Source organism: Pipistrellus kuhlii, unplaced genomic scaffold, assembly GCF_014108245.1.
Source record: "Pipistrellus kuhlii isolate mPipKuh1 unplaced genomic scaffold, mPipKuh1.p scaffold_m20_p_13, whole genome shotgun sequence".
NCBI classification, from domain to species: domain Eukaryota; kingdom Metazoa; phylum Chordata; class Mammalia; order Chiroptera; family Vespertilionidae; genus Pipistrellus; species Pipistrellus kuhlii.
Window position 1 is genome coordinate 50,337,582 of NW_023425438.1, and position 71,327 is coordinate 50,408,908.

The following is a 71,327-nucleotide window of genomic DNA, read 5'->3' on the forward strand; positions in this document are numbered from 1 at the left end:
CTGGCCCGGTACCGGGCTCTGTCTTTGTAGAGCTCCAACCGTGTCATCACTGAAGGGCTGGTCAGCGGTTTCAACTACTCAAACTCCCTCAACCTGAGGAAGGTGCATCAGGCCACAGACACCATCCAGGGCTGGACTCAGGTGAGAACTGGCCTTGAGGGTCTCTATACCCAGAAAACCTGGTCACCTGGCAGTGCCCAGAGCCCAGATTCAAATCCGGCAGCACCCAGAGGCCCTCACAGGGCTCTCCCCAGAGAGTGCTTCGGCCCCATGACAGGGAACTCCAGACTTCCACCTCTCCCTCCTGTTTCATGGCAGAGTATTATAGAAACACTCTCATCACATATTCATGGAAATATTAGAGTGAAATAATTTTGTTTGACTTCATAGTAGCCCAGGAGCACATTTGCCCATTGGTTTTGTTGTTTAAACTACCATTGCCAGGATCCCGTGGAACAGTCAGTTCCACTGTCCTTCAGACCTGGTCCAGTAATGGAGGTCATTTGCCAAGCACTGCAGCCTTTCAGTACTGTTGTTCATGGGCATGATTCAGTTCAGCTGCCATGTCAGCAATCCTGCCTGGATCACTAAAGTGCGTGGGAATGGACTGTGTTAGGTTGCTCGGGCTACCACACATAGGGCGGCACTGGGTGGTGTCAGCAGCAGTCATTCATTTTCCCACAATTCTGGAGGCAAGGAGTGAGACAGGAGGCTGTCAGCAGGGCTGGTGTCTCTTGAAGGGTCCCTCCTCAGCTTGTAGATGGCCGTCTTCTCTCCCCTCCTCTTCTAAGGACACTGGTCAGATCAGATTAAGACCCACACCACTGAATTCAATTCTCATTACTTGCTAAAAGACTAAAACTCAAATGCAGACACATTCTGAAGTTCTGGGGTCCCAAAATCAGGGAACTAGGGGATCACAATTGAGATCACAATATATACCACCCCCCTGACTCTGAAGATGGATGCCCACTGCTGGTGTAAGGACGTGCACATGAAAAGTTAATGGCTGCAGGGAGATTCCAAACCCAAAGGGCTGTAGCAGTCATGGTGCCAACAGCAGTTTCTGATCATGGCTGACGCATTACTCGCAGCCTGGCCTGGGGATTGAAATTTTCACCAGTCCAATGTCAGGTTGGTCAAGGCAATCACAGTGTTCCATCATTGGCAATTGCCTCACAGGGATACTGGGTCACCTGTCCCTTTACACCCACCACATGGATTTGTTCCCTCTGGAGTCCTCTACTCAGATTCATGCCTAATGATCACACTCCTCCAGTCTGGTGAATAAAGGCATTTGCCCTTTGCAGAATCTGGCTTCTCCACAATGAGGGTCTAAAAATGCCCTTTGATGTAAAAGGATGAAAACAAAAGTGTCTTTTTTGAAGTCAATGGTTTTCATAGGCCATGTCTACCATGTACACTGTTCGCATGCTGGGGAGGGACAAGGTTCCAACCATCTTTACATCCATGTCCGGAGCAGATAAGTCTCAGGTAGCTGAGAGAAAATGTCATGCAGGACAGTTCACAGTTTTGCCTTCATGATCTAGAGAAGACATGTGTCTTCCCTAATCCTCTATGTTCTCATCTCTGTAATGGGGATGTTTCCTCAGGCCTCATGGGGACAATGCTCCTCATACAACCAAAATAAGAAGAAGAAAAAAACCTAGAAGGTCACAATTGTATAAACACCCCACACCCTCGAACTTAAGTGGAACTTTGAAAACCTAGAACCTCATCAGCCTGGTCACTCCTGTCTCTCCTCTTAGGATCTGGGACTCCTTGTGAGCTCCTGACCTCCATCCTCCTGGGATTCTTGGTGATGCCACTGACTGGATGCCCCACCTTGTTCCACACCGTGTGCCCCTGAGTTAACTCAGAGACTTCGTGAGGCCTGCAGGATCCAGAAAGGCACCTTGGAGAAGGAGGAGGGGTCCCTGGTCCCAGCTTTCCCGGCTGGAAATATCCCCCACGTCTGCACCCTGATGCCCATCCACCCAGCCTTCTCCAGGGCCCTGTGGTTCCTCGAAGATCTGTTAACACGGTGAGCACGTGTCCCCTCTTCAGTGCAGTGGGGACTCTGCCCACTGCTATCTATGTGTCTTTACAATGTCAACACATCAGTCTGAGCCTCAGAATGCTCCTCTGGAAAGTGGGGTGGTACAGGACCAACATCATAGGGCTCTTGTAGGCACTGATGTAGGGACAAGCAATGGCAGCACAATGGCTCGGCAGAAAGGGCTGCTGGACCAGCTATGGTTGTTCATGCCACTTATTTCTCTCTGTCCCATAGAAAGTGCCCTGAACCCCCATCAGCAGCCTGTGGTATCTGAGTTTGGAAAAGCAGTGGGAGAAAACCTGTCAAGCAGTTTGAGATTTCACCAGCTGGCCTTGTCCTGGTCCTTGGTGTAGCACATGGGGGATAACAGGAGCCCCAGGCCCACTCAGATGGCTCAGATGGCTCTGGTTGGAGCTCATTTAATTAACAATCTGCACTAAGTTCCTACCACAGGCAGGCACTTTTGGAGACACTTAGCCTGACTCAAGGAATGAAGCAGACACAATCTCTGGCCTCTGTTCTAGTCACCAAGTCAGACAGTCACACTGTCCATCATTCACAGGTCCTGCCCACATCAGATCGGATGCCATCAAGGTGTTTACTACCTCTGGAGGGATACCTCTGCATAATGATCAGGGTGACACACCGCAGGAGCAATTAGCAAAGTGAGTGTTCTGTGGGAGCAGAAGGAGGATCTCCTGTGTTAGCGGAGTGGGTGCTTAGGAAGGGCAGGGTTTGGCAGATCCCCAGTCTTACACATCTTCTGATTTCCAAGGGGCAGCCTGAGCTCTGGGGGCTCCTCTGCAAGGAGACATGAGTCAAACACGACAGTCGATGGGGTCCCTGGCCTTGCTGACCCAGAGGGGGGCTGGGCTGATTTGACCCTCAGAGTCCCATCCCCACCACAGACTCATCCCGCTCTGCCTGCCCCTCTCCACATCCATCTCCCATGACCCCCACAGGCAGGCTGCTCACAAGTCTCTCTCAATCCTCAGCCCAGATGCCCATGGACATGGAGGGCTGGGATGGGCAATGCACAGGACCTTCAGGAGAGCTGCCAGTGGGAAGAAGAGTCTCACACAGACTCCACGTTAAACCTGCTGGATCCCACACCTGTTACAAACAGAACAGCCACACAGGGTCCGGTATGGTATGAAGCTGTTTCTTGGATGTGAAGGGACTGCACGGAGGCTCAGTCCCAAACATGGTTATCACGTGAGGGCAGAGTGCAAGTAAAGACCAGGACTCTGACTTTATTCCCCACCTGCCTCTCCCCAGGGTCACCGCTTCTGTGATGGGAACCTGGCCGGACCTGATACAACATTTTGGCCAGCCCCTCATTTTCCCTGGGTTCATCATGAAGCAGGCCTTGGTGCTGCACAGCCTCCCTGTCAAACACCCAGTGGGCCTCATAAGAAGTCTTTGGGTGGAGCTGGAGCATCTAGAGCCTACAGAGGCACAGTGGGAATGTGAGGGGTCTGCAGTCTGTGAAAATGATTGGGAGAGGGGGCAGGGGTGTGTTTCAGGGACCAGACTTCCCTAAAAGGCAGCCACATCTTTCCCGTGTGTGGAAATGCATGGGAAAGTGAGGCATGTGCAAGTACCTGTCTCTTTAACCTGCTCTACAACCACTTAAAGAGCTCAGACACACCCAAGAGCCAGAGGAAGGGCCTGCTCCTGGGCTAGAGCCCAATCCGGGTGTGATAGTGCTGGAGCCTCTGGACCACCAGCTCTGATCTGAGAGCCAGCTCCATCTCCAACAATCAACTACCTCATGGCTGTGACCCTTAAGCACCATAGAAGGGAAGAGAAGCTTCGTCTCCTGACCTTCCCTCCAAGACTGGTGGCTGAGCAAATAACAGCGATGGATGCAGTGAGTCTTGGTCTCTCAGGGTGGGAGGGACAGAACTCTCCTCTGCCCTTGGCTGCCCAACCTGCCTTTCCCTGATCTCCACTCCTATGATCTTGATGCAAATCGCAGCTCAACCTCTTTACCACCCATGGGTCCTGGACAACTTTCTCAAACCCCAAGCATTGCTGTCCAGCCAACTCCATGGGCTGTGGAGGTGGGCACCCCAGGCCCTGCTGCACAGAGTGGCTGCGCAGATTAAATGAGGGAGAGGAGACAGAAAGCTGGGTGGGGCGTGGCCAGGATTGTGGGGAGGGGAACTCTCTGTGTGCAGCCAGATCCATGGCTCACCCATCCATGTGCCCATAGGTTCAGGGGCCTCAGCACTTATTAGGCCACTGATGTGTGTTTAACTACAAAAGCAACAAACAGCTGTGGTTGTGGCTGTCACAAGGGAATGTTCACTGAATGGGGAATTATTCCAGAGGGATGTCAGATGCTGGAAGATACCCCTTTGGGGTGATCACTTAAACCTCTTCCTGGAGCTTGGAGTCCCTGAGGATGGGCTGGAGGCAGATGCTACTGTGCCTTCCCCCAGCAGTCTTGGGCCCCAAGTCATCCAGTATTGGGTGCCCAGGGTGGACAGAGAACGAATCCCATGGACTCCAAGGCTCAGGCAAATCCTCAGCTTCCTGAGCTTCAGTCTTGGCCAGTGACACCTTCAGGGTCCTAGGAACCCTGAACTGGGGTGTGGCAGGGCTGGGTGACACTCCCCTTTCATCACAGGAGCTGTTCAAGAAGGTGCTGCCACACCAGTGCCTGGGCTCCGTCTGGTCCCAGAGGGCCAAGCCTGGCAAGGAGCACCTGGTATCCACTGTCGGTGCCACCGTCACACAATTCAACCATGTGTCTACCTGTGTGATCACCACCTGCCTCGGGGTCCCCCAAAGCGGTGGAGCACTGAATCAGGTGGCCAAGGTCTGTTAGGGGAAGCCCAGCAGTATCTCTATGTGGAGCCTTGAAAAATGCCACTATTGCTTAGTCACTGTCAGGAATGAGGCCTGAGGTCAGAGTCTCAGCACAGTCTCTAGGTCCTCCCTGCCAGGGGCATGTGGATGTTGATGCCCAGGCCCCTCTGTTTGAGGCCTACTTCCTACTTGGCTCCTTCTTTGGGTTGAGCTGGGATCCTCCTCACTCTGAGAGTTGGTCTTTCGGTGCTAAATGTGCCCACCCTGAGCATCTGTCACACCAGGAAGAGGTGTCAATCAAGGGAGACTGAAGCTACATCTGCAGCTGCCAACTCACAGCCCATGTCTCCCCTTCCCCAGCAGTGTAGAACCCTAAGGAACTTCTCCTCACTGCACTCCATCCTGGCCATTCTGCAGAGTGTGTCCATCCATCATCTGAAGAAGACATGGGGGAAAGTTTCCAGGTGCGTAGGCCTCTCCCATCACAGCAAGCCTGCTAATGTGTCTCCCATATGTCTCCCAGTGTCCCCTCACTTCCTGGGAGGCAGCCAACCCTGGGGACAAAGACTGGTCTTGTGAGCCGGGTCTCTAAGGCTGTCAGGCACCTCAGGCCACTAACTCTGCTTCAGGAGTCAGTTTGCTTTAATGTCAGAGACTGCATTGAGCCAAATGGGAGATTTTCGTGTTTCCAGCACCAGAACCCTAAGCCCAGTTGAAACCCAAACTGGTCACAACAGAGCTGCTCCATCGATATGGGAAGGGGGCCTAGAGAGCACCATGAGAGTCCTATCCCAGGCCCACAGAGACCCTCCTGCTCAGAGGAACCCAGTGATACCCTCACCAAGGCAGTTTAAGACCTGACATTGTCAAAAGGAATTTGCCCTTAACCTGTTTCCCCATCTTTCCTAAACATGTCTTTCCTCTTTCCCTCCCCTGAGGAGGTGCACAGTTGCACTGAAAAAAAAAACAACAAAAAAAACAACAACAACTGTGTAAAGAAGACAACTCCCTGAGCAGGGAACAGCTCAGCAAGATAGAGTGAGCCTGGAGGTCTGCAGAGAGGAGATCCTGAGGGAAGCGGGGAGACTGCACAGGATGTGACTTTGGTAGTTGGTCACTTAAAGATTCTCTGGAAATGTTCACCCTCTCGGTCCTGATTACCAGGGTGAGGGATCTGTTTGGCCCATGGGCAGGTGGAGGTGGGGGCAGTTTCAAGGGCAAAAGGCCCCGTCATGGCACACAGGGTGGCTCCAGGACTGGATGCAGAACTGGCACATGGAGCGGTCTCTGGCTTCCATGCAGCCCCTCCCAATTGCACTTGGCTTCTTCCAGGCTTTAGGGTGACTGGGTGGGTGACTGGGTATGTTTCTTATCCAAACCAGCCCAGTCTGTCTTCAGGATGTGAGTGACATGGAGGGGTGACCATCCTGTGCTACAGGCCTCACAGGGTGGTCATGAGTTCAGGGCAGGAACGACCTGTGCAGAGCTCCTGCCCTGTCCTACCTGGAGGGCTGAGGGTGAGAACAATGATGACAGGAATGACACTGAGTCCTCAGGAGAATCTGTGAGCTAGGCAGAGGTCACCCACTTTCCAGAAGAGGGAACAGATCAGGGAGGCCAGGCCCAGGCCCAAGGTCACACAATCTGAGTGAGCGTCATAGCTGAGAGCCGTCCAGAATTAGAGCATGCTGGAGTCAGGTGGCACTGGTACCAGCTGACCTGATGTCCAGGGTGTGAGGTCAGGGGTGTTGAGGGAATTAGGATGAGGTTCAGTCCAGAGAACCTTTGTCCATGACTAGCTGGTCCTTCCCAGACCTTGCTGTGTAGCAATTCCTGGGGCCCCTGACACTGGGAGGGACACCTAAGGTGGGCTTTTGGCAGCTCACAGATGCCACTCTGTGCTGCAGTTACATCCGGTCCTGCCAGCTGGAGCCACAGTCCTAGGTGGCCTGTGGAAAATTCAGCAAAATGAAGACATTGAATGATTGACAGCAGATGTGGAAATTATTCTGAACATAATTTCTTTTTATAGATTAAATAGGAAATAATTTTACATATGTTTATATATATCTTTTCAGATATTCTTACATTACATGTAAATATACTCATCCATATTTTTGTCATTTTTGTTACATTTCTGTTTAATAAAGTATTTACCAATATTAAAATTATTTCTGAAAAAATAATATCTTCTAATATCTTTTCTCCTGCTTTGTCATAAATTATATAATGTGGCTCTAGTTAATGAACTTAAATTATTTTATTTTCTAATTTATGAATAATTCTGTGATGTTATATAGGTACCTCTGAACATTTATTCATTTTGAATCAATTTCTGCAAATAAAATTTATTTCAAAAATACACATTTTATATTTTAGTATATATGAATTTTGAATCATGTGGTCAAATTCCCTTGGGATTTTGATTGGGATGTCATCAGATTAGTAGAATGGATTAAGAGGAATTCATTCCCTGGCCCCTTTCTGAGGTCTGTGTTGAGCACCTCCTATGGGCCAGGCACTAGAAGCACAGTGCTCAACTCAACAGAATGTCCTGATGGCATGTTTGTATAAAAGAGTCAAATCAGCCTGCACATGCATACTCTGAAGTTCAGTGCTGCGTGCTCTGAACAAAAGGTGAAACAGAGAGAGAGAGAGACAAATGGTGAAGAGGTAATGTTGTGTGTACGATGATGTGAAGGTTTGTGAGATTGAGGTGCTAGTTGAGGCTGCTTTGGGCATATGCATAGATGACCAGCAAAATGTATCGGGTCTAGTAATAATTAATGTCGTTTTTAAACATTCGTTTAAAATCTTGCTTGGCGTTGACTTGTATTGACATAACCTTCAAACACGTGGTATCTACAGAACGTGTGAAGTGCAATTAACAAGTTTTGCTTGAAAAAGTTTGTGTTTGGTTTGGTTTTTGTTGCAAAACTAGGGCTAAGAAGATGGCGGATGAAGAGCATATTCGGCACTGCATGCTTTACGAGTTCCAATTAGGAAGAAAAAGCAAGTGAGGCTGCAAAAAACATCTGTAGTGCTCTTGGTCAAGATGCAGTTAGTGCCAGAAAATGCCAGCATTGGTTTGAGAAATTTCGCGAGGGAAATTTTTCGTTAGATGACAAGAGTGGTCGAGGCCGTGTGTCCAATTTTGATCAAGAAGCTCTTCAAGCTCTTTTGGTGCAAAATCCTCAAATTACCCAACAAGAGCTTGCGACAACTTTAAATTGTTCACAAAAAAACAATTTCCAATCAATTGCGTGCACTTGGCAAAGTCCAAAAGTTTGGAAAATGGGTTCCTCATGAGTTGACCGACAACAACCGTAATCAAAGAGTCACAATTTACAGTTTGCTCCTCTCTCGTCAAAACCGTTTGCCGTTTTTAGAGCAAGTTGTTACCGGAGATGAAGAATGGGTGCTGTATGTTAATTTGAAAAGGCGGTCTCAATGGTTGGACAAAAATGAGGCTCCGCAGCCCACGCCAAAACCTGACTTGCATGCGAAAAAAGTGATGTTGTGTGTTTGGTGGAATTTTAAAGGAATTCTTCATTATGAACTTTTACCATCTACCCAAACCATTACAAGTGCAGTGTATAGTGCCCAATTGGAAAGGTTAGCCCAAGCTTTAAGAGAAAAAGAACCCGCGCTGATTAATCGGAAGGGCGTAATTCTTCACCATGATAACGCACGACCACATACTGCAAGAATCACTGCTGAAAAACTGCGCCAGTTGGAATGGGAAGTTCTCCCTCAACCTGCATATTCTCCTGATATTGCCCCTTCCGATTACCATTTGTTTCGTTCTTTGCAAAACTTTCTTCTTGGAAAAAAATTTAATAATGAAGAATGCCTCAAAAATGCATTGACTGATTTTTTTGCATCAAAATCACAAGAATTTTACAACAGAGGGATTAAAATGCTTCCTGAGCATTGGGCACAAGTAGTAGAAAACAACGGCAACTATATTGTTGATTAAATTTTGTTGTATTGTTTAAATAAATTCGATTTAAAAAAGTATTAGAAAACGACATTAATTATTACTAGACCTAATAAATGTCCCAGCTGAGCCCCCAGTTTGGGCTCTGGTTCTAAAGTGCTCTAGGTGACTCTGGTTCTTTTCTTTTTTTTTAAGCTTATATTTATAAGTAAAATAATGGATGTTTTTGTGCAATAGAATTTTAATTCTTGAGGAATGAGAATGGAAGTAGTTTCCATTTTACATATAGTGCTGCTTATTCAATAGAATTTAAAATTAAATGTAGAAGATTCTCAACCTCACTAATCACAGGGGAAATAGTATAATTCAGAACCACACAATGTCACCTCCCACTGTCAGAAGGGCTGTTACCAAAAAGTCAAGAAGGGACAATGTTGCTGAGGAAGTGGAGAAAGGGGAACCCTTGTGCACTCTTGGTAGGGGTATAAATTGTTGCGATTTACAAACTCTTAATTTAAGAGTTTAAGGTGCTTGAATGGTATCAAGTTGGTTTAACAAAACTGGCATCAGCAAACAGTGGCATAACACCCAGACCCCGCGGTCATGTGACAACACTGCAGTTGTGGGACATGTGGTTTTGACGCCATGGGAACCCCCACATACACCCCGGCCTCTGGATGCAGGTTACAGATGACCATATGCGTGGGGGCTGAGGGTTCTGGGTCTGCATTGTGGGATTAAGGGACAGAGGACCTGCTTCCATAAAGTCTCCCCCTGCCTGTCACCCGTGTCTTCACCCAGTGGTGCCATAGAGGCTGTTTCCTGGCATGGAGGCAGGAGATGGGCACCTCCTGCAGCACAGCAGGGAACTGAAGCTGCAGGTATGTCTGCTGTCCTGGAGTCTGGACAGTGGGGTGGCCTGGGTGTTGGTGGGGCAAGTGCTGGGCGCCTGAATGAGGATCAAAGAATGAGGATAAACAAATGTGTGATATACTCATACAATACACACCAAGTGATAAGAGGGAATCCTATCTAACAAAAGAGTAATATGCAAATTAACCACCACTCTGCTATACCCACAAGCCACACCCATAACCATGCCCACCAGCCAATCAGGAGCAAGTATGCAAATTAACCCCAACCAAGATGGCTGCGGCCACAGAGAGAGCAGGAGGGAGGCTTGGGTTTCCCTGGTGATGGAGGAAGCCAAGCTTCCGCACACCCTGGACAACCCAAGCCTCTGCTTAAGACTACAAAGTTTCAATTATAAAAGATAGTAAAATTGCCAAGACTGGTTTGGCTCAATGGATAGAGCGTCGGCTTGCGGACTGAAGGGTCCCGGGTTCGATTCCGGTCAAGGGCATGTACCTTGATTGCAGGCATATCCCCAGTAGAGGGTGTGCAAGAGGCAGCTGATTGATGACTCTCTTTCATCGACGTTTCTAGCTCTCTATCTCTCTCCCTTCCTCTCTGTACAAAATCAATAAAATATATTTAAAAAAAAAAAAAAAAAAGATAGTAAATCCCAACAGAAATGACTGCTGCCACTGAGTAAGCATAAGGCGTGGCTCTGCTCTAGGCTACAAAGTTTCAATTGCAGAATATAAATAAATCCCAGATACCAGGGCCCCTGCTTGGGTCATCAGGGGGTGTGGCCAGCCTGCAAACCACCACAGGCCCCTCGCCCAGGCCACCCCACATCCTAAAAGAACCCTCACCCTGATCCGGGACACCCTTCAGGGCAAACCAGCTGGCCCCCACCCATGCATCAGGCCTCTATCCTAATTAATAAAAGAGTAATATGTAGATTGACCATCACTCCAACACACAAGATGGCTGCTCCCATGTGATCAAAGATCCTGCCCCCATGTGGACACAAGATGGCCACCACAAGATGGCCAGCAGGGTAGGGCATTTATAAGGGACCAGGCCTGCAAGGGAGGGCAGTTACAGGTGACAAGGCCAGCAGAGGAGGGAATTTGGGGGCAAACAGTCTAACAGGGGATCAGTTAGACATCAATCAGGCTGGCATGGGAGTGGTTAGGGGGTAATCAGGCTGACAGGCAGAAGCAGTTAGGGGCTATCAGGAAGGCAGACAGGCGAGCAGTTGGAAGCCAGCAGTCCTGGACATCCCCTGGAGGGATGTCCCGTTTAGGCAGTCTAAATGGGCAGTGGGACATCCTTCAAGGGGTCCCAAATTGTAGAAGGTGCAGGCTGGGCTGAGGGACACCCCCCCCCCATGCACAAATTTCATGCACTGGACCTCTAGTTGTCTCATAATGATGCACACAATAAGTCACACAATGGAATACCATGCAGCAGTGAAAAAGAAGAACCTCTTACCCTTGAGACAGCCTGGGGGACCTGAAAAGTAGCATGCTAAGTGAAATAAGCTAGCCAGAGCAAGACAAGTATCATATGGTCTCACTCATATGTGAAATCTAAGTAACATAAACTGATAAAAGGAGTGGATCCAGAGACATGGAAACATGGAACAGTGTGTGGAATCTCAGAGGGAAGGCAGGGAGGGTATATGGGAGGTAAGATTCAAAGATCTTGTATGCACATATGCATAACCCATGGGGTGATGAGGCTGCTTTGGGAGAGGGTCTGGGAGGGAGAAGGGGAGCTGAAGAGGGCTGAGGGGAGGAGGGTGGAAAGGGGACATATGTAATACTTTCAACAGGATTAAACAAAAACAAACAAACAAACATGCTGTGTGAAAGAATTACACAAAAGCGTACAAACTGGGCACGTTCTGGGGTAAAGGTACTTTTCTGTGTCGATGGGGTTTTGGTTACACAGGTGTATACAAATGTATATTTAAAATTTGTGCATTTCATTACATGTAAGTTTTACACCAAATATTGAACTCTGGTTAGCGATACTTATCATGCATTATTTCAGGGGAATTTATTGATGATTACAGTTTATTTTGAAATACATAAAAAAATAAAGTGAACTGATGAACAGATGGGTCAAATAACTGTAAGTCTACTAAAGGGTTAATGATGGAAGTGTACCTGGTGGGTTAGGGGTTCACTGTAAAATATTTGCAGTTTATTGTATGTATTCATCATAAAATATTGGGGAAAATATTAAAATTTTATTTCCTACATAGTGTTTCTGAATGAGTGATTTTAAGATCTACTTAATGTAGGCTGTTCATGTGCTTTCTGAGTATCTATTGAAAGATGCTCTATAAGCCAGAAAAATGTGAGATATTTACCAAAGCAAAGCATGCTCAATGTTATAAGCTTCCCAAGAACTGTACTTGCATTCCTGAGCTGTGTTCGCTGCATTGAAACTGTTTGCTTTGCTTTCCTTTTTTAAAATTTCTGTTAAAAAAAAAAAAAAAAAAAAAAAAAAAAAAAAAAAAAAAACACGAATAATGAGAAATAATATTGAGGCAACAATCAAACTTTCCAAAAACATATCTAAAGTATTTCTTGAAATTGTCAGGTCTAAATACTGAAATTATAAAATTAAATTGAGAGTTCAAAAGAGGCAACTTAATTTATTTTGTACTCTGAAAACTATTCCCGACTAATTTTCACAAAACAGCAGGAGAAATTGAAGGTTCACAGTGGCCCGTTAACTTCTCTAACATTACTTTGCTATGAGACTTTAGAGTGAAGGGGCATTAGAAAAACTTTAAGTTTGCTGAGAAGCGCAGGATTCAGGGAAGCAAGAGGAAGGACATTGTGACATTGCCATGGAGAAGCAGACTTTGGTCCATTTGAATTCCGTGGAGGAATTACGTCACGGCCTCACCTGGACCGAGGAGAAACCGCCCTCACCTGAAGGTGGTTGGCTTGCTGTTGTGGCAGCAGCGATAGAAACTGTGAGTGAACGTGGCTGAGGCAGGACTGTGGGAGGTGCTTGGCCTGTGTAGGCCCAGGTCCTGTGACCTGGTCAGAAATCTCTTGTAAACAGTTCCAACTTCCTTAAGGAGGGAGAACGGTTCTCTTGGTGGATAAGTGTTTTTGTTTTGTTTTGACTTTTTTTTTTTTTTTTTTTTTATCCCAGGTAGAGTTTAAAATTAAATGGAGTTTAAAGTCATGTGGTCATGATGAGCTAAATTGAATTAGAGTAGTAATATGTTTGACTTAAGTTTAGGACATTATTAAGATAATCTGTGGGGGGATAGGGGGCTGGGTGAAGCGGAACAAAGGGGAAGAAATTGGGGGACATCTGCAATAGTGTCAACAATAAACAAAGACAATCTGTGTGTTTGGGGCATTTGAAGAGTTTATAACATTCAAAAGAACATGAGGTTCGTTCTACTAGTGTACATGATAATCGTCTGAAGAACTTTTACTTAAGTCAAGCATTCAAAGTGCCTAATGGCAAAATTAAATTTATATGAAGTTTAAAATTTCTAAGGGAACTTAACTACATTTATTCCTTGAAGTGATCGTTTAAGGAATTTAGTTCAAGTTAAATTAAAGAATAATGACAGAAAGTGAAGGTGATTGTATTTGCTTTGCTAGAATTTTAAATAGAATAAAATTTATAGTTTGAATTTTAAGCCCCAAGGAAAATTTTGTTTTTAGAGTTTATTCTAATAAACTAATTCAATTTAACCTTGAGAGACTCCATCTGTGCACAAATTTGTGTACCAGGCCTCTAGTAATATAAAAAACAAGCCCCAGCTGTAGCCATTTTTGGTGGATGTCTAAGACTTAAGCTAAATGCTATGAGCTGTCTGTGGAATGCCTGTACACTAGGTGAGCAGACAGGTCAAGTTCAAAGGGGACGTGCACTGTGATGGGAGAGCTATTGTGGGGTCCCCTGCTCTGCCTCCGTGTGGTCACTCTCACTTTCTCCATCTGGAGGAAGGGTGGTTCTGAGGGTCAATGAGGCGATGCCTGTGAACTGCCTAGCATCCCACTTGGTGCACAAGACCTGTGAGCCTTATCCTCCCCCTCAGTGTCCTCTTGGCTGGGGCCTAGGCTTGTGGACTTTAGAGTGGGTGCAGAAAAGTCCGGTGCTGTCCTTATTTTAGAGGCAGGACCGTTAAGCCAGAGACACAGCTTTATGAGCTTTGGTTTTCATATCTGTGTGCCTCAGAGTTGGACTGGGAAGATGCCAGGATAATGGGTGAGAAAGCATTTACATGAGCATTTGTAAACATAAGCATGCAATCATTAACTGCCTTGCCTGCTTAAAGACTTCTGTGTGATTTTATAAAATAACTTTCTGGTTTTGACAGTAGAAAAACCAATACTGTTCCTTCTGTAAAAATTTGGGTGTATCAAATTAAATAAAGAAGAATTACAGTCACTCACATCCAGGAACATCTGTGTTCACAGGTGTTCCCATGCAATGGGAACTCACTGGAGTGGGAAGGCCTGGGTTTGCTCGGTGATGAGGTCTGATGGCTCAGTGCTGCCCCCCACAGGCTCACTGAGTGTGACCTTGGGAGTAGGAACGCCCGGGCTCCAAATACTGACAACAGTTCAGCTCTGATGAGCTCGCCCAGTGCTGAGGACTCAAGAAGTCTGGAAGAAGCCATTTTCATTTTTGTTGTGTTGTTTTGCAGTTCAGGTTTGTCTTCATTTGAATTGCATTGTGGGAGGGAGCACACTCCTGCCCTGAGGGCGCATGTAAAGCAGCTGCTTGTGTCCCAAGGCAGCTCGGATGTCTGTGACTCCACCTCAAGGGAAGAATAAAAGAATCTTGTGGTCACGTGTGGGGGAGGCGTGGTGTGGAATTTTAGTGCCCCTTTCCCTCTCAACGGGAGCATTTCCTGGAACCTTCTTCCTATTAAGTATCTTTTATTGCAAGTCAACAAAGATGTGTTAGGTCTGTTTAGGGTACTAGCACTGAAATAAACGGCAGTTACTTTTATGAACTTGTATCCAGAAAACTAAATATTTAACTCTCATTTCTTAAATTGAAAAGCATTTACATGACTGAGTAGACCATTTGGGGGCTATGGCACCGTATGGTGGTGAACGGGCAGCAAGTGTCACCTTCAGGAAAACAAACCTGGAGACAGCCTGCCAGGATCAACCCTGGCTCCACCAGCTGCTGAGTGTGGAATGCTGACCAAAGTACTTGACCTTGCTCTCCCTCTCATCTGTTTACACCTATTAGGGTCAGTGTGAGGATTATTTAATGAGTTAGCATAAACTCATGGGACATAGTAGGCATGTGAGAGACGATGGTGATGACTTAGATGAGGGAGCTGGAGGTAGGGATGAGAGAGGTAAAACCAACAGGACTTGGTGATAAATTGGATGTGGCTGGTGAAGGAGAGTGGGTTCTGTCCATGGTGCTGATGTGAGTTTTGTGGGGACACTGAAAGCAGATCAGTTCTGAAGGGGTGTGGGTTTGCTTTGCTTACCCTGAGTAGACTTCTAACTCGTGGCACGAGAAAAGTGCCGATCCTCCATCTGAACTTGGAGGCAATGAATAAACTTGTGTTACAGGGACCCTCCCTCATTTTCACTCTGCACACTACCAGCCATAAGGGGGACTTTCTTATGTGGGCTTTTTTACATGACTGAGTACACACACACATCCCCACAGTCTGCTAGTGCCACCACTCCAGTTTGAGTCACCAATACAAACCTCACCTCCATTTAAATTGTCGTTACACTCTCTCCTTTATAATACAATCATCTCAACTATTTTCCTTACATACATACACCGAGAACCACATCACACAGTTTTATAATTTTTGCTTCAATTATCAAGCATAATTTAGAACCCTCAAGAAAAAAGCTGTTGTTCTCCCCTTATTTTACTCTTCCCATTGTCCTTCCTTCCTTTTTGTTGTTCAGAGATTCCCTTTTTTTTTTTTTTTTTTTAATCCAGTCTCCGTGTTTAGAAAATTCCCTTTAACCTGTCTTTAAAGGTAGGACTGGTAGCTGCGAACTCTTCTTTCACTCTTTCTTTACCTGAGTATGTCTTGGTTTCCCCCTCACTCCCGAAGGATATTTTCACTGAACATACAAATCTGGATTGCAGTTCTTTTGTCACTTGACAAATGTTATTCCACTTTCTTCTGGCCTCTGTGGTTTCTGACAACAATCCTCTGTCATTTGAATTGTTTCCCTTTGGTTAACAGAGCTGGTGTTTCTCTATCACTACTTTTGAAATGTTAGTGTTCAGGTTTGAAAATCTTGTGATGTATCTTAGTATGCACTTTCTGGGTTTATCTTGTTTGAGGTTGTTCAACTTCTTAAGTCTGCAGTTTATGTCATCTGCCAGATTCGGAGATTTTTCAGCCACCATTTTCTCTAATATGTCTCAGCTCCACACTCTCTCTCCTCTGGAACCTTAGAATAAATAAAATGCAGTCTCACCTTGAACACCTGGCAATAATCAGAAAGGGTTTTTACTCCAGGAGTCTAGGTTGAAAATATATATTACTTTAGGGAGAGGTTAAATACATTTATGTATATTGAAGGAAAGGGGGGCTTTCTTATGTGGAAAACCTCTGGGCTGCCCTTAAAATACTGCTAACTGCTCATCAGTAGGGACTTGGAGGGGATTGGATTGAATTTGACCTAAAATGATTTGTTTGGAGTGGTTTCTAATTATATTTAAAGTTTTAGAAGTGCTGTAACAACTGAGAAAACCAGCCAGGGCAACAACTTTAAACAGTTAATGGACTCTACCACGGAGAATGAAATTATTACGTCTCTTTGGATCACTCTTTTCATGTCTACATTTTAAGATAGTGTATCACATATAGCAATTTTAACAAAGTTGTATAAAAACAGTGATCCAATTGTATCAAACAAATGAAAATGACAGATAAAGCACTGGAAGGAAACACATGTGATGTTAACAATGATTTTTGCTGGGTGGACCACTTCTTATTCTTTCTTGAAAATTTTTAATATCTTCCAACTTGTTTATAAGGTGAAATTTTAAATCTTTCAACATTTTAAAATACTCAGAGTGCATCTTTTTCTTTTTTCTTTTTTTGTAATCCTCACCCGAGGGTGTTTTTTTCCATTGTTTTTAAAATAAGTTTGTATTGATTTCAGAGAGGAAGGGAGAAAGACAAAGATAGAAACATCAATGCTGAGAGAGAATCATTGATTGGTTGCCTCCTGCATGCCTCACACTGGGGATTGAACCCACAATCTGAGTATGTTCCCTGACCAGGAATCAAACCATGACCTGCTGGTTCATAGGTTGAAATCAATCACTGAGCCATAACAAATGGGCTCCACTGGTTTTTAGAGAGAGTGGAAGGGAGGGAGAGAGGGAAAGCAAGACAAACATCAATGTGAGAGACTCACATCGATTGACTACCTCCTGCACATGCCAACCTAGGGATGGAACCAGCAACCAAGGTATGTGCCCGTGACTGGATTGAACTTATGACACTTCAATCTGGGGACCAATACACTATTCATCTGGGGGCTGAAGCTCTAACCACTTAGCAACACCAGCTAAAGCTCATTGTTTTAAGAGATGATGTAAATCTTTAAAAAGATACTTCAAAATTGAGCCATTGTCACCAAATACGCTCTGCATATTCTTCATGCACCACCAGAAGGCGCAGAAGAGCAATTTTGCTTATTAATTCAGCCTTTGGTCCTCACATGGAGCCGCATGTTCTCTGTGCACCACAAGAGTGCATCAAAGAGGCAGCTTTGATCAGGAATTCAGCATTTGGTCTCCAAGCTATACTGAGCAATTCAGTCTCAGGAATCCATAGACTCTTATTTATGCTCACATCATTGCCTAGGTCTCTATCTTTCCATCCGTTGGAACATTTACATATATGTATGTATATATATATGTGTGTGTGTGTGTGTGTATAGATAGATAGATAGATAGATAGATAGATATAGATATATATATAATGTCTAGGCAGAAATAGTGTACTACACATTGGTGTTGTAAACCAGCTGTGTCAGTAGCAAAGCAAGGTAGTGTTTTGTGAGGACATTGAAGACACCTCTGCCATGTGACACCTTTGAACATGCCAGGCCTCCCTTTCACTGTGGAGAAACTCTGCAGGAAGCTTCTGGGCTTGTGCTTCTGGAGCGGCATGGCCGCAGACAGACCCAGGGCACCATCACCACGCTGCCCAGGCCTGCACATTTCTACATTTGGAGCTGATCCCAATGGGGCAGGAATGTGCCCCTTAATCTCTGCATTCTTAATCTCTGTATTGACAACAGCCTCTTCTATTTGAGGACCTCCTACCTGAGGAGCAGAGCTCCACCCCACTCTAGGAGCAAAGACACTAGCTGCTCACCTTCCCAGCTTCCCTTGCAGCTGGAAGAAGGCACAGGACTCTGCAGAGCCAATTAGATGTAAGCTAGAAGCTAGTGCCCACGAGCAAGTGGCGGTGACTACTCAGGGCCACTCCAGACACTGAGCAGTCCCCATCCACTTCCCCGTGGAAGCCGTCCCTGTTTCAGTATCATGGCTGAAGCCAAGTCCCACCGCACAGGCTCCCCCAGCCCCAGCCTCCACCCCGGGCGCTGCCCTGAGCTCTGCCTGCCGCCCTGTGCTCACTACAAACTTCGCACCCCGCAGGAATGGGCTTGGTCAACGGGCCGGGGCTAAAGAGGAAAAGAGAGCGGGCTGCACCCCAGACAGCTCCGGGCCCAGAGACAGGGAGGCCCAGCCCGCGTTGCTCCCACACAGGGTCGAGTTGCACGTAGAGTGACACGGTGACCGCTTCGTGACTCAGTGTCCCGGGTACACTGCCTCCCAGACACAGGGCGGGCACCCACTAACCAGCAGGGGATGCCACGTCTTCCAGGGCTAAAGCACATGGATGGCACCATCGGGGCAGCTGGCAGTGAGCTCCGCAGAGGATCCAGCGTCCCCGCACCCCAACTTCTGCAAACTACCCCCGTTCACCGCTGGACCCACGCTCCCGCAAACCCCCAGGACAAGAGGACACCCCTCTCGTTGATGTGGATAGCCCTTGGAAATGCCGCCGTGGAAAGGAACACCCCCAAACACCCCCGAGAACAGCACCCTCAAAGCCCCGGTCCTCTCCACGGCGCGGCCAGCAGCGGCCCGGGGGAGGCACTTGAGTCCCCTCCTGTGGGGAGAAGGCGCGTGTCTACTCATCGAGGTGTCGTGGGCCCCAGTGGGCCAACCGGAGGAAGAAAGCACAGCCACCACGTCCTCTCACATCAAAATAGAGCCATTTATTCAAGACCCTGAACGGGGCCTGTTGATTCTATCAAAGCAAATGGGCTACTAAGTGCAAGGTGGTTCTTGTCCCAGGATTGAGGGTGTGCAGGCGGGTGACACACGTGGACGTGGGCAGGCGGGTTGACAGGCGCTGACGGGAACCACGTGCGGCTGGTGCATCCGACAGACGATACACACCCAGGAGCCAGAGCTCAAAACCCCGGGGAGGGACGGAGGAACGCCTCTGCGTTTGACAAGAAACACGGTTTGGAAAAAAAAAGGTGGAACAGGTTTAAAAAGAGGAACATAACCAGAGCGAAGCAGGCCTTCCGTGGGACAAAGTGCGCCTCGCCCGCCCCTGGCAGATCTCAGGGCAGAAGGAAACCCGGCCCAGGCGTGCGGCCACGGCCCTGCCACCTTCCCGGTGCGGGGCCAGCCCCTGGTCCCTGCTCACATCAAGGCCACGCTTGGTCACCAACACGTGGGCGTTACTTTAAGAGCTGTGACAGGGCAGTCACGGGGCACGGCCCTGGGCACTGCCGCTCGGCAGACTCCCAGGTTTCTGTTGGGGGGTGGGGTGTCCGATGGTGTCTGCAGCTCTGCACACGGCGCCCCAAACCTAATAGTTTCTCAGGGCAGACGTGGTCAACGTGGCCCGGGTGCCGCCTGCCTTCACAGATGAGAGGGGCGACTTCCTAGACGTTGCGCTTGGTGCAGTGCCAAGCAACCACCCAAATTACACATCAACTCGGAAACGGCACTTTGGGGGCGTCTCTGGCTCAGACTCAGGGAAGTCACGGATCCACGGAGCCTGGTGATGTTGTCACAGGTCCGGCACAGTCCAGGTCTCTCCTGTCGCGCTCACCTGCCTGCCTGGCACCGGCCTGAACAGCATCTTGTCTGGCAGCCGGGACGCAGCGGCTGCACCTGCCAGGCCGCCTTCCTGTCCCTGCTCTGCCAGGGTAACTGATGGCCCTTCTCCCACGGCTCCTTTCAAAGCCAGGTCAGCATCGGGCTGACACACAAAGGCCACCTCATCCAATGAAAGGAAACTCCCATAGAAACGCAAACACCTGTTTAATTTTTAAAAAACAGTAAGAAGGTTCATTATTAAAAAAAGAAAATCTAGTCTATTGGCAGAGAAAAAAGAGATAGAGACGGTGGAGGTGATGGGTGACACTCTGCCCTCAGTTCACCATATGGCTGTAAGCGCCTTCCTTCCCATTCACGTCTGTCCCTGCCCGCCAGGGGTCAGCCATGCCAGGCCCGCCCAGCAGCTCTGGACAAAGGCTGACCATGAACGAGGTGCCACTAACAGGCCACACAGCCGAGCCGCCTGCTTCTACGGCTCCCGCAATGCCGGTTGGTTTGGGACAGGATCCTCGCGGTCACAGTCACCCTTCTTCAGTTCCCTCCCAGGGTTACAGAGGGGACTTCCAGGGAGATCCCACTTTGTCCCCCAGCCAAGAGCGGGAGTTCTCACTCCGCGGAGGAAATCCCACTGCGTCCACGGGTCTGCCCCCGCTCCCTATTCCCCCCCCCCCCACCTGCCACACAGCCCCAGGCAAGGGGAATGCTCCCTAGAACCTTTTAAAATAGGAAACCACACAAAGCTCTGCCTGATGGCTTTTTAGGATTTTAAAATTGTTTTAACATAAAAATATTTCCCCCCCAAAAAAATACTCCGGGCTCTTTTTAAGTCATTTTCCCTCCTGTAAAAAGTCCCCCTGCCGTGCCTTCCTACCTAAAGCACTTACTGTGCCCTCAAGACCTTCGATCTGAAGCAAATAAGATAAAGGGGTGCAGGGGAGGGCGGAGGAAGAGGAGGAGAGGGGAGGGGCGAGAAAGCTGTCTGGCAAAGATTTTGTCATCGTGTGCCCAAGGCCGCATCGACAGCAAATCAAGACACACTGGAAGGAGGAAAAAGGAGGAGGGGCAGCAACGAGGAAGGGGAACAAGCTCCATCGGGGAATCGTGGACGGAAGGATTCCGACCGACAGAAAAGCCCCTGAACAAGGAGGTGTGGGAAACGGGGCGTGCTGGGATCACAAAGCCCGCATTGCAGGGGCGCGGGCTGGGCTCTGAACGTCTTGGGGGGCGACGTGGTCTCCAACACACAGGGAGTGCTCTTCCGCCCTCTCAGGTTATCGCAGCCTTTTCCCTATTCTCCTCCTTTGCTTTTCCCCCTCCAGCTCAGCCATCAGAGCCTGTCTGGGTGGGAACCAAACGCGGACCATCCCCCTGGAGGCGTCACGCTCTCCAAACAGATGTCCCGAGTGGAAACCACTCTCCCACCTCTGAGGCGACCGTGTGTGTTTGAAACTATCTGACGAGAACTAGGAAAGATACAGGCGCCCACAGCCCAGGAGGCGCTGACTTCAAAGTCCACGCCCACTCTGCGCAGTTTTGGAGCCGACAGGATGCCCCCTCCCCTCTCCCACCCTCCCCACGCTAAATGCTGGTGGGTTAGAATTCTCTTCTCTTTCCTGCAACATTCCATCTACTTTCGCAGATCTAAAACACACACCTGCAAGGAAACAAAGAGCCCCGGTTACTACCTTCAGATAACACACAGAGCCCAGGTTGACAAATTACATGGCCCATGAACCAAATCTGGCCCACCCTCTATGTTTTATAAAGTTTTATTGGCACACAGTCCTGAGCATTCAGAGAAGCTGTAACAACAGGCTACACCTGAGGGCTGAGCCTCTGACCAGCCCTGAAATAACGCAGAGGCAGCGGTCATGGGCAGGTGGCACAGCCCAGAGACCTAGAGGCAGGGTCGATGACAACTCTAGCCTGTGCTCACAGCTCTGGGGAACATGTGGGGAATGCAGGACACTCAGCCAGCCCTCCCACCACCCCCTGCCTCACAGAATCACAGGCCCGGGGCCCAGGACATCTGTGGAATGCAGGTTACCCATCAGCAGAGGGTGCAGGCTGGGGGAGCCAGGTTCTGAGCCCCTACCCTGGGTATCAGCGGCCTGGGGTTTCCCCTTTCAGCCCCGCACCCACAACCCCCCAGCAAAAGGTGGTGTTCTTACAGAGCCATCGGACATGCTGGCGCCCACTTTGTCCCCTCGGGCGTTCCAGCAGACCTCGAAGATGCTGCCAGTGCCTCCGTAGCTGTGGACGAGCCTCCCACTCTGCAAAGCAAAGCAGAGCAGTGGTCAGGAGTAAGGGGGAGGGAACGGGGGGGGCGGGGGGAGGAAGCAAGGCCACTATCTACACTAACAAAAGGGTAATATGCTAATTAGACTGAGAGACCTTCCTGACATCCTTCCAGGCAAAGCCATGGTGGCGGGGCTAACGCAGAGGCGGTTAGGGGTGATCAGGCCAGGAGGGCAGGGAAGTTGGGGGTGAGCAAGCCAATGAAGCGGGGGGGGGATTTGGGGGTGAGCAGACCAGTAGGGGGGCAGAGTTGGGGGCAAGCAGGCTGGTGGAGGGGTAGTTGGGGACAAGCAGGCTGGCAGTGGGGGGTGGGGGGGCCAGTTGGGGGCAATCAGGCTGGTGGGAAGAGTGGTTAGGGGCAATCAGGCAGGCAAGCAGGTGAGCAGTTAGGAGCCAGCAGTCCTGGATTGCAAAAGGGATTCCAGATTGGAGGGTGCAAGCCAGGCTGAGGGATAAACTCCCCCCCCAGTGCATGAATTTCGTGCACTGGGACACTAGTTTATATTTATAATTTATATATATAAAAGCCTAAGCGACCCGCCCACCCGACCACCAAGAGGCAGACGCTCAACACAGGAACTACCAAGTGAGTGCCCTCTCACACTTTGCAGAGTGCCCTCTCCCATTCCAGGATCCCTTAGGGGATGTCGGACTGCTGGTTTCAGTCCAATCCCCGCAGGCCAGGCTGAGAGACCCCACCCGTGCACGATCCATGCACCGGTCCTCTAGTATTATATACATCCTTGTATTTAGAGAGGGCTTCCTCTCACTGAGGATCAAAGAGGTTTGTGATTTATAAAAATGGAGTGACATAATTTGATGAGTGTTTGACTGTGGGCAATACCTAACGTCATTTTTCTATGATGTCACTTTACAAATCCACCTGTCCCTGCTTTTCTGAAGAGGAACTCTCGCACAGTATTCCTGTGCTGTGGCTTTCCATCTGGCCTGTCTGGCTGTGAGGCATGGTGGCAGGCTGGTTCTGCCTAGGGCCCATCCTCACCTCTCCCTCTCTAAGGAGGTAGCCCATCTGAAGCAGATTCAGGGAAGGCTTAGATCTCTGTGAACCGGATGGCAATTCACTTGCTTCATGTACTACCAGCCCTTCCCACAAGGGGGCATGAACTCAATTACAATGCACCTCAATTTCAACCCAGCCGCAGGGAAGCCGGAAGGCAGATTGGATTAAAAGGTTAAAAGGAGAGCCGAGACCGGTTTAGCTCAATGGATAGAGCGTCGGCTTGGGGACTGACGGACCTGGGTTCGATTCCGGTATAGGGCATGTACCTTGGTTGCGGGCATATCCCCAGTAGGGGGTGTGCAAGAGGCAACTGATCGATGACTCTCTCTCATCGATGATTCTAACTCTCTATCTCTCTCCCTTTCTCTCTGTACAAAATCAATAAAATATATTTTTTAAAAAATGGTTAAAAGGGGAGAGGGGAGGCCATTTAATCCACCTTGAGGCCACACAAACTGAATCCCTAGCTGTTTGCAATGGCTCTGATCATTTCTCTTCTATCAGCGAGAGAGAACCGAGAGGTGGCTGCCCAACATAATTCTCCCTACCCTCCACCCACTTCCACCCTTTATATTCAGAATCCATCACCCTCAGGTACAGCCAGGGTTACCCACGGCTACATTTACTCAAAAGCTGTCTCCTTATAGTTCTAACAGCACAACCCAATACCAACATACCCTTTCCTACAGAAACTTTTTTCGTTTTTAATATATTTTATTGATTTTTTTTACAGAGAGAAAGAGAGAGGGATAGAGAGTTAGAAACATCAATGAGAGAGAATCATTGATCAGCTGCCTCTTGTGCACCCTCCACTGGGGATGTGCCCGCAACCAAGGTACATGCCCTTGACTGGAATCGAACCCGGGACCTTTTCAGTCTGCAGGCTGACGCTCGATCCACTGAGCCAAACCGGTTTTAGCAACAGAAACTTCTTTTTTCATCAGAAAAAATCAAAATGGCACAACAAAGCAAACAGATAATCCTGTGCACCCTCCGATATGCTACGCGATGTGGAATGGCCGGCCCCGCCCCTTTAGCTGGGCCCCTGGAAAGTGCGAATGAAATGACACTGTCACCCCAACCTTAGTACCTAGAGGGCAGCATCTCTGGAGACAAGAGGACTGGGTTACGGCTGTCTGAAATGAGGCCGGGACCCCAGGAAAGGATCAGCCGGATAGAGGGTTTCATGCCAGGGACTTAGAAGCCATCAGCACAAACTCCCCAGCGACGGCTTTGAGCCTGGGTGACTGAAACCTGACGTGGGAGTCACTGTGAGGAAGGAGTCGGGGATTACCTGAGTGTTCCAGATGTGCACACACTTGTCGAAGGAGCCGCTGGCCAGGTACTTGCCGTCGGGGCTGAAGGCGACGCTGTTGATAGGTTCCTGGTGTCTGGTGAGCGTGTGGAAGCACACGCCGCGCTCCACGTCCCACAGCCGGACGGTGGAATCGAACGAAGCACTAGGAGGAAGGGAGGAAACATCACCATAGACACAGGAGCTTCCTTCTGTTTCTCTAAGACACACATCCATCGTGTGTGACTCTCCTCTCATGGCTTTTACATTTCCAGAGACAGTAACAGCTATGCTCCATCACGCTAAAGTATGGCTCAGATACCTCGACGACACCACCATTGTTATACAACAATTCCTTTCTTCTCTTTTTGGATGCTGTTATGGGGGAAACACTGATTTCACGTTCATTTGTTTCTGCATTTCCTATAAACACAGACGATAAATATGTCTATGGAATATTTACTACATTTCCTTAAATGTAGTAAATCTAAAACACCACATTTAGCTCAGCTGGTGTGCCTCAGTGGTTGAACATCGATTCCTGGTCAGGGCACATGCCTGGGTTATGGGCTCATGCCCAGTGATTGGCATACAAAAAGCAGCCAATCAATGGTTCTCTCTCATCAATGATGTTTCTTTGCCTCCCTCTACCTTCCTCTCTGAAGTCAATTTTAAAAAATGAAAAAACAAAAACACAACACATTTATTGCTACCAACCAAAATATTTGGAAAAATGGCAAATTAAGTTAACACAGTTTTAATGCAATGGGAGTTAAAATACAATCACATTACCAAAACTGGTTTGGCTCAGTGGATAGAGCATCGGCCTGTGGACTGAAAGGTCCCGGGTTTGATTCCAGTCAAGGGCATGTACCTTGGTTGCGGGCCCTTCCCCAGCGGGGGGTGTGCAAGAGGCAGCTGATCGATGACTCTCTCTCACCGATGTTTCTAACTCTCTATCCCTCTCTCTTCCTCTCTGTAAAAAAATCAATAAAATAAAATAAAATAAAATAAAATAAAATAAAATAAATACAATCACGTGCAAATATGGAATTGTATTCCGAGAGCTGCAAGTTTTCTTTTCAGACATAAAATAAAGAACACATACTGAGCTGCTATTTGGTGTTCTCTCTCTCCGAACAGGGACTCACTGGGCACTGCTCTGTCCCTTCACACTTGCTAACTGAAAGGACAATCAGCCTCTAGCTGATGCAGGAACTCCTTCCTTCCGGTGTTTTCTAAGAAACGGCCTTGGGCCGAGCACTTTCAGCAACAAGGATCCTTGCTGCTGTGAGGCTGACCAGCCTGTGCCATGCAGCAGAGATGGAGAGTTTCTCCGTATCCACAGGACTGTCCACCCGCCCCCTGTCCCCGACCACCCCTTCTCTGCAGCTGCAGAAGCCTGCTCTGCTTCCAGGGACCCGGACGTTCCTCCCAAATGCTGTCTTCTCCAGCTGAACACCCCCTCACCGTGTGCACCATGGATCCCAGACCCCGAAGGATGCAGGCTTATCAGAATCTCTCAGCTTCTTAGTCTGGACATTCTTATTAAACCCAGGACCTGCATGAAGTCCCGCAAGCACTGGCAGAGACAGTTCCATGCAGTGCAGCCTGAAGTGGCGTGATTCTGGGCTGCCCACCACAGCCACGTCCCCTCTCCCCAATTCTGCGAAGAAGCTGCTGCTTGGGGGGAGGAGGAGTTCACTCTATGTCTGGCTGGGTCAGCCCTGGCAGTAAAGACTACCCACTCACAACTCACGCCACCCGCAGCTCCAAGTCGGACTAAGTAAACCAAGGCCACGGCGCACTCTGCGTCCTCTGTCTGTTATAACGAAAACCCGCACAAAGCCACATGCTGGAAGCCCGGACACATAACCCACCCCACCAGCCCGGGAGTGACAGGGACCCGCACCGTCACGCTGCATAGCGCCGTTCTGTGGGCCCCGTGCAGGCGAGCTACTCCTTGCACAGTTTGGAAGGACGTGAACTCATTCACAGCACACTTTAGCAAACAGCGTTTACTGGCCACACTCCAATTCCCTCCGGGTTCAAGTAACATCTACCGGCCAAGTTACTGGCCACAACTTTTACAAAATCACTTTCCCGTCCCCTCCGATAAAATAACTGTCACAGCCACAGGGAGCAAGGCTGCTTCTGGGAGCCGCGGGGGTCCGGGCTGCGGGCCGTCCTCCTCTTACCTTGCGAGCATGATGTTGGCGTTCGGGTTGCTGGTGGCTGGCCCGGTCGGACTCCACTTTATGGTGTACACCTCTTTGCTGTGAGCCTGCAGGTCATGGACACACGTGTCCTGCTTCATGCTCCAGATCTAAAGGACACAATGGGCAGCATGCGAGCAGGCGCTCTTTCTCCAGCCAGGAGCGGCTCAGCACCTGTGGGCGTTCCTCAGGTTTGGGGCTGGGGAAGCTCACTGATTGGCGGGTCACTGCCCAGACAGAGGGGTGGGTAAAACCCTGGGGGCACCAGGAGCAATGGGGAAAACTTACAGCAGCAGGAAGAGTGTTCGTTACAAAATCACCACCCAGAGCAGCCGTGACCATGAGGCCCGCACGAAGGGGTGCGGCTGCCTGGGATCACACAGCCCATCCTTCCGGGTTACCTTTAACGTACTGTCATCCGAGCAGGACGCTAGCAACGTTCTAGAGGGATTCCACTTGATGGCGTTAACCTCATTCTGAAAGAGAGCAAAGGATTTTACAAAGAAATAAAGGCCTGTGAGTAGGTACCACAATCACCCAGCAGGGGAGCACTCCAGCATCTCTGCGGACTCTTCAGCTACCCTGGGCATGGATCCCTCTGTTTCCTACTCTGCCTTTCACTTATGTAAAAAGCAAGGCCACATACCATGCAAAGCCATCACCCACATCCACAACTCTAAGAAAGAATTCACAACTGCATTTACATCCAGTAAACACAGCACAGAAAACCAATACAACCTGTTGTTTTGAGACTGATATTGCAAATCACTTCCACCCTGGCCAGTGTGGTCCAGTGGTTATAGCACCAGTTTGTGCACGAAAGGGTGGTGGGATTGATTCCCAGTCAAGGGTTCATACCTGGATGATTCCCTGTCCTGGCTGAGGTGCATGCAGGAGGCAACCAATGGATGTGTCCCTCTCACATCAATGTTTCTCTCTGTTCTGCTCCCTCCCTCTCTTCACTCTCTCTAAAAACCAATGCTGACATTTTCCACCAAATTCAAGAAAACTGGCTATTTCTATGACTTCTCTTCAGGTTCATTAGCCTTATTTCTGCAACCTCAATGGGCTGTTAAACCCACCCATTAAATTTTCATTTCAGACACTGTACCTCTCAGCTGTTAGGTTTCCGTTTGACTGTTTTTAAAAAAGTTTTTCTTCTCTGCCGACATTCCTCATCTATTCACTCATGATGAACATCCTTTCCTTTATGTCCTCACACATTTGTCTAATAGCTATTTTAAGTACTTCATTCAAAATCCCACATCTAGCTCATCTCAGGGTCTGTGTTTTTCCCACTGCTGCTTATACCTGGGTTAATCCAACCACCAAGCAGCAAAGGGCTGCAAAAGACCTGGTCAGCAGGCACAGCATCTTTTTTATTAACCCCCCCCCCCCCCCCCGCAAATCCCCAAGAACACAGTGAGGTGAGTGCCATAATGGAATCATAGATCTAAGTAGGAGAGAGAAGGAGGAAAAATAAATTCAAGAAGCAGGTGAGAAATCTGCTTAAAGGGATGTCAGTAGTGTCTTGATAGGATATAGGAAATAATGATGCAAAAATATCCCTGTCCTTTAAGAATTCAAGGGGTCAGTAGGCCTCACAGCACCTTTTAACCGGCGGCACAAAGGAAACGTCCCTCCCAGCACACTGCCACGGACCCGAGCCCGTCGTCAGACCCGGCACTTACCACGTGTCCTTGGAAGGTCCTCACGGGGAGGTCGCAGCCGAGTCTGCAGACGTGAATGTTCCTGTCTGTGCTACAGGAGGCAAAGGTCGTGCTATTCTGCCAGTCCACATCGAGAATGGGGGCTGTGGGCGGGAACAGAGGGAGGACGTGTGGATCCTATGTACTAACGGTAAATATCACGTGACATGCATTCTAACACACACGTAGGTAGGGCTCCCGAGCCATCTGCCTTTGGAGAGGTGCCCACTTACGGGTGGGGAGACACGTTCTGTAATACATTCGGCATCGTCCACGCCATCAGTGGTGTGAGATGAAAGCAACACCAACCATAAAACTCACCAGCGGCCATAGGAGATGTATGTGGTGTGGACTGAAAATTATGAGGACAGGCACTCAAAACATGCCAGGTCTCCTCACTCTGTGAATGCCTCCACGCTGCTGGCGTTGCGGACAGAGTATCAGATGTGAGTCTGTGCTCTGACACAGAGGTGACACGCCCTTGCTGGGACCTTCCCTCCTAGTCCACCCCTCCAGGACCCACGCCCCCTGCTTGGAGCCTGTGCCATATGCCGAGATGCGTCGTGCCGTCTGGCCAGTTCCTGGACTCAGCTCTCCCACTCAGCCATCAATGGGCACCCCAAACTGCCCATCAGAAAAGACACTCTGCCCGCTTGTCAACATCAACTCAGGGACATCCTATCTAATAAAAATGTAATATGCAAATTGACCGGCACTCCAAGACACAAGATGGCTGCCCTCATGGGGACACAAGATGGCCACCACAAATGGCCTGCAGGGGAGGGCAGTTGTGGGCAATCAGGCAAGCAGGGAGGGTAGTTAGGGGTGACCAGTCCAGCATAAGAGGGCAGTTGGGGGGACCCAGGCCTATAGGGGAGGGCAGTTGGAGGGAACCAGGTCTGCAGACAAGGACAGTTGGGGAGGATCAGGCCTGCAGGGGAGGACAACTAGGGGCAACCAAACTGGCAGGGGAGGGCAGTTAGGGGTGACCAGGCCAGCAGGGGAGGGCAGTTAGGGGCAATTGGGCCAGCCGGGGAGCAGTTAAGCATCGATCAGGCTGGCAGGAGAGTGGTTAGGGGGTGATCAAGCTGGCAGGCAGAAGTGGTTAGGGGCAATCAGGCAGAGGTAGGCAAGCGGTTGGGAGCCAGCAGTCCTGGATTGTGACAGTGATGTCCAACCACAGGCAGCAGACATCCCTCAAGGAGTCCCAGATTGGAGAGGGTGCAGGTTGGGCTGAGGGACACCCCCCCCCCCCATCCCTCACCCCCCCAGTGCATGAATTTCATGCATCAGGTCTTTAGTGTGACGTAACAGTACACGCTCAGCCCACACATTCAGTGTTCCCTCTATAAGGAAGACCTTGCTCATGACAGGAAGTGGCATCTGTCATTCACGCTGGTGTCCTCTAACAGTCTGCTCCTGCTGGAGGTGCGCAGCTATCTTTGTTTCAAGTTAAGAGGCTGCCCCTCACAGAAGAATTGAGTCCCACAGAGCAAGAGGAAAGATCAGGTGAAAAACTGGAGTCTCTGGACCCCGGGCTGCCCCACGTGGCCTGCTGTGGCCACAGCACACAAACAGATATGGCTAGGGCCACAGCTGTGGCTGCATGTCTCTATGGGAAAGACTCCTCACCTCAGGGCTGACCCTACTCTCTTGGCCCATATCTGAGGACATGGATTTCTGGAAGGTTCCCTCTATTCCGTAAATTGATAAGAGCAGCTTCTGCACCTCAACTGCAAACAACATCGTTTACGCCAGCTTCCTTCCAGGAGTCTACAATAAGAGTGCGAGCAGGCAGACAGTGCCTGCAGGACCAGCCCCAGCAAACATCTTGCACACCCAGTCTGCAGGGAGCTTCCCTAGAGGAGGCCCTGCCGTGCGGCTGGTCACAACTCCATTCTGGGGGGCGGCCCCCTATCCCCCGAGTCCACAGAAGACCACTGCAAGTGCTGGATTTCACCCTCTGCTCCTTTTCCCTCATGGCCAATTTTGCAGTGTCCTTTCACTGTGATAAACCTGAGCCGTGACTTGCCAGATCTGGGGATCTCAGGGACCCCCAACACAGGCCCCCTGGGCTGGCAGGAGAAAGGAGGCCACTTTGGTCCAGGTATTGGTCCTTGTAATGTTTTTAACATTTTGATGTTGGAGAATCTGTACCTTATAAGCCTAAAAGCAATGTTCACCATGATTGTAGCTAAATTCCATGGACACATTCCTCAGAGTATTCAAGATTACCTTCTGGGACATTTTGCAGTGACTATGTACTATTATTACCAAACTAGTGATATGGTGCATAAATTTGTGCACATGGAAAGGAAATTAATTAGAAGAAATATTTTAATATCACTATTTGTCCTCTCTCTATAATAGAAATGTCAACCAAATTCACCATCAATAATGGTAGATGGAAACACATGCATGCAATTTGTGCCAGCGACAGCATTATTTGTATCGCACATGCACAAGTCGACTTGGCCTTTTATAGATATAGAACAAACTTGCTTAATTAGACCTGTTTTCTGATTTGAGCTAAACTTTTTCCAGCCCAGTGAAGCACCACAACTTCTCTTTCAGGTAAAAAAAACAACACAGCAGTAAATATCAACACAAAGCACATTATGATTGTAGATAACGCAGGGAGAACAATGGGTAAAATATTTAACTGCAGCAGTGTTTGACTATAATATATTCTGTGCAGTGAGAAAACCTGAAGTCACTTTTAAAAAAAAAATATATTTTATTGATTTTGTACAGAGAGGAAGGAAGAGAGATAGAGAGTTAGAAACATCGATGAGAGTGAGTCATCGATCAGCTGCCTCTTGCACACCCCCTACTGGGGATATGCCCGCAACCAAGGTACATGCCCTTGACCGGAATCGAACCCAGGACCTTTCAGTCCCCAAGCCGACGCTCTATCCATTGAGCCAAACCGGTTTCGGCCTGAAGTCACTTTTAAGGACCACCATTTCTTACTTCTTTTCAGTCAGGTCAAGTTTCTAAGTTTTCCAAATATCTCTTTTCCGGCTCATGAAAAGAAAATAGGATTCCACCAAGTCTCCTATCTATCTACTCCACGACTCCTGTGAGGATCAAATGAGATGAGGCACAGGAAAACACTTCACTGACATTTGGGTACAGAGTAAAGTGTTTCCACCTGGTTATAAAGCAAGGCATGTTCCTGGGCTGAAACTGCAAGGAGGCTAGTCATCACTAGGGAGAGGAAGCCAGGGAGACAGTGTTGCTACGTGATGTCATTACCAGGATGGAAGGAAGGACACTTAGCATATTAGATTACAAAACAAAAACAGAAGACTCACCAGAATGAAATAGAAACTGCTGTTTGGCTTCTCCCGTGTGGGCATCCCAAATTATTGCTGTCTGTGCTCCGCAAACAAAAAGGAAACGTTAGTGACTGTTCCTCCGGCCATGTTTTCTCTCAGAAAAATTTATCACACAAGACAAGTGAGCCCCGCCTCCTTTCACATCAGCACAGCCCAATAAGCACAGGATGTGAGCCACACGGGGAACTTTGTTTTCTAGAAAGCACTCTAAAAAGAGAAAAAAAGAAACTGTTAAAACTACCTTTTCTTTTTTGGCACTGTGACTTGAATATGAACTAAGGTCGCTGCGGCCATAAAACTTCTTTTTAACAACACGTTTTATTTCACTCCGGTATGGTTAAAATATTGTTTTAACGTGTGTTCAGTACGTATCTGTTAATGAGGTCCCTGACGGTCTTTTTGCTGAGGTCTGTGGAATCCAGTGTTTTATAAGTAACCATCTTGAGAGTCATGTGTGTTGTTGGCAACTTCACAAAACACAGCAGCCATAACTGATAATTGGAAAACTACAAAAATTGGTGGGGATTCCCTTTCTCCCATTACAAGTTGAAATACAAAGCTTATCTAAGACTCTCTCTGGCACTTTCCCAAATGAGGAGCTAAAGAACAAATGGGCATTTCTGAAAATTATCCTGTGCATCAGTCACACTCTGAATTGGGGATAGCAGGCAGAGCAGAGCCACGCTGGCCTGTAACTAAGGGGAGAAAGACCATTTCCCTGGAAAACAAAAGGAGTTCTTAGGAACCCACCGATGCTAGGAAGACAGGGAAGCACCGGAGGCGGCTCAGGGAAACCTCTGGAATGACATCTTAATTGACTTAATTGGAACCTGTGTACTTCCCAGTCACTGACAATGAAGCTCTTGTTTAAAGGAGAATTGATTATAAGGGGCGTTGACAGTAGAAATGTCCAGGGGAAATACTCGGAGCAGTGAGCACCTGTGAAACCCAATTCTCCACATTCTGGGTCAGCTCTAGATCAACGGGCATCTCCTATTCGTCTTTTTGGTGGGCCTAACACTTTTACTCACAAACGAATCAGGTGCTACACAGAGTATTTAAACTTGCAAATCTGATGCAATTTTGCATACTACATCAGTAATTTTGTTGATGTCTACATTAAATATACCTTGGACAGGAAAAAAAAAAAATTCTAAAACAGCAAGAACTGTTAAAGATACTTTAGCCCCTTCGGTTAAGTTTCCACTGAAGGTCAACACCAGCATCCCCATAAATAACACTTCCTCCTTGGGTGTTACTTTCTGAATATTATGATCTCTGCCATGGCTGGCCAATAAAGGCAAACTGTGCATGGCCCAAAGACTAACAATTTCAAATGTGCGCTTTCACTGACCAACGGCTCATCTCCTGGTAGTGAACACTGACCATCAGGTAGAAAATCAGAAATGAATATTTAAAAAAGTAGCCCTGAGTCAGTAAGGAGGAGGATGCAAAGTGCTGGCTAGGATTCCACGAAAGCAGTAACTGCTGGCTGGACCCAGGGCTTGCCTCCCAACCCACGTCCATTCCACACCAGTGGGTCCGAGACGAGTCCCAAGGCCCGCTGTGGCCTGGGGTCCATGCTCTGCGTGCCCATCTCCCATCCTGGAGCACCAAACAGGCCAACACTGGGGGAAAGTGCTTGTAAGGTTACTGGCCACTCCCCACACGACCAGCCACGTACAAGACACAGTGGTATGTGGGTAACATCTGAATTAGGGCCCCTCAGCAAAAATTCGAGGCAATTTCTGGAGAGCCTCTATGTGGTGTGCCAACCCCAGCATCTCAGCTTTTTTAGTAGATATGAGGATGCCAAGTTGGAACGAAGGGCTTAATAGGCTTGAGAAAGAGACAGAAAGAAAGAAAGAGAATGCACAATTCAGTGACCGAGAAGGTTAGATTCAAGTGTGGAGTGATTTTTGCCAAGGGCCAGATGGTCAATATTTTGGGCTTTGTATCTGTCGCTGAACTGTGCACCTCAACTGAATGGGGGTGTTTTGCACAAAGGTCTGTGGAGCGTGTGACATGTTAAGACATGACAGGCCCCCCGGCTGGTGTGGCTCATTTGCTGAGCATCAACCTTGAACCAGGAGGTTATGGTTTGATTCCCAGTCAGGGCACATGCTTGGGTTGCAGGCTCAGTCCCCAGTAGGGGGTGTGCAGGAGGCAGCCGATCAATGATTCTCTTTCTTTATTGATTTTCTCTCTGTCCCTCTCCTTCCTCTCTAAATCTATAAAAACATATTTAAAAAATTTTTTTTTAAATAAAAGAGATGATAGGCTATAAATGAACATCAAGGTCATAGCCAGGAAAACCAACAAGCACCACACAAGCTGCCTTCATTTCTTAAGGGAAAGCAGAAAGCCTAAGGATTCACAGGAACCTCGATACTACCTAGCGATTCAACCCCAATAAGCATCTCCAGTTCAAAAATGTGTTATAAGTGAGTACTCACCTTGTCCACACCAGCACTCACAATGTAATTCCCCTTTTTGTTCCATTTCAAGGCAAAGATGGGGCCTCTGCGTTGGCCTAAGGTTCTGGCCAGATTACCTGTGGGTAAGTAAACAAGCAGCAAACATGCTGACTTCAAGGCCACAGCCCGTTCACGCCCTGACTCCACACCAAAGGAGCTCTTCTCCGACCCGGACCCGAGGGCGGCAGGACTCACCATCTTCCATCCAGATTCTTGTAAAGCCATCGTAGGAGCCTGTTGCTAACAGCGTCCCGTCGCTCTGTGGGCCAGAGAGAAACAGGCCAACAGAAACAGCTTAGCAGGGATAGTTCTGACAAAGTGAAGAAAATCTTTTACCCCGGGGCTAGGGCATTCTGGCATCAATAATTGGTCTCCAGCCCAGCCAGTGTGGCTCAGTGGTTGAAAGCTGACCTATGAACCAGGAGGTCATGGCTCGATTCCCAGTCAGGGCCCATGGCCAGGTTGCAGACTCAATCCCCAGTAGGGGGCATGCAGGAAACAGCCGATCAATGACTCTTCTCTCTTATTTATGTTTCTATCTCTCCCTCTCCCTTCTTCTCTGAAGTCAATAAAAATATATATATTTTTAAAAAAAATCAATTTCCAGTTGAGTCTTACCAACCCCATTCAACTACTCATCTCACACACCTCTTAAAATCAGTGGTCGGCAAACTCAACAGAGCCAAATATCAACAGTACAATGATTGAAATTTCTTTTGAGAGCCAACATTTTTAAACTTAAACTTCTTCTAATGCCACGTCTTCAAAATAGACTTGCCTAGGCCGTGGTATTTTGTGAAAGAGCCACACTCAAGGGGCCAAAGAGTTGCATGTGGCTCATGAGCCGCAATTTGCCGACCACGGTCTAAAATGAACATGTAAGATGTTACAACCAAGGAGAGAAGGGGCAAGTAAAATCTGTTTCAACCGTTCACCCCAATGACACAATTAAAAGTACCACACAAAAGCCCTGGCTAGTGTTTCTCAGTGGTTAGAGCACTGGCCTGGGCACCGAAGGGTCTCGGGTTCGATTTTCGGTCAAGGACACGTACCTGGGTTGCAGGTTTGATCCCCAGCCCCAGTCAGGAGGCGTTCGGAAGGCAACCAATGAATGTGTCTCTCTCACATGGATGTTTTTCTCTCCCTCCTTCCCTTCCAATCTCTCTAAAAAATCGGTGGAAAAATAGCCTGAGGTAAGGATGAACAACAACAAATACCAGGCCAACAGTTCTGACACATTGGAGACTTTAGTGAGCCTTGAGCATCGTTCAGGAAAGAACAGTTTGTGACAACATGACAGAGTGAGCAGTAACACTTCAAAGAGCGAGAGCGAGAGAGAGAACGTCCAGGGAAGGTAGAAAGAGCTGTGTCCCACCTGTCAATTGAAATATCAAGGCAGAGCCCTGGCCAGTGGGGCTCAGTTGGTGGGAGCATTGTCTTCTACACCAAAAGGTTGTGGGTTCAATTCCCAGTCAGGGCACATGCCCAGTTGGCCCCATCAGCAACCAATCCATGTTTCTCACATCGATACTTCTCCCTCTCTCTCTCCCTTCCTCCCTCTATAAAATCAATAAACATCCTCAGGTGAGGATCAAAAATAACTTTTTAAAAGAAATACCAAGACAGACAGTCATGTTTCCTTGGCTGCTCGAAGACGTGGGCTAATGCTGAGAGCGAGTGGTCACTGAGGATGCAGCCAGCCGTCTGCCCAACCCTAGGCCCCACAAGGCAGCTCTGAAGTGCAAGCACCTGGGAGGCGGCCAAGCTTACTTTCCAGTCCAGCGAGGTCACGTCTCTGTTACTGGGCACGTCCTGCCCCTTTTCTCGGATACAATGCCGCAGGACAAGCTGGTTGGACGCCCCATTGCTGCTTCCATTCAGGTTCCAGATCCGCGCAGTCGAATCTTTGGAGCTGCAGAAGGAAAGGCGCTACAGTCAGCCTTCAGCGCGCTTGCTCACCAGGTTTCTCTTTTTTCCCACCTGCAACCGCTTCAGTGCCCACAACACAGGAGCAGAGGCAGGCGATGGTTCCAGGCCAGTCTGCTCTGACCTGGGCACCGGGAGGGACTTGGGGACAGGCCTGCCATAAATCCAAAGCCATGCATGGAAGCTGTTTTCTCTTTTTTCACAGGGTTCTCTCCACACCGTCTTTGCTGCACTCATTTTAAATGCCAGCATTAGTCCCCACCCGGGAGAAAATGGCGCAAGGACTTCTCTACAATTTGACCACAATTGGAGGTAAAGCAGGGAGGGCAGCACGGGTGCCCCAGGCCTCGTTCTGCACACCTGGGCAGGTGCCCCAGGCAGGTGAGAGGGAGCCAGCAGCTCGGACCCCTGGCCTTGGAGCACCCCCAGGCTGACACCCTTACCCGGAGGCCAGGAGGTCGCTGACGGGGCTCCAGGAACAGATGAAGACCTCGGACTCATGGCCCCGCAGGACCGTGGCTTTGTTTGGTGGGACCTCAACGTCCCCGTCTGCTTCCCTTGTCTCCATTGGCTCCGAATGATTCTCTGTGGGAGGAAACAGAAACCGCGTGGCTGAGCAACGCAGGAGAACGGTGTCGCTGGGCACTTTGCTTTCACAAACAGCCTTTCTATGCAATATCACCTCTGACAAGTACAGCTAAGCCACGGCTTGTGTCACTGAGTAAATGTGTCAGTTTATTTGCTAAGTACAAGGAGGGGCAAAAGTAGGTTTACAGTTGTGAATATGCAAAACTTTACTCTCTTATGATTATTTAATATTATATTATTTTCCAGAGGAACTACTATTATATAACTTACTTTTGTCCCACCCTGTAAGTTATGTTTACTCCAAGTTGCACAGAAGAATAGAAAGTTATCTATTCTCCATAAGTAGGTCCAGGCTAATGTCTAACAGTCACAAGAAGGATCACGAGTGGACGAAAGCAACATCAGAAATAAATGCAACTTTGGACCCATCTGGCTGCAACTTTGGATCCATCCAGAGGGCAGACAGGTGCAGGCCTCGAGACGAGAGTGACTGGCAAAGAGCCCACTGAGTCCCAGGTGGGAATGCTGCTTGGAGTGTGGGAACTCACCCACAGATACTCACATAATGCATAGTCTGTCTCGAGATACGATATCCCTCTGGTGCTTCAAGGGACATCCATGTCTGTGTAGCTATATTTCACTATTTTCTTAATATTTAATAATATTTAAAAGAAATCTGTAATTTTAAAGTTTGGGCCCTGGCCGGGTAGCTGTGTTGGTTACACAACAAGGTTAGGGGTTCAATCCCCAGTCAGGGCACATACAAGAATCAAGCAACAACTGCATAAACGAGCGGAACAACAAATTGCTATGACTCTCTCTCTCTAAAATCAATCAATTACAAAAAATTTAAAGAGTTTGTGAACTTTCCATCCTGGCAGACATACAGAGGTCTCAAAGCTCACCAGGTACAAGTAAGTTCTGGTGAAGGAAGACTCGGAAAAGAACGCCGTTTGTTTTCTCCGTTTGATTTTGAAACTGAGGGTTGTCCCTTCCACGAGGGGACAGACACTACAGGACCTGGGGTCCAGGCTACCCATTTTCCTCTTCTTGCCCCACCCAGCATTTCGATCTTGTGAATCTGATTATGGAGCCACTGGTGGGAAGCCTTTCCATTTTAATAGGCAGATGGCCTCTGTGCCATCCTCCTGCGGTATAACCCACCCCACTGCCTGCCCAGGCTGTCCACTCCACACTGCAGCCGGAGAGAGCTGTGAGGAACTCATTGGCCTGCACCAACACACAGTAACCTGGCACCACGGGCTGGGCGGCGGCTGCAGCCTCATCTTTGGTGGCTGGCCAGCTGCAGGTGAGGAGGTCATGGGGTGAGGTGTCAACGCCATGGTCAACTCAGTCCTCAGGGACAGTGTGGCTGCAGGGCTGATCCGAGTGGAGCAAATTCCAACCAAAGGAGAACGTTCACGTCTGCATAGTACATGGTCACACTTGCATGCACACACATACATACACATACACACACATTTCACACATATACACGCACACCCACAAACGCACACATTCACATGTGCATAATATACATGCACACATATGCATTCACACACAGAGATGCACACATACGAACTTATACACACACATGTGGCCAAGGCTATTGCTTCTCCACTTAAATCTTAAGTTTGGTTTCACGATTGCTACCAGAACCAAAGCAAAGCAAATACAATATTGACTTTGTACAATCTCCCGCTTTCTGAGAATAGTAACTCCTATCTGATGGCATTTTCAAGACATTCGATACAATTTTACACAAATTGAAGGCCTGGCTACAAAAATAAAAATTTTATTGCTTATGAAAACAATTCATATACAATCTTAAGACAATAAAGAATAAGACATTTTTGAGAACATGGAAAATATTTATTCTATTACATAACAGGTTTTTTATTCTCTAGTGCAGTTAATTTGGCAGGAGCCACATACCTGGAATGCTTATTAATCTGCAAAATTAGGCAGCCAACTCATTTGATGAGTTACAGTTTTGTGGTGATTAACACATATATTGTATATTGGGCTACAGCTTGGGGCTGAATTACAAGGCCAAGCCTGGCCTTCAATGTTGCTATTGTAACTGGGTCCCCAAAACTGGTTAGCATTCACCCTGTCTCCTTTAGAAGCACTTAGGACAGAGCACAGAAAACACACAGGAGCAAAGCCAGCCATATGTTGTCAGGATCTGATGGAAAACAGATGGCCTGGGGAGGGAGACACCAGGTGTATCTAGACAGCACCTGCCCACCGCCCAAATGCACCAGGCAGAGAGAGATCTAGGTATGCCCTGAACGCACCTGTTGCCTCCATGGAACTTTCTGGAGGTGCCGCCCACATGTAGGAGCTGGGGCTCCCATTCCTACTCAGCCCTGAACTCTATCGGGCAGGATGGGCGTGGCAGCAGCACCTGCAGCTACAGGCCTAGTTCAGGTGCCATCTGCAGCATCCTCCATCCAAACACCAGATGGGACCATCTGAGCCTCTGGGTACCACTCAGAGTACTTGACTTCATAGCACTAGCAGTCCAAGGCCTTTCTGCTGCCAGAGAGACCCCTGCCATCCAGTCCTGCTTAAAAACTGCCCAGCCAAATCTGGTTTGGCTCAGTGGATAGAGCGTAGGCCTGTGGACTGAAAGGTCCTGGGTTCGATTCCGGTCGAGGGCATGTACCTTGGTTGCGGGCCCGTCCCCAGTAGGGGGGGTGCAAGAGGCAGCCGATTGATGATTCTTCTCTCATCGATGTTTCTAACTCTCTATCCCTCTCTCTTCCTCTCTGTAAAAAATCAAATAAAATATATTGGGGAAAAAAAAAAAAACCTGCCAGGGCTCCTGGTGCCCTTGGAGAAAGGCCGGGCTTCCTGCCCGACTGCCCACTGAGACCTCCTCGCCTCCCTCTAACCTGCAGGAAAGCGGCTCCCCAGACCCAGACTTTCTGCCCAGGCTGTCTGCACTCAGCAAGCAAAATACTTCCGGTTGCGCACACCTCCGGTTGCGCACACCAACAAGTCAGCCCAAGACTAATGATGTGGCAATCAGTTGCTAAAATATTCGCTGCTAGTATTAGTGGAGAGAAATGGTATGCCTGTGCATGAGACAGTAAGGGAAATGAATGCAACACAATTACAGTAACCAGTCATTAGCGAATGTTGTTGTTCATTATTAATAACTAGAGGCCCGGTGCATGAAACTTGTGTGAGGGGTAGGGGAGTTCCTCTCAGCCCAGGCTGCATCCTCTCCAATCCAGGACCCCTCAGGGGATGTTCGACTGCCAGTTGCAGTCGGACATCCCTCTCAAAATCTTGGACCGCTGGCTCCTAATCACTCACCTACCTGCCTGCCTGGTCACCCCTAACTGCCCGCCCCCCTGCCAGCCTGACCGCCCCTCACCGCTCCCCCTGCTGGCCTGGTCACCTCCAACTGCCCCCCCTGCCAGCCTGGTCACCCCACACAGCCTGCTTGTTCAGCCGTTTGGTCATCCCTCACTAACCCCCCTGCCTGTCTGGACCCCACACAACCTGCTTGTTCAGTCATTTGGTTGTCCCTCACTAACCCTCCTGCTGGCCTGGTCATAGGCAGCCATCTTGTGAGGGCACGATGGTCAATTTGCATACCACCTCTTTATTATATAGGAGATTCTGCATAACAGGATACTATAAAAATTAAGTTATGAAATTTTTATTAAAGTGTTTCTTATATACCATTATATTGGCTGGGCTCAGAAATATTTGTTGTGGACCGCATGCAGCCCATGGGCCGTGAGTTCGACATGCTTGGTCTAGCCAATAAGAAATACACCAAGACCCACAGATGTCACTTCCAATTTTGTAGGAGCCACATTTTAAAGTGGTTTTTAAAAATATTTTTATTGATTTTTAGAGAGAAGAAAGGAGGAGGACAGAGAGATAGAAACATCAATGAGGGAGAATCATGGTTTGGCTGCCTCCTACATGCCCCCTACTGGAGATCAAGCCCACAACCCAGGCATGTGCCCTGATGGGGAATCGAACCTTAGACCTTCCTCTTGGTGCATGGGTTGATGCTCAACCACTGAGCCACACCAGCTGGGCTAGGAACCACATTTTAAAAAGCAAAAGAAATATGTAAAGTTAATTTTAATGAGATTTTATCTGTTTAATTCAAAGGAGACAAAATATTTCCACATATAATAGATATAAAGGGATTATTAGTGAAATACTTCATAGCCCCCTTTTTTTCAGACAAAGTCTAAAATCCAGGGTGTATTTTCACTTGCACTACATCTCATTTTGGATTCGTCACATTTCAAGTGCTCAAGAGTGACATGTGAAAGTGGCTACCGAGGGGCCTAAAAGATCAAGATGAGAGGGAGGTTATGGAAAATGAGGCTGTTAAGCAAAAAGAAACATCTATAGCAGCCAATTTCAACCATCTTAATATCATGACACACATAAAGTAATTACTAAAATTCTGCAGCACACCAAAAAAATATATACTCTTTGCCAATCTGACAAAAAAAAAAAAAAAAAAAGTATAAATTTGATTCGTTCGCACCAAATTGTTGTGTTGGCTGTTGTCATATTTTTATTCGGGGAAAGAGGTCATGTTTTAAACATTCTATCAGCACACTGGTTGAAAGTTGCTAGTGTACCAAGTATGCCCAGCTAAAGTGTCACACGAGCAGTCGCTGAGGTCATGGTTACTGTTACCGTTCCAGCCAGAGCGTGAGAACTCCAAGAGCGCTTTGGTCCCCGCATTGCTGGCCGTCCGTCTACAGGAACCAGACACACACACAGCCTGGAGGCAGTGCACAAGTCAGTGACCACAGCTACTGTCCACGTGAGCAATAAAGCAGGCAGCGACATCACCCGGATGAGAAAGAAACTGCAACACAAGTCACTCAGGTTCCAAAGGAGTTGGGGGTCTGTGGCCGAGGAAGGTCAGAAGAGAGATACTTAGGGATGAGTCCCAGATTTGTGGATAAAGCTATAGACAGGTCTGGCAATGGAAGAGAATAAAGGAGGTGAGGGAAGACAAATGAATGATCACCGTCTGGATCACTCTGAGTTTGCAGGTGAACCCAGTTCGGAACTGCACAAGGAGACTCAACAGTTGCCTACATATACCCACTCTTCCCAGGGAGTGCAAGGGACCACACAGATAAGAGACGAGAGATAAGGCAAGGAATTTCGGGAAACCAACGGTGTGGCGGGAAGGCAAAGAGCCAGTGAAGGACGCACGTGCCAGGCCAGGAGTTTTCAGGAGACATCGTTTTCAGATGGGCCATCTCAGAGTTAAACGCTGGGAAAGTGTTAGAAGTAAAGTCCATGGTGGTCCATTGTGAAGGCAAGGCATTTAAACTTGAATGGAAAATTACTGGTAGTCTGTTTGCATAGCGGCCTGAACACAGACCCTGCGGAGGGACCTGACAAAGTTCATGCATTGGAGAGTCCCCTGGTGAACAGGGTGTTGGGGAGGGGCCACTGACAAAAGAATTTAACTGGTAAAAAGAAAGAGAATACCCTGTAAGGAAACAATGAAACTTGGGCTCCCATGTTCTTTCTCCAGCTACAAAATTGCAGATGAAGCAAATATTTGTGTCTTACTAAGTAATTAAGCCTTTTAGGAGGCCAGAGCTGGGTGGAAAAACAGCCCTCCAGGCAACGACTGGCACACCAGAGCCCTCCAAGCAGAAAACCCCACAGGCCAGTATCTTCAAAAGAAGGAAGCATGAGCTTTAAACACTGAAATCCTTCCAAAGCAGAAGTGACACATGGTTACCAAACAAGGACGATGTTGCACCCAGGGAACATTTGGCAGCCTGGAGGGGGTTTCTGGTTATCCCACCTGGAGAGGGGGTGCCAGTGGGTAGAGACCAGGGATGCTGGTACACATCCTGCAACGCACAGGAAAGCCCCCAGAGAAATAAACCAGCCTAGAACTTCCACAGCGTCAAGATTTAAACACTATCATCAATATGGCACTGCAACAGATTTCCCACACCAGCAGATGGCACTGACTGGAGGGAACGCAGGAACCTTCGGAGTCTAGAACTGGTCCTCAAGGTCCTTCTCAAGACCTGCCGGAGTGGTGACCCCACTGCACATCCATACAGTAGGCGACACAAGGTCTCCATCAGGTCAGGGACTGAAGCAGCCTAGTTGGGCACCCCTTCCAGTTCTAAGATGCACACCCCTGTGAGGCTTTCTAAGGAGACCTCACTATCACAGCAAGGGTGTCCCCACACAGGGTTCAGCTTCTCCCAGCCAGATTCTGTCAAACAGGAAATGTGCTAAGCCCCCAGGGCTCTAATACAGAAACTATTTGATCACAAGTGGCTGTTTTTTTAATACACACCCAAGAATATGTTTATACTTTTATTGATTTCAGAGAAGGGAGAGATAGAAACATGATGAGAATCAATGATCACTTGCCTCCTGCACACCCCCTACTGAGGATTGAGCACTCAAGCCAGACATGTGCCCTGACTGGGAATAGAACTGGTGAGCTCTTGGTTCATAGGCCGATGCCCAACCACTGAACCACACTGGCCGGGCAGGACAGGACAGGACAGGACAGGACAGGACAGGACAGGACAGGACAGGAAAGGAAAGGAAAGGAAAGGAAAGGAAAGGAAAGGAAAGAAAAGAAAAGGAAAGAAAAGAAAGAGAGAGAGAGAGAGAGAGAGAGAAATTGATTAGTTGCCTCCCATATACACCTGACCAGGGATCAATCCCACAACCTAGGTATGTGCATTGACCTGGAATTGAACCCACAACCTTTCTGGTGTATGGGATGACTAATAAACTAGGCCACCAGGCCAGGGTTAATCACAAAGTTTTTTAAATGCAAAAAAATGATTAGAAGAATTACTATCTAATGAGCCCTGAAGATTTTTTGGTAACAAGAGAGAAAAAAAAAAAAAATTAAAGCTCAGATTAAATTTCGGTGTGAAACAATTATCCCCAGAGCCCATCAAAACAGTCTATTTCCATTCTTTAATAGAGTTAGCCACACATCCCTTCATCCTTTTTTTTTTAAATTCTTTTTGTTGAAAGTATTACATATATCTCCTTTCCCCCCACTGACCTCTCTCAGCCCACTCTCCGCCTATCCCCCCCCACAGGGTCCTCACCCTCCTACTGTCTGTGTCCTCATCCTTTTCTAATAACGTGATATTAATTACCAGCTATTGAATTGTAAGCGAGCATTCCTGACAACTAATTCAGGAGAAAAGACAGGTATGTAAATATTGTCAATGTCATCCCACGTGTGCATGTGTGAGAACACCTATGTGCACTTGCATACAAGTGTGCATGAAAACTTACAACCCAAGTCCAAGCTGCTCTGAATCCTCTCCCTTGTAAGCAAAGAACTACAAATCTCCAGTCACCTTGAGGCAGCTACAAAGACCCAGCAGCAGTTTAAGGGAGGGATGCATGAGGCCTCAGATAAGAATCACAAGCATTTTAGTCTGCAGAATCCTGAAGCACAATCCAGAAAGGCCGTGTGTGTGTCACTGCTGTTGGCCTACCCACAAAAACTTTCCAAAACAAAGCAAAACAAACAAAAACCTTGGTAACTACCGTGGGAACCAAGCAACAGGCCAAATCAGGAGCAAACGGCCTCAGATGCCCTGAAAAGGCCCTGGTGTGTGGGCTGGGTGTTACTGCCGCCTCCTTCAGTTTCCAGAATGGTGCCACTGATGACATGCACCGGGTCACTAGTGTGTCGTTTTAGAACTTTGGGGTCCTCTTAGACAAAACAGGAGGCCACTGGGATTTTTAGAACTTGGGGTACCTGTTGCCAGACGGCTACAAGATCACTTTGTAACTAATATAAATGTCTAATCACTGGGTTGGACACCTGAAACTAATATAATATTACATATCAACTGTAAAAAAAAAACAAAAACATTAAGGCAAAAAAGAACTTGGGGCCAAAACCGGTTTGGCTCAGTGGATAGAGCGTCGGCCTGCGGACTAAAAGGTCCCGGGTTCAGTTCCGGTCAAGGACATGTACCTTGGTTGCAGGCACATCCCCAGTACGGGGTGTGCAGGAGGCAGCTGATCGATGACTCTCTCTCATCGACGTTTCTAGCTCTCTATCCCTCTCCCTTCCTCTCTGTGGAAAATCAATAAAATAAAATAAAAATTTAAAAAAGGAACTTGGGGTATCTGAGAAAGGAGGAGGTGCTTTGGAGTCCCTTTATCCAGCTGTAAAACTAAATTTTAAAGTGACTTCCAGCTTTCTCACTGCAGAAGGCCAAAAAGCAAGGCTTCATCTTAAGTGATGTTTTACAACTTGTTCCATCTGCTATAAAGGCATGTCCAAGGCAAATACAGGGTGTGTGGGTTGGGGGGGTAGGGGGGAGGTGATGGTGGTGGTGGTGGTTTTACAGTTGTTTGTATGGAAAATAACACAATAAATAATATACAAGAATAAGCTATTCCAAGTTCTCACAACTGCAGACCTACATTTCCCCACCATGAATGCTGAATCGTGTATCTTTTCTTAAAACAGAGACATTCAATGCTCAAGTCCGAGTAATTTATCCAGTATCTTTAATCTTACCATCAGAAATACCCTGTAAACCCTTTATTTAAAAAAGATACAGATGCCAAAACTGGTTTGGCTCAGTGGATAGAGCTTCAGCCTGTGGACTGAAAGGTCCCGGGTTCAATTCTCGTCAAGGGCATGTACCTTGGTTGCGGGCACATCCCTAGTGGGGGGTGTGCAGGAGGCAGCTGATTAATGTTTCTAACTCTCTATTCCCCTTTCTTCCTGTCTGTAAAAAATCAATAAAATTTTTGTTTAAAAAATTGTTTAAAAAAAAAAAAAAGATACAGACAAGCCCTGACTGGGTGCTCAGTGGGTTAGAGCATCCTCCCATAGGCTGCAGGTTCCATTCCTGGTCAGGGCACAAACCTAGGTTGCGAGTTTGATCCCCAATCTGGGCGCATGTAGGAGACAACTGGCCAATGTTTCTTTCTAAAAAGAATTTCTTTTAATTAATAAAAATGTTGATACCCAAGTGTGTGTGTGTGTGTGTGTGTGTGTGTGTGTGTGTGTGTGTGTATATATATATATATATATATATATATATATATATATTTTTTTTTTTTTTTTTTTAAAGATACAGATAAAATTCGCTTTAATACGAACTATGTGGGAAACGTGCCCTGGCTGGGCCAGGTGTTCAATGACTGCCCACCATTTTTTCAAGGACTGCAGTTCAACATAAATTCAGTGCACTCTAAACAAAGCTCCCACCAAGTCCGCAGTTCTGCAAATGTGAACAGGAGAGGAAGTATGGAATAGAACGGTTTGATGGCTCATTTGCTCTCTGAAAAAGAAAGCCACACCACTTCCCAAACTCCTGGCAGGAGGGGTGGGTTGGCAGCCACCAGGTTTCTCCCTGCAGTGGACAAGCAGGAAAGCTCAGAAAACGGGCAGGTCACCTCCAAACGCTCCCAGGAGCCAAACATTTTTACATTTTAAATGGAACTCTGTCCCTAGGAATGAGCTGGCCCCACCCTTCCCAAATAAACTGACCAACCCACACTTTGAACCAGAAAAAAAAAAAAAAAAGCGACTTGTTTGTTGTTTGCGTGCTTTCACAGGTTCCCTTGGTCCGTTTCAAGATGAATTTTGTTTCTGAGACAAGATCATTCAATTCTAAAGCAGCCCCCGTCCCCAAAACCCATATGGGAGAAACACATTCCTATGAGACACATTAGGAATTTCTTATTATTGGAGCTGAAACTCCACTTTTATAAAGGCGGCTGAAAAGTTTCTTTCTGTGTGTTTGGGCAGGTCTCCAGAGCGCCATGGAAATGGAAACCGAAAGTCAGTCAATACTGATGGACAGATGGGAAGCTAAAAGCTGGCGGGCAGCAGCTGCCGGGCCGAGTTTCCCAGCGATCAGGGTGCCGGTCCCAGGGGTGCGGACGCCGGGGCCCAAGAGAGGCGCACACCGGGGGGCAGCTCCAGGGAGCGTCTCTCGGGCCTCTGGGCAGCCCGCAGGTGCAGGCCGCGGCCGGCGAGGCCGGGAGTGACCAGGGACGCTGCCGGAACAGAAGCCATTTAAACCCTGCGCGGCGCTAGGAGACTGCAGGGCTCCAGCCGCCGCAGAGCCGCGGGATGACGCCACGCCACACCCATGCGTGACCGGAAGTCACCTCCACAGGTGACCGGGCGGCCGCGCGCCCCCCGGGGCCAGGGCGCGTTTGCTCCGCTCCCCCCGGGGCCTCCACCCCTCCGCGCCCCCGCCCGGCGGCGGGCAGTCCGCTCGCGGGTCCCGCCGTCGCCTTACCTGGGCGATGGCCAGCGGCTGGCCGTGCCGGCGGCCGCCCTTCAGGGTGAAGCCCCACGGGGCGCCACCGTCCAGCTGCACCCCCCCGGGGCGCCCGCCATCGGCGGTACAGGCCCAAGGACCGGGCCAAGCGCGGGGCGCGGCGCCCTCCATGGCGCGGGGCGCGCAGGCTGCGAGGCCCCGGAGGCCGCGGGGCCACCTCCATGCTCTGCGGGGGTCCGGCCGGCCGCGCGGGGAGGCTTCAGGCCCCCAGCGAACTTGTGCTGCAACTTGAAACGAAGGGCCGCCGGGGAGGAGTCGAGCGGGTTGCCGGCGGGAGGGCGGGGCGGCGGGTTGCCGGGGCGGGGGGCGGGGCGCGGAGCGGGGGACGGGCCGGGACGGGGGCGCGGTCTCCCCAGCTGCCCGGGGCGAGGAGGGGGCGCGCTCAGGGGAGCTCTTGGGGCCAGGGCTGGGTGTCTTTCCGCGCGGGCGCCGAAGGCCCTCGGAGGTTTGGGGCCGTCAGCCCGCCTCCGGGAAGATCGGGGCGCGGCCAGTGAGCTGGCGGAAGCTCCCGCGCGGGGCGGGCCAGACTGCAGCCGGAGCCTTTGAAGCCTCCATCTTGGAGCGCGCGGCCGGCCCCGCCGCCGCCTCTGTGGGCGGGGCCTGGAGCCCGCAGGTGAGACCGGAAGCGGAGGAGCCGCGCGCCGCCCGCCGTCCCGCGTGGGCGCACCTGGCCCCACGTCCCGGAAGCGTGCGGCGCGCGCGCACTGTTGCAGGAGGAGAGCCGGGAAGGCGGCCCCCTCAACCCCTCAGCCACGGGCCCAGAGCTGGGCCTGTCCGCAGGAGGGACTGCCCATCCCACAAAGCCCTCCTGCAGCATCCCGCCCAGAAGAGGAATGGCTTCTTGTTGGCTCTTGCTGAAGTTACATCCCAGAAGAGTTTCCCCTTCAAGCCCAGTCCTCACTTTCATGGAAGTTTTCTCACCAGGACTTAGTGTCCCGGGGCTGCATCCTCTACAAAGGGGAAGCGCTTGCTGGGCTGGCATCATTGATAGTTTATGAATTGAACGGGTGTGCCATCTCTTCCTACCCCTTTTCAATGTCCATAAAAGTCCAAAATAAAGAAATAGCAGCATGTATGTATTTGCATGCTTTGCCAAAAACAATTTTTCATTACTATTTGTAGTTATGAAGCTGGATGCTGATGAATACCTGTTTCCTCAGAGCAGCTGCGTGTATCCAGGGACTTTTAGCAGGTGATGACACGGAGTAGGCGGCAAGAACAGCACTGGTCAGGCTCCAGGGGCCCTGGTCCTTGTTTGGGCTCCGCCACTGAAGAGCCAGGATGAGGAACTTCAACTCTGGTCTCTTTCTTCAGCGGCCAAATGAGGGATCTGCATTCTATGGTCAGAATCCCATGGCAGGTCTTTGTGACATCCAGGCAATTGAAATAAAGAGTGCAGACTCCTCTGGCACCTGCCCTGTGGCTGGGCAGTGCTTACCACCCGTGGATGCCCCCCCCCCTCTTTTTTTCTTTTTGAACTGACACTTAGGGAGTAGGCCTGTAAGAATCAATCTCAGTGCACCGTGACCGTGGTGGCTATGTGGATTCTCACAGACTGATTAAATTGCACAGAACTAAATACACACACACATACACACACACACACAGGAATGCATGTAAACTGGGGGGACTGAATAAGCTTAGTGGATTGTGTCATTGTATCAATGTTTATATGTTGTGCTATAATTTAGGAGATGTTACTATTGGGAGAGGTAGGATCCAGGGTGCAAAGGATGTCCCTGTGTTCTTTCTTACAACTACAGGTGAATCTGTAATTAACTCCAAATAAAAAGGAAGAGGAGATGATAAGACAAAAAATAAAGGGCCACATCCATGCACCTAGAGTTTTTGCAAGTACCCCTGTCCCAAAATAGTCACCAGCCCCACCTCCCCCAAAGTGGTATTGGCTTAAATCTCAGGGCTGAAATTTAAGCCACTAGATTCGTTAAAGCAGGGACAATGATTTCATCGTCTCCATCAATTCCAGCCAAAGTTGTTTTTAATATTTTATGTTCGTTGTATAATCATGATGAGATTACCCATCTGTCACTTGGAAGGGTTGTACTGTTCATTTCTTGAGCTTAGGTGCAAATGGGCTACTGAATGTCGAACTCCAAATGTCAGCATCCTTAACACCATTTTGAGTTGTAGTGTTGTTGTTTTTTTATCTTCACTTGTCTGAGGATATTTTTTTTTAAATCAATTTTTTTAGAGAGTGGAAAGGGAGAGAGAGAAAGAAACATCAATGTGAAAGAGATACATCAATTGGTTGCCTCCTGCACCAGCCTCAACCTGGACCCGGGATCAATCCTGAAACAGGCACATGCCCTTGACTGGGAATCAAACCCAAGATCCTCTAGTCTCTGAGAAACACTGGCCAGGTCAGGTTTTTGTTTTTTTTTTAATCTTCACATTAGGCATCCCTCCCAGATTGGCTTCCTTTGACGATAAGGCTGCTGTCTATGTTGAAGAAGTGGCTCCCACAAGTGAGACTTGCATGCCTAGAAGTGGTGCCCGTTCAGGAGACAATGTACCCACCACCCTGTCTTCTGAGCAATAAAGCTGATGTGCCAGGAGCGGGCAGCCCCACAGATCCAGCGTGCCCCTGGCTGTGTTGTGAGTGTTTAGAAAACAAAGCCGTCACCTGTAGAAGTCCATACTGGTTCATGTTACCCTAAACCCTTCCAGACAGGTGCAAGGTTGCTAAATTGGAGTGATGCCTTATAGCCACAAGAATTTCATAAGGTGTTGGACGAGGTCTTGTGATGACACACTGGACAGGATGCGGAAGTCTAGGTGTGACTGAAGCACAGGTGGTCGTGCTGAACTGTCGAACTCCAAATGTCAGTGACAGGACTTAGTGGCTCTAAGAGGCCACAAAGGGCTTGGTCCAGTCCATGCAGCGGAGAGCACGTAAGTCCAGGGAGAATGAGCAATCTGCCAACAGTGGCTGGGCAGGAATCCAAACCCACAGGCACCCAGGCGCTGACCACTGTACCACCTGCCTCCAGGCAGCCCCTGCAGCCCAGCACTCTCAGGGTCCCTGTTGAGTATAAGATGGCATACATACCTTGAAGACCTTTTCCTTAGAGCCTTTAGATTCAATCAATATTATTTATGCCCTGGCCAGTGGTTCAGTGGTTAGAGCGTCAGCCTGTACACTGGAGGGTCACAGGTTTGATTCTGGGACAAGGGAATGTTCCTGGGTTGTAGGTTCATCCACGGCCTGGTCAGGGTAGTTCAGGAGGCAACCAGATGATGGCTCACGCTCTCTCTCTCCCCCCCACCCCCACCCCCATTTCCTTCTATCCTGTAAAACCACATGTACCTCAGAAGGTTACGGAGGAGTAAACACAATAATGTGAGTAAATGGTTGAGAACGGTGGGGGGCATGTGGCAGGCTCTTGGTAGCTGTGAGCAGTGATTGTGCCCAGGGTGCACAGAGAGGAGACAGAACCTAAGTGACAGAGAAGCAGGAGGGGAGGCAAGGCGAGTCTCGGTGTCCTGAATACAGGTCCCAGAAGCATTTGTCCCTCACCAAGTTCATGGTCTACTTCCCTCAGGTCCCCCTGAGATAAAAACCTGCTTGCTTTATAAAAAAAAAAATAATAAAATAAAATAAAAAAACAGCTCATGTGTCCCTATTTAAATGTAAAAGATCAGCCCAGCCGGTGTGGCTCAGTGGTTGAGCATTGACCTATGAACCATGAGGTCACGGTTCGATTCCCGGGCAGGGCACGTGCCTCAGTTGCAGGCTGGATCCCCAGTGTGGGGCGTATGCAGGAGGCAGCCGAGCAATGTGTCTCTCTCATCATTAATGTTTCTATCTCTCTCTCTTCCTCTCCCTTTCTCTCTGAAATCAATAAAAATATATTTTTAAAATTAAATAAATAAGTAAAAACAATTTCTGAACTAGTAAAATCCACATAAAACCCGGATTTAATTAGCGGCCCTGACCACTGTTCATTTCTCCGTGTGACCAAGGTTACAGGTCACAGAGGATGTTACCTTTGGGGGAAGCTGGGTATACACACGTCTACAGAAACTCTGTACACTATACGTGCAGATCTTACGTAATGTGAAATTATTTCAAAGTAAGGTTTTAAATACGCACATTCCCACGAGTCTGTGAGACAGCAACTGGGAGGTGGTGGGGAGAGCCTGGCTTCACTCTCCTCCGGCTCTGCTCCGGGCTCTCACTGCCCCAGCCCTCCCCTGTCCCTCAACGGACATCAGTCCTGAGCATCGCGTGAACAGCTCCCTCTTCTTCACAGTGGCCTCGTTTCTAAAAGGGAAATAAGGCATCTACACAGAGAAGGAGAGGCGGGTGGGAGCCATGATCAAGATCCGATTTTTCAAAATCCTGCTGGTTTTCGATACCCGGTAACCTTCCTTCTGTTCTTTGTCGTTGTCACTGGGCCAATTCACTTGTCCACGAGGGACCTGAAAGTGCCAAAGGGAGGAGTCTCTTTTTCTCTCTCTCAAAAACAAAAGATTTTAAATATAATAATGTTAACTGCCATTAACACCAATTATTCAAGAAAAAAAGCTATTACATATAATAACATTACATGCAGCAAACAATATTTCAAGAAGGAAAGGATGTTAAGTACAATAATATTACCAAAACTGTACAATAACAGAATTGCTTCTATTATATTCTAGAATATTTTCCCCTCTGGCTCTATTTTTGTTTATCAGTTTATGTTGTTTATTATATCCCACAAATGAGTGAGATCATATGATGTTTATCTTCCTCTGGCTGGGTTATTTCATTTAGCATAATGCTGTCCAGGTCCATCCATGCTGTTGCAAATGGTAGGAAGTCCCTCTTTTTTAGAGCAGTATAGTGTCCCATTGTGTAGATGTACCACTGTTTTCTTATCCACTCATCTGCTGATGGGCACTTAGGCTGTTTCCAAATCTTAGCTATGGTGAATTGTGCTGCTATGAACATAGGGGTGTATGTATCCTTTCTGATTGGTATTTCTGATGTCTTGGGATATATTCCTGGAAGTGGGATCACTGGGTCAAATGGGAGTTCCATTTTTTTTTTTAATTTTTTTTTTGAGGAAACTGTATTGTTTTCCACAGTGGCTGCACTAGTCTGCATTTCCACCAGCAGTGCATGAGGATTCCTTTTTCTCTGCATCCTCGCCAGCACTTGTTTGTTGATTTGTTGATGATAGCTATTCTGACAGGTGTGAGATGGTACCACATTGTTGTTTTGATTTGCATCTCTCGGATAATGGGTGACTTTGAGCATGTTTTCATGTCCCTTCTGTATGTCCTCTTTCAAAAAGTGTCTGTTTAGGTCCTTTACCCATTTTTTGATTGGATTGTTTATCTTCCTTTTGTTTAGTTGTATGAGTTTCCTATAAATGTTGGAGATTAAACTCTTATCAGAGATAACTTTGGGAAATACGTTCTCCCATGCAATGAGCTTTCTTGTTGTTTTGTTGATGATTTCTTTGTTGTGCTTTTTATTTTGATGTAGTCCCATTTGTTTATTTTCTCCTTAGTTTCCATTGCCCTAGGAGCTGCATCAGTAAAGATATTGCTACGATATATGTCTCTAATTTTGCTGCATCACTGGCAAGTCTCTTGGCCGCCCCTCCCAGGGCATATTGAACCCAGCCCAGGATTTCTCTTGTCCTTGGCCGTCTATAGCTGGACCGGATCAGATGCTGCCTGGACTTCCACTCTCCCAGGAAGGAGATCCAGTGGGAACCCATGACCAGCTCGGCCACCAAGCAGGCCTGCCCCACCCATGAGGGCTCCACAGACCTGCTTCTGGGAAAGTGGTGGGTGTCAGCTGGCACACCTCTGATGAGCCCCTGAGCATGCGATCCGGAGGTGAGGCCCCGGCTGCCGAGGCAAGCGAGTTTCAGGGTCCAGGGATCCCCAAAGCCCTTTAGCAAACATGGTGACATGGGGTGGAGGTGGTGCCCAGGACACCTGTCACGACCACCAGGTGTGCATGGACCGTCACAGTGCCCACACCGAGCCGAGTCTTGCTCTTCTTTACCCACCTTCTCTTAGCCATTCAGCACCGCAGCCTTGCATTAGTTCTAAGCGCCTCCCCCTCACCTCCTTGGCCGGACGGCATTTTGAGGAGGTCAATGGTCACTTGTGGCCCCCCCTCCCCCCAAGGAGCATTGCTGGAAGCTGTGAACAGTAGGATGCGTCCTCTGCAGATCACAGCGAGTTCAGCCTGGGCTCCTCAAACTGGTCCTTTTCCTTAGAGGCCCTCGCTGTGATGTTCACATTGTGCCCTGCGGAAGCCTCCCTTGGCCTCGGGCATCTAGGGAATATTCCGATCCCATTCCAAGCTTCGATGAACACTTGTGAGAAGTGCACATGCTCAAATGTGTCGCTAACCGAGTACTAAGGCCCCCTCCCCCAGGCCCAGCCACCCAGTAACTCCTCGGACCAGAGGAACGCTGGCCGCCCGCTTCCTCTCAGCGCAGACCATCCCGGGATGGCCAGAGGAGTGCCCTAAAAACCATTGCCTCTCAGCTCCTCGGCACCTGCCACCACATTTCTCCACACGCTGCAATCAAATTGCAACACAAACTGTTGGATGGTTAGGCTGGTGGGGACATCTCAGAGATGTCCGGTTTTTGATTGTAGAGTTTCATGTCGCCTAAAGCAGCTTAATAGTTGTGATCACATTTGTGTGTGTTTTCTACAATCCAGATTGTAACTTACGAAATAGATTTTGGCCGATGGACTGCTCTCGTCTGTTTGTTAGGGGTTCTTGTAGGGTTTAGACTCAGCAAAAAACGGTGGGAAAGTCAGCACTCTGACATCCAGGAAGTTGTAACTGACAGGGATTTGGCACAGTGATTCTCGGGAGGAGGCCGTGGGCAGCGGCAGTGTATGGATGCCCACTGGCTGAGTGAAAACCAAGACTGGGCAGCTGAGCGCGTTGGGAGGTTGAGGAAGGCGAGTGAGCGTGTCCAGTGGCGAGGCTGCTCTCCCTTCCTCAGCCGGCCGTGGAGTTGGATGGACAGGCCCGAGTTTTCCATTCCACCCCATGCCCAGCTCTGCCTTCACACGTGGGTACTCGGAGCCGGGCGGTTCTCTGTGGAGGGGCGTCCTGTGCACTGGAGGCTGAGCAGCACCTCTGGCCTCCACCCATGGGTGCCAGGGGCTCCTCCCCAATCGTGATGACCAAAACGGTCTCTAGATGGGGACCAGTGCCTCCGGGACTGGTTGGAGGTCAGGACCAGTGTCCAGAATAAACAGGCTTCCCAAGCTGGGACCCACGCGCTTGCTTTTCCCAACATGCTGTCTGCGCGAAGTGCCGACACACACACAGGTGCCTGCAAAGCCAAGCACTGTAACCCCAACCACTCTGTGCAGAAACGGCGCCTTTTGGAGCAAGAAAATAGGCGTGTCCCCGAGGCGTGTCCCCGAGGTCCCTTTTCTCTTCCATTCCTGCTATGCAAACGCGTTGAAGGATGGTTTGCTTCTGGGTGACCAGCTTGATGTATGCGCTCAGGCTCCAGAATATGGTGCTGAATGGACTGTTTCCTGGAGCTGGGTCTGGTCTGTTGTAATTGGCATCGGGAAGGGAAACGGAGGCTGTGGCTGAGGCTGGAGAACAGAGACCACGAGTTTACAGGCGGCCTTCTACTCGGCTCCTTCCTCAGGAGCAATGGCCGCTAGCGTGGTGCCTTCTGCGGTATGAACCACACGTTTTACCCTGAAATATAAGGCCACTGTGGCTTCCATCTCTGTATCCCACGTGCAGCCCAGAACCCGGCACCCAGCAGGGTATCTGTGAAATGAGGAACAATTCTGACACCTGTTGCCAAAGACTCCCTGCCCCCCCCCCCAACCCGCACACACACCCCACCTCTATCCTGGCAGGAGGCAGGCTCTTGGGATGACTGCCCAGCCCCCAGGATGACTTTCAGCAGGAAGAATGTTTGCTTTTATTCTACTGGTCACGCACTGCTCTCTCCGCAAACCATGTTGTGTCGTCCATGAAAAGAAGGCTTGGAGGTATCTTATTTTGATAGAGGGTGGTCTCCCTCTTGTTGGGCACCTCCTGGAGTTGAGCACAGGTGATCGCATCATAAGTACAACATGGCTGAAGCGTATGAAACATTTTTCAGGAAATCCCCACCATCACAACTTCTCTCTTCCTCTCCAGGTTCCGATGCCAGCGCAATCGAAATCCATATTGCAATGGGTCCCCCACATGCATGAGATCGAATCTGTTCCAAAAATCCAGGGAGACCTGTGAGAGGGAGGTGGCAGGGTCCCAACCCCACACCCTCCAACTCTACATTTTCATTCTTCAGAATTGTGTTCTCACCTGGCCATCTCCACTCTGTCAGGGTGTCCTGTCCCCCAATCTCTCTGTCATAACCAGGTCAGAGCATCTCCCAAAGATCCTCTCTGTGAACAGAGAAATGATGTGCGTGCACTTGGAAATGGAAGCTTGCCTTCTGGACCAGTGATTTTCAACAGCTGTGCCACAAGAATATTCACAACACCAAAACCTGACTATTTAGTCAGAGGCATAGATCTCTTTCCCTGCAGTTGTATAAATAAATAAATAAATAAATAATGACAACAGCCTAAACAATAATAGCCATTAGGGGCGAATTAATCAAAACTATAGCTATCTTTTTGTCAGATGGGCAAATATATACCACAATTGTTGATGTGCCACAGGATTTTAGTAATTAGTTTATGTGTGCTACAGGATGCAAAGGTTAAACATCACTGTTTCAGACCAAATGCTCAGCAGCTTCTGTAGATGCTGTAATGTAGTGCCAGGTCCAAATCCTGGTGAAAGTTAACAAAGTCATTGTAAAATCTCCCAGTCTGGCTTGGATTCTGTCTGAACAGCATGCCCAGCAAGTGCTCTTGGGTAAAGTTATCGATGAGGCCAAAAGGGCAGCGAAGGGGAGAAGCAGCTGATGAACAGGGCACAAGGATGGGCCGCGCTGCACCATCGAGTGCGCAGAAGAGACAACTCCCATCACGAATTCAGCTTTTGGTCACTCTGAGGAACTGCGTGTTCTTCGTGCACCACAAGAGGGCAACAGAAGGGACAGCTCTCCTTAGGCATCCGGCCTTAGTCACCACATGGGCTGGCTGCTTGTCCTTGGTTCAACACAACAGGGCACAGGCAGACAACTTCCATCAGACATTTAGCCTTTGGACCCCACATGGGGCTGTTTTTTTGTTTTTGTTTTTGTTTTTCTTTGTTCTCCACAAGGGGGCACAGAAGAGGCAACTCCCATTAGGCATTCAACCTCTGGTCTTATTGCCAGGCTGCATGACCTATGTACACCACAAGAGGGTGGAGAAGAGTTAGCTCCTATCAGGTATTAAGCCTCAGGTCCCCTGTATATCCTCTGTTCACCACAGGAAGGTGTAGAAGAGACAGGTCCCTTCAGGCATTCAGCCTTTGGTCCTCACATGGGCTGCATGTCCTTTGTGCACCACAAGAGGGCACAGAAGAAACAGCTTTGGTGAAAAAGGCAGCCTTTGGTCCTTGCATGGGGCTGCGTGTTGTCTGTACACCACAAGAGGGTGCAGAAGAGGAAGCTTTACACTCTACTGAGCATTTGTCTCAGGAATCCATAGAACCTGGTTTATTCTCACATCTTTGCCTAGGTCTCCATCTTCCCAACAGTTAGAAAATTTATATGTACTAGAGGTCCGGTGCACAAAAATTTCTGCACTGGAGGAAGGGGTCCCTAAGCCCGGCCTGCCCCCTCTCACAGTCTGGAAGCCCTCAGGGGCAGGAGGCGACCTGGTAATCAGGGGAAGGTGATGCTCCATCACAACTCTGCTGCTGCCTCTGCAGGCAGCACAACCCTCAGCCGGCCCTGGGTGGCTAGGCAGCCACCATCCGAGGCTTGCCTGCACCTCAGGCCAGCCCTGGATAGCTGGGGGCTGAGGGGACTGGGGGACTCCAGAGGCAGGCACATGGCACCTGCTGCCCCGGTGGGGCTGAGAGAACTGGGCGTTGCCATCTTGTAGCTGTGGGTACCGCCATCTTTGAAGGAGGGACAGTCAATTAGCATATTCCCTCCTTATTGGCCGTGGGAACCACCATCTTTGTGATGGCTTGAAGGTCAATTAGCATATTCCCTTTTTATTAGATAAGATATCTTGGCAAAAATAATGTACTACTACACATTGGTGTTGTAAACCAGCTATGTGTCAGTAGCAAAGCAAGGTAGTGTTTTGTGAGGACATTGAAGACACCTCTGCCATGTGACACCTTTGAACACGCCAGGCCTCCCTTTCACTGTGGAGCAGCTCTGCAGGGAGCTTCTGGGCTTGTGCTTCTGGAGCGGCGTGGCCGCAGACAGACCCAGGGCACCATCACCACGCTGTCCAGGCCTGCACATTCCTACATTTGGAGCTGATCCCAATGGGGCAGGAATGTGGGGGTGCCTGCATTCTTAATCTCTGTATTGACAGCCTGTCCCCAGCATCAACAGCCTCTTCTATTTGAGGACCCCCTACTTGAGGAGCAGGCTCCATCCCACTCTAGGGCAAAGACACTAGCTGTTATGGTGGGGCAGGATCTACAGGGTTTGGATAGCATGTATGTTTATCCCAGTTCTGCCAAGTGTGCCCACAGGTATTCCAGTGTAGACGGATGAGCACAGGCCTGTCTGTGTGGGCCAGTTTTGCACCCACAACTGGTTCACGGTGAGGGATAAGATGGTTAGAAGTCTGGTTGCTGATCCACTTCTCCTGGAAGCAGGGAGAAACTTTATCAGGCCCTACAAAAAGAAAAGGGTGTGGGGGATGAAGTGATAATAAACACACTGAGGCATTTTTCCTTGGCTAAACTATTTCTATCCAGCATCCAGTTTTTATTATCACAAATATGGCTGAGTAGATTTCACCTATTAGAGTCAAAGGTATTTTTTAATAATACCAAGTTACAGTTAAGCAATTTACTTAAAGCCTTTTGTTTTGAGTTTTTGTGGGGTTTTTTTGTTGTTTGTTTGTTGTTGTTTTGTGTGTGTGTGTGTGTGTGTGTGTAATAAGCTCAGTTGGTCAAATGAAAAATTCTTAGATAGTGCCTCCTTTTGTACATTAAATTGCATGGGAGCATTTTATAATTTGGGACAACACAGCAATTTGAAACAAACATCAAAGAACTAAAACAAGCCTGTTCTCCATCTCTCCAAATCCTCAAATTCTTTGGCATTTCTGCCAGATCCATTTTTCATAATCCACCAATCTGTTATATTTTTTTTGCTAGTGAGGGCTGGCCACAAATAGTCTTAGAGGTAGTGAAAGTGGTGAAAAGTATGAGGAAAGTAATGGGAGAAGTAGTTTTGGTGTAAGATAATAAAAAATAGAGTGTTTCTTTTTCTAAATTAAAAAAAAGCTGTAATAAAACATGCTTATAGCTGACATTCAGCTTTAGTCAGATAATCAAGAAAGGGCTGTTAAAATCCACACAGCAGGGGAAAAAAGAAAAATTTCTCTCACTTTTCTTATTCTAACTTTTGCTCCTTTTATTGAATTTACCTGGGAGATGTCTGAGAGTATTGGAGCTTACCTTGTAAAATCCATAGAGTGGGATTTTTTAGATTCTTTTTCTTTTTGCTGTTCTGACTGGGTGTTTTTTGCTTCCTTATATTCTAAATTGCTAATTTGATTCTTGGTTTCATCTACTCTAGTGTTGACTTTGTACATTTAAAAAATATATACTTTTATTGATTTCAGAGACGAAGGGAGAGGAATAGAGAGATAGAAACATCAATGATAAGAGAAAATCATTGATAGGCTGCCTCCTGTAAGTCCCACACTGGAGACCAAGCATGCAAAGCAGGCATGTGCCCTGACTGGGAATTGAACTCATGACCTCCTGGTTCATAGGTCAACACTCAACCACTGAGCCATGCCAGCTGAGCTAAATTATTCTTCATTTCAGTTAGTGTACTCTTCATTTCTGACTGTTCAAAAAAATGATTCCCATGTCCTTTTTTAAGTTCTCACTAAGTTCATTGAACATCCTTATAACCACTGTTTTGAACTCTGCCTCCAGTAGATTGCTTGTCTTTATTTTGTTTAGTTTGTTGGTTTTTTTCCTGGAGTTTTGTTCTGTTCTTTCGTTTGGAACATGTTTCTTTCTCTCCTCATTTTGATATTTTCCCTGTGTTTCTCATATTAGGTAAAGCTGCTACATAGCCTAATGCAGTAGGTGTTCTGTAGGGTCCAGTGCCACAGCTCCCAGATCACCAAAGCTGGGCACTCAAGGTATGCCCCCCCCCCTTGCACGATGTGTACACCCTCCTGTTGTAGCTGTGCCTTGATTGCTATTGGCAGGTCAATGGGAGGGATTCAATGAAACCACTGTCCACCATGAAGGATCAGCAGTGCAGGGCTCACCCCACAGATCAGGACTAACTTCAGCAGGGCCCTAGTGCCCACTGAGTCTGCCCCTTGAGTGTGTTACTTGTGGAGGTGATTGGGTGGTAGTACTTCATTTAATGTGGTCTGAAGCTGTCCATTGTGTGTGCTAGGTCTGGGACCCCCAGGAGGTGCAGACTAAGTCAGCCATCACCTGTGTTCTTTCTGGAGCCACCCAGTATGACCTACAAAGTGATCCAGAGATGGCTGCTACTTGTGCTGGGCTTGGAAGTGTCCAAAAAAGCCAAGCTGTGAACCAAGGCTGACTACTGCCAGATCTGGGTCCACTTAGTGAAAGTGCAGGGCACACTGAGGCAAGCTGCTGCTTGTTTCAGAATTTATGAAAACCTGAAGCATGAGCCAAGACAGGCCATTCATATGGAAAAGTCACCTGAAGCAGCTTAGATGGGCCTGCAAGTTGGGTGGGGTGGCCTCACAATCACCAAAATGGAACAAGCAGTGTGAGCCAGATTGATGGAGTCTCAGATATGGCACCACCTGCCAGCTCAGAAAAGGAACCACAGGCTCTTCCAGCTCTTCTGTCTTAGAAAAAATCTGTCCCTCCACTTCTAACACCAAAACCAGACAATTCACTTCCTATCCTTTGTGTCCCTGGATTCTTTTAAACTGCTGTCCCAGCACTGGAGCTTAGAGTGGGTGAGTCTGAGTAAGTCCATGTGCAGGCCCTTTAAAAGGAACTGCCTGGGACTCCAGCAGCCTCTGTCTAACTCAGCTTCACTGGTTTTTATAGGCAGAAGTTGTAGGGACTTCTCTTCCTGGCACTGAACCTTGAGCCAGAGGACTGATGTGGGGCTTGGGTCCCCTCACTTCTCAAGGGGGCCCTCTACAGACAAAATATCCCTCCTGATTTTTATCCACCACATGTGGCTGTGGGACCAGCCTGTTCTGCCCATTCTACCAGTCTCAATGAGGCTGCTTTAATTCCTTATTTGTAGGACTTCCATAAAGCTTAATTTCATGTGGTTTTGAATGATGGTTGTTCTATAGTTTAGTTGTAATTTTGATGTGGTTGTGGAAGGAGACAAGTACTATGTTTACCTATGCTGCCATCTTGACCAGAAATTTAGAAAATTATTCTGATCCACTTTTTAAAAGTGCTGAATAGAACACAATTATTTTTTATATTAACAATAATGAGGTTTTTCAATCATATTTCTTCAAATAATTTTCAGATAATCCTTGGAGAAGAGGCAGTGAGTTATCAGCCAGAGTTGAACAGGTTGACTTTTTCTAAGCCTGTGAATAGGGAACATGCTGCCAGCTGGATAAGCTGAGCCAGGGCCTTTGTGTAAACAGGTCCCTCCTCATAAAAAATGAACACATAAGAATAATGGCCGCTTCCCACATAATAGCCAAAATGAGATTTGAAGATTAATGTGACTGAGTTGTCCCTTGTTATGGCTTCCCATTTCTTCCCATTTCAAGGCCTCCCACTCCTGTTGACTCATTTCTATCAGACAGCAGTGGCCTAGTGAGGGGCCACAGTGATCCAACCAGCACAGCAAAGAGTCCCCCACCCTCTCTGCAGATTACAAAACAAAACACAACATCAAGTCCAGAGCCCAAGGCCAGAAGCACAGGGAGGGGAGTCCCTAAGCCAAGGCCAAGGGAAGTCAGTTGGACAGGGTGTGCAGGGAGCCCTGCCTGCCATCATCTGATTTGATGGCAGCTCTCCCTGTCACTCTAAGTTACCTGGAAAACAGGTGGGTGAGACATGGGCAGTTCTCAGAGGTTTGGGGCTGTTCCTGTGCTGGGGGCTAATGCTAGCAGGTCATAAATGCAAGCAGTTCATCAAAAGGTTGGTGAACCTTGAGCTTAGGAGGACTGAAGATACATATTATTGCCTGCTGCCTGACAGCTGAGGGCATTTCCACAAACCTGAATATCTACATATTACCTGCTGATGGTCAATCAGCTGAAGAGCTGAAGGCAGTTCTCCCAACCTGATAATCCTACGTTTTACCAAACTTTATCTTTGTATGTATATCTGATTTGCTATAGGCCAAAATGTGTGAATAAAAAACCGTGGCTATGGAGATTTAGAAAGAACTTGGTTACTATAGCTAAGTCTCCTCTGGCTCCCCAGAATGTCTTCCAAATTTATATTTCATGTCTAGACTCTTTATTAATTTACCACAGCCCCTTCTCCAGATTCCCAAACCCTTCCAGATGCAGGATAACATCCTGGCATTCCTGGGAGATCTAGCCCAGTTCCTGCACTGCTACTTCCAGACTTTCTCAAAGCTCTTGTCTCAAAATCTTTGTTTCTTTACCTACAAGAACATCTGTCCCACACCCTGGGTTTTGTGTGTGTGTGGGGGGGGGGGGGGGGAAGGAGCAAAAAGAGTGTCCACAGAAATCAGTTTAAAAATTCTAGTGAAACTCCTTCCCCCAAAGTCCTATATGGTTGGAGTTCTCTCCCAGATGCTGCCTGGGGAAGCTTGGAGGAAGCCAAAAGAGGCCCAGGAACACTCCACCTGGCTCCTCCTCACCTTCTGTGGGAACAAGTGTCTCTCCACAGAGGTCTTCCCACCCCCCACCCCCTAAACAGATCCCTCCCTGCCCTTCTGTCTTCACTATCAGATTCTCCAGGACTCCAGCACAGGACTAAGACATTTATAATGATTCATTGTGATAGGTTTAATGTTTATTGTCAGTCGAGAGAGAGAGAGAGAGAGAGAGAGAGAGAGAGAGAGAGAGAGAGAGAGAGAGAGAGAGAGAGAGAGAGGAGGAACATAGATGTGTGAGAGACACATTGCTTGGTTGCTTTCCCCATGTGGGATCAAACCTGTAGCCCAGGTATGTGCCCTTCACTGGGAAGCAAACCCACGACCCTTTGATGCATGGCTAATCCTCTAACCATTTAGCCACACAGGCTATAGTGGAGTAACAGTGGTTTTTGTTTTATATATAGTGCTGCTTATTCAATAGCATTTAAAATTAAAGTGTAGGAAATGCTCAACTTCAGTAATCATGGGGGAAATGCAAATCAGAACCACAAAATATCACCTCCTACTGTTAGAATGGCTATTATAAAAAAGACAAAAGGTAGCAGGTGTTGGTGAGGATGTGGAGAAAAGGAAACCCTGTGCACTGTTGGTAGGATTGTAAATTGGTGCAGCCACTATAGAAAACAGTATGAAAGTTCCTAAAGCACTTAAAAATAGAACTAGCATATTAACCAGCAATTTCACTTCTGGGTACTTGAAGAAATTGAAAACACTAATTCAAAAAGATATGTATCCCTATGTGTATTGAAACATTATTTACAATAGCACAGATATGTAAACAACCTAAGTGCCCATTGATAGACAATTGGATAAAGAAGATGTGGTACATATATACAGTAGAATATTATTCAATCATAAAAAATGAAATCTTGACATTTGCAACAACATAGATGCTCTTCGAGGACCTAATGCTAAGTGAACTAAATTGGACAGAGAGAGACAAAAACCACATGATATCCCTTATCTTATCTAATAAAAGAGTAATATGCAAATTGGCCATGCCCACCAGCCACACTCACCAGCCAATCAGAGTAAGTATGCAAATTAACCCCAATCAAGATGGCTGCGGCCACAGAGAGCAAGAGGGAGGCTTGGGTTTCCCAGGCAACCTTGCCCTAGCCGGCCTATGCCTCCACTCAAGGCTGTAAAGTTTCAGTTATAGAAGGTAAACAATCCAAAAGAAATGGCGGCAGCCATGGAGCAAGCAAAAGGCCTGGCTCCTCCCCAGGCTACAAAGTTTCAATGGTAGAAGGTAAATAAATTCCAGATACCAGGGCCTCTGCTTGGGTCACAGCGGGGGGCGGGGGGGCAGGGGCCGTGTCTGGCCTGCAAACCACCATAGGCCCCTCACCCAGGCCCCCAGACCCCAAAGGAATCACCACCCTGATCTGGGACACCCTTCAGGGCAAACCAGCCAGCCCCTACTCATGCACCAGGCCTCTATCCTATCTAATAAAATAGTAATATGCAGATTGAGCGTCACTCCAACACACAAGATAATTACCTCCATGTGGACACAAGATGGCCACCACAAGACGGCCAGCAGGGAAGAGCAGTTGGGAGGGACCAGGCCTGCAAGGGAGGGCAGTTGTGGGTGATCAGGCAAGCAAGGGACGGCAGTTGGAAGGCACCAGGCCTGCAAGGGAGGGCAGTTGAGGGTGATCAACCTTGCAGGGAAGGGAAGTTAGGGGTGACCAGGCTGGCAGAGGAGGGAAGTTGGGGGCAAACAGGCTGGCAAGGGAGCAGTTAGACATCAATCAGGCTGGCATGGAAGTGGTTAGGGGGTGATCAAGCTGGTTGGCAGAAGCAGTTAGGGGCAATCAGGAAGGCAGGCAGGCGAGCAGTTGGGAGCCAGCAGTCCTGGATTGAGAGAGGGATATCCAACTTCCCATTTAGGCCTGATCCCACAAGGGTACCAGATTGGAGAGGGTGCAGGCTGGGCTGAGGGACAACACCACCTCCTCCCCCCATGCATGAATTTTGTGCACTGGGCCTCTAGTCCTATATAATAAAAGCCTAATATGCAAATTGATTGAATGGCAGAATGACCAGCAGAATGACCGGTCTCTTATGACATGCACTGACCACCAGGTGGCAGATGCTCAATGCAGGAGCTTCCCCTAGCCAAGGCGGGTGCCAGTGCTCCCCCCCTCTATCGTCCTGTGGCAGCAGCAGCAGCAATGGGGGGGACCCCCCATCACTCTGACTGTCACCTGCAGGAGGTGACTGGTGGCAGCGGTGGTATGGGGAGGGGCTGGTGAGCAGGCGGTGCTAGACTGGCCAAGGTGGGTGCCAGTGGGTGCCCCCCATTGTCCCGCTGGTCACCCCACAGATCGTCCCTGATTGCTGGCCATGCCTAGGAACCCAACCCATGCACAAATTTTGTGCATCAGGCCTCTAGTATGTGGAATAAAAACAAAACAACCTCATAGATTCAGAGAACAGATTAGTGGCTGCCAGGGATAGAGGGTGGTAAAAATAGGGGAAGGGAATAAAATGTAAAAAGGGAAAAAAATATGATGCATTACTCAGCAATATTAGAAAAGCTTACTAATGGCTAGTGATTTGTGACACACAAAAAACAAAACAAAACAAAAAAAACAACCCACAAAAACAAAAACAAAAAACAGCACACAACTCAGTCAAAGAAGAAAAACTCAAATCGGGTGTCAATTATATACATTCTGAAACTAAACTGTGGCAACAAAGCCAGCCCTCAGGCTCTGAAGGGTCTCTGCAGGCTGTGTGTGATTTAACCCAGTGGTTCCCTGTCCTGAAGTCCAGGCACTCAGCCTTGGGAAGGTGGGTTCTAATTAGGGGGCCTGGCAGAGTAGTGATTTTTTTTTTAATCCTGACCCAAGAATATTTTTTTCACTGATTTCTAGAGAGAGTGGATGGAACATAGAATGAGTTGCGGTGGTGGTGAGGGTTGGGGAAGATATAAAAACCTGAGAGAGAAATATCAAATGGTTGCCTCCCACACGCATCCTTACTGGGGCCAGGGAACCTGCAACCCTGAACATAATCACACCCATAATACCTTGGTCTGCGGACTGATGTTCTAACCATTAAGCAACCAGCCTGAGTGAGTGGTGATTTTTTTAAAGGGACACCAGAATTGGGATTAATTTAACATAATGTAAAGCATTGAGCCAGTGGGTGTGGGTGTGGGTCTGTGATAGTAGTCTAATAGCCTGAAAGGTGTGGTATATAATGTGGGCCTCATGGCAACCCGGAGAGCCCACTGTTCTTACATGGATGGTCATACACTGTCCTTTCATTTCTCTAAGGCAGATTAAACTGTCTGTGCAGTGTACGCAGGACAGGAGGGGAGCAGGAACCCTGAGTGGGCCCCAGTGGCCTCTGTCAGTTGACATTGGGACAAAGTTCTGAGCAGGAAAGATCCTTGAATGGTTACACTTGCTCCTTTCTCTGTTTCTCTGTCAGAGACTCAGGCTTCCTGAGCTCAGGTACTGTGGGTGGGAGTTGAGCTCATCCCATCACATGTGTCACTCAGGGGAGTCGAGCAACAGCTGCCACCTCATCAGTCAGGTGCAGGGATTTTCAGGAACAATTTAACTGCATGCGGTTTGCACATCACCATGAGCTTTGCAAGTAAACTGGAACTCTGTTGTGCTTCCGTTTATTTCTCGTGAGGAGTGCTTTAGTCTCCAGTGAGCACTAACATTGTCCCTTTAAGACAGTAGTCTTCAAATTTATTAGTCCACAGAGCCAAATATCAATAGTACAACGATTAAAATTTCTTTTGAGAGTAAAATTTTTAAACTTTAAATTCTTCTAATAACACTTCTTCAAAATAGACTTGCCCAGGCCATGGTATTTTGTGGAAGAGTCACACTCAAGTGGCCAAAGAGCTGCAGTTTGCCTACCACAGCTTTAATATGACCTGTCTGTGCATATAAACTGGACTGCTTCAGACTATCTCATGTAGGTTTTTATTTCCTACTTAGCCCTGAAAGAGGAGAATTAAGTTGTGGCTGTTTCTGAACCATTTGATGGCAGTGGAATTCCTAATACAACAAAGTAAGTTGGCGATATATTCCTTCCAAGTGGGTAACTTTGTAGAAATTCAGTCTTTAGGGTCTAGATACCTTAGGTTTTCAGAATGTATGTTCTGTTGGCATTTCAATAACTTGTGGGGAGAGGGCTTTGACTGTTGATTTTCCGTTCCATTAGAGAGTATGTGAAAGCAACATGTACAGTCTCATGCTAGGGAAGAACATGACATATAGAAAAGTGATTTTAAAAATTGATTTCAGAGAGAGGAAGAGAGAGGAAGAGTGAGAGTGAAAGAGAAACAACAATGAGAGAGGACCATTGATCAATTGCCTTCTGCACTACCCCCAATGGGAATTAAGCATGTGCCCTGACCCTGAATTGAACTATGACCTCCTGGCTCATGGGTCAAAACTCAAACAATGAGCCACACCATCTGCACTGAGGAGACATTGGAGAGATGTTTGCACCACTCTCTGCTGAGAAGGTTCTTCAGGAATTTGCTATGGGATTAGTAATTGTCAATGTGCTGAAACAGCCCAGTTCCCTCCAAAGGGAGGGAAAGGTGAGTCTGGGTCCTCCGGTCTTCTGTGACTCCACCTTTCCTCTGTATGTGGGACAGTAACATAGGCCTGGCAGCCACTGTAAGCACATTTAAAACCTAAGACTAACAGTTACATTGGCAGCGAATATTTGCAATATGTACACAATAGAAGGTTACCATTTCTGTTATCAAAAGAACCTTCAAAAATTGGGAAGACAATCTGAAGTCTAAAATTGGAACACACACAAAAATCTAACTTTAAAATGGGCATAAGCACATTATATAAATCTAAGATATAAATGGGAAACTCAGAGAGAGATACAATTGGGCAGTCAGAAAGAAGATGATAAGATCCCAGATTTGTATAAAATTCTGGGCTCTAAGCCCCCTGTGACTATATAACTCAGTCTCTAAGACCCAGTTTTATTTTGATAGTTTTTAATCTCTCCTCCACCTCCACCTCTGCTGATACCACAAGGTGGATGGGATCTAATTTCATAAAGGACTCCACTTAGTCATTTCCTGCTGTGGAGTAATATCCCCACGGGCCTAGTGAGATTACACATTAATGATCTGACAGCTCTGCAGTCAGGAACAGGGCATGGTGTAAGCAGTCCCTCTGATTCTGGACTCGAGACCAGGGATTTGGCCGAGACTGTGGTCTCCCCTGAGTGTCTAGGAGGAAATCTCACCCCAGTTGTGGGCAGAATTCAGTCTCCTGCAGGTATGGGCCTGAGGGGTAGGTTTCTTGTGTCTGTGGCTGCAGACGTCCTCAGCTCTGAGAGGCCACAGGGAGCTTCAGGGGCAACCCTAGCACAGCCACTTGCTGCTGCACAGCCCCCAGAGCAGAGGGCCAGTAACTCCAGCAGAATGGGTGCTGCACTCCACGTGAGGGACCCGTCAATGTATTACTGACACCACCATGGACATGCGCTCTCCTGCTGTCTTCAGATGTGTTCCTGGATGGGGCTGGAGGGGATCAGGATAAGTGGGGTGGGTGCCAGGATCTCTTTCCTGGAGCCACAATTTGGGGTTGAGTGACAGTGTATGTGTGAGGAAAGTGTGGGCACCAGGTGCCCATGAACTAAGCAACTGGAGAGAAGTGGCAGCTGAATTGTCATTTCAATGGTCTGACGGGGATTCTCTGTCCCACAGCCTGACCATTCCCTGACCCAAGTTCTTGTAGGTCAGCAAGTGGAGCAGGCTCCCAGGACAGGAAGCACTTACTGGGCTTTTCCGCAAAGGCCTCAGCTGGGAGCCCAGCGTCACTAACCATGGAACCACCAGGGAGGAGGTGCGTTGTCCTGAGAGCTGGGGCTGCATCTATGATTCTTGGGGCAGGAGTCCTGCAGCTTTGGGTACAGGGTCTGCGTTTCTTCCAAATCCCACTCTAAAACCCAAACTAGCCGTTCCTGACCAGGCCTTTCATGGACATCCACCCTCTGCCCTGTGCACAGGTGCAGGTCCAGGCTCATGCAGCCCAGCCCAGGGCCCTGGGGACCCACAGAGAGGTTCCCTTGCCCTTGGCGGCAATAGGTGAGAACCTGCTGACTGAGCTCCAGCCCCAGGATGTCCAGGACATGGCCTGCCAGATGTGTGTAGCTATGACTCAGCTTCTAGGCAGTACCAGACTATCAGTATCAATAAAAGCAATTGAAGTGAAGAACAAGTCACACAAAACTGACCATCTGAGTCATTCTTATATCTACAGTGAACTGATATGATGTATATTCACACCATTCCTCAGGCCTGTTTTGTCCAGTGTCCCATGCTGAGTCCCACTTATTCTTGTCACGCTTCCACCTCTATGTTTGTTCATCAGATTGATGGGACACCAGCCCACATGTGTTAGGGGCCTTGTCTCATCTACACCTGATGAATTCCTATGGAAATAGTGTCTAGCATTATCCACATTGGGCAGCTCTGCAGACTGAGGGATGCCCTGAGGGGCACAGAGGCTTCCTCAGGGCACAGAACAAGTAAGGAAAAGGAGGTGTGAACGCAGCTTTCTCTGCCAAGCCGGGGTCCCTCACACATTCCCAGAGAGCTGGGGAGACGGCTGTGTTGGATACAGGGTACTGATTGGTGTACAGGTGTGGAGGTAACATGGGCCCAGAGGGTGAGATGTCAACAGCCCACGGGGCCTTTGGGTGACTCTGATTGGAGGAAGGGGCACAGGTCGTGGAACCTTGAAGGGGTGACCTCACTTCCTTGCTGAGAGAAACTGGAACCATGGTAACCAGGTACCCACATTCTGGAGGCAACTGCCTTTGCAGCTCACTTGAGTGGAGAGGGTCAGGAGACAAGATGTCTCTGTGTTGCTTCCCATTCTTCCGAGGCTCAGGGCAGAAGAAAGCCCAGGCTGAGAGATGTTTCTCTTGGTGTAGAAACAGGCGCAAGCGCCACCACAGATACCCCAGGCCCTCTGGCAGGAGGCACCCACAGGTAACTGAGGGCAGCCGGGGCCAGATCCATCCAGGCCAGGCACCAGCTGGGGTCACACAAGGGGAACTCCACACCTCTTACCCCTCATCGTGTGTGTGTGTGTGTGTGTGTGTGTGTGTGTGTGTGTGTCGGGGATGGTGAGGGACAGCATGCATGAGGGACTCACATCCTGTGCAGGAGCAGGTGGGTTGGTGTCAGAAGCCTGGAGGGTGTGTCATGTGAATGCTGTGTTTGGAGATCTGCTACCTGCTTGTTAAGATGGTGTATGAGGTTGGTGGAGGGGAGGTGTGTATATTCAAGGGGTCTTCAACTTCACTCCCTGCCTGGAGAACTTTGCAGATGCCCCTCTCTGCCTGATCTGGGGAGCAGAGCGGGTGGCGGGCTTCTGTCCAGCTGGCACTGGTCCGGTGCCTCCTGTTCTGGTAGTGGGCTCTGTCTTTGCAGAGCTCCAATGAGGACGGCATAGAGGAGCTGGCAGACGGGTTCACCTATGCCATCAACGGGTACAAAGGACAAGTGCGTCAGGCCGGGAAAACAGTCCAGGGCCAAACGGAGGTGAGGGCTGGCCCACACCCAGGATCCTGTGGTGGCTGGGGTGGTACCAGAAGTCTGACTCAAACCAGGGGCCTCCAAGATCTCACAGACCCACTCCCAAAGAAACCTATACCTTCAATCCACCCAACCAGATTAATGGGAGGGTAGAAAAGCAATCTTTCTTCATGTGTTTGTTGGGATCATAGAGGAGGCAATTGTTGCTGTTTTTGCCTTATGTGCCTTTCAATTGATTAACTCCCTGCCCCAAGTAACCTGTGGACTGGTCCCGGCTCCACTGTCCTTGTCGACCTTTCCCAGGCCTTAAACATCCTCCCACTTGATAGTGCTGTGTATTTTAAAAATAGAGGGTTGTGGGTAAGGGAAGGATTGGAATCTTGAATAATTTAACTTGCAATCTATCACCTCACAGAGGATGACAAAGCATTGCGGTGTGGCCAGGTCAGGAGCTGTGGCCTTACCCAACTCCATATCATCCCAACAGGGGCACAGTTTTCATCAGTGATTCAGGCTTTCCCTGTTGCTAGACCTTGACACAAATCAACGGCTGCTAGCTCAGCAGGGCTGCCAGGAACATCCTCCCTGTGTCCTGATAGACGAGGTCTGCCATGACACAGGGCCGCAGACTGGGAGGGAGGTTCCTGAGGCCTCCTGTCGCAGTACCCACTCTGTCTTTGCAGAGCTCCCAGGAGGACATCATTGAGGTGCTGGCCCAAGGACCCGACTACACCGCCTACGCGGTCAGGGTGCAGGTGCACCAGGCTGACGACACAGTCCAGTGCCTGTCAGAGGTGAGAGCCAGCCTTGAGAGTTTCCACATGCACAACCCCAAGAGGACCTGGCAGAGCCCAGACACACACTCAGATCTGCAGACTCCCCAAGGACCCTCCCAGGACTCTCCCTGGTCTCTCCCACAGCACCATGACAAAGAAATTTGCGCCCTACTCCCCCTCCAGCTACATGGGAGGGTAGAAAGACACTCCTCACATATTTGTAGAAATATGAGAGAGAAAGAGAGATGTGGTTTGACTTCACAGTAGACTCAGTCAACACGTGGGCATTTCGCTGATGTTGTTGTTTAAACTACCCCTGGCACTCAGTCCACAATCCTTGGAGAACTTGGCCAATAGCAATTATCCTTTTCCCAGCGATGCATACCTTCGGTACTATTGGACATGAGCCTAATTCAGTTGGGCTGCCATATCAGCAGTGCTGCCCAGAGCACTGAAGTGTGTTGGAATGCGCTGTGTTAGGCTGATCGGGCTGCCTTAACACAGGACCACTCTGGGTGGTGTCAGCAGCAGACATTCATTTTCTCACTATTCCGGAGGCTAGGAGTGAGACAGGAGGCTGTCAGCAGGGCTGGTTTCTCCTGCGGGGTCTCTCTTCAGTTTGTAGATGGCCGTCTTCTCCCTGTGTGTCACATGGACTCCCCTCTGCACTGCCATGTGTCCTCCCCTCCTCTTCCAAGGACAATGGTCAGACTAGACTAAGACCCACAGCACTGAGTTCACTTCACCTTAATTGCAAGCTTGAAGACAAACACTCAAATGCAGCCACATAATGAAGTTCTAGGGGTTGCAAATTCATGGCATTAGAGGAGCCAGTTCAGACCACAGTATGTCTAACGTTCTCAGCTGGAGATGGACACCCACTCCTGGAAGAAGGAAGTGCACATGTAAACATTTAATGGCTGCAGGCAGATTACAAATCCAAAGGGTTGGAGCAGGGACATAGCCAAAAGCAGTTTCTGATGATTGCTCCCAGCCTGGCCCGGGGATTTCTCACTCATTGAAATTTTCACCT

The 71,327-nt window shown here is 48.5% G+C and overlaps 2 protein-coding genes across 3 annotated transcripts in view; one reads left to right on the forward strand and one right to left on the reverse strand.

Annotated features, from left to right (window-relative positions):
* Positions 1–18,936: 18,936 nt before the first annotated feature.
* On the reverse strand, positions 18,937–47,300 carry LOC118717675 (F-box-like/WD repeat-containing protein TBL1X). Of its 2 annotated transcripts, XM_036436042.2 has the most exons (12): positions 46,980–47,299; positions 36,543–36,684; positions 35,944–36,085; positions 34,369–34,432; positions 34,153–34,250; positions 31,673–31,733; positions 28,338–28,459; positions 27,048–27,122; positions 26,629–26,756; positions 24,431–24,596; positions 21,989–22,090; positions 18,937–21,471 (listed from the first exon to the last, which is right to left on the reverse strand). In XM_036436042.2, the coding sequence occupies exons 1-12, from the start codon at positions 47,182–47,184 to the stop codon at positions 21,445–21,447; spliced, it is 1,332 nt and encodes a 443-aa protein (XP_036291935.1). In that variant the 5' UTR covers positions 47,185–47,299; the 3' UTR covers positions 18,937–21,444. The 2 variants fall into 2 exon arrangements, with proteins under 2 accessions (XP_036291935.1, XP_036291936.1); XM_036436043.2 differs by lacking the exons at positions 18,937–21,471; positions 21,989–22,090 and adding an exon at positions 22,867–22,908 and having other exon boundaries at positions 46,980–47,300.
* Positions 47,301–69,952: 22,652 nt separating this feature from the next.
* LOC118717680 (ral guanine nucleotide dissociation stimulator-like) overlaps positions 69,953–71,327 on the forward strand; it is a 2,604-nt gene continuing 1,229 nt past the window's right edge. The window contains exon 1 of the mRNA XM_036436066.2: positions 69,953–70,312. Within this exon, the coding sequence (XP_036291959.1) occupies positions 70,130–70,312 (183 nt within the window). The 5' untranslated portion in view covers positions 69,953–70,129. The remainder of the gene's footprint in view (positions 70,313–71,327) is intronic.

What these genes read in the sequence shown, in the direction of transcription:
- LOC118717675 (XM_036436042.2), bottom strand. Translation starts at nt 47,184, where the DNA reads ATGGAGGTGGCCCCGCGGCCTCCGGGGCCTCGCAGCCTGCGCGCCCCG. An exon ending in AGCGACCTCCTGGCCTCCGG is followed by an intron (nt 36,086 to 36,542) that starts GTAAGGGTGTCA and finishes TTCCTTCTGCAG; the next exon opens with CTCCAAAGATTCGACTGCGC. An exon ending in CGGATGACAGTACGTTAAAG is followed by an intron (nt 26,757 to 27,047) that starts GTAACCCGGAAG and finishes TGTGTCCTTTAG; the next exon opens with ATCTGGAGCATGAAGCAGGA.